Source organism: Choloepus didactylus, chromosome 21 (assembly GCF_015220235.1).
Source record: "Choloepus didactylus isolate mChoDid1 chromosome 21, mChoDid1.pri, whole genome shotgun sequence".
NCBI classification, from domain to species: domain Eukaryota; kingdom Metazoa; phylum Chordata; class Mammalia; order Pilosa; family Megalonychidae; genus Choloepus; species Choloepus didactylus.
The window spans coordinates 16623778-16684725 of NC_051327.1; the positions used below are offsets into that span (position 1 = coordinate 16623778).

At 56.1% G+C, this 60948-nt stretch overlaps 6 protein-coding genes and 1 non-coding gene across 18 annotated transcripts; 3 read left to right on the forward strand and 4 right to left on the reverse strand.

Annotated features, from left to right (window-relative positions):
• Nucleotides 1-11299: 11299 nt before the first annotated feature.
• On the forward strand, nt 11300-16184 carry ABHD11 (abhydrolase domain containing 11). Of its 5 annotated transcripts, none has more exons than XR_005213674.1 (8): nt 11300-11466; nt 11632-11767; nt 12401-12574; nt 12729-12899; nt 13013-13194; nt 13394-13522; nt 15159-15292; nt 15903-15990. XR_005213674.1 is itself a non-coding variant. In XM_037815234.1 (8 exons), the coding sequence occupies exons 1-8, from the start codon at nt 11348-11350 to the stop codon at nt 16052-16054; spliced, it is 1125 nt and encodes a 374-aa protein (XP_037671162.1). In that variant the 5' UTR covers nt 11300-11347; the 3' UTR covers nt 16055-16184. The 5 variants fall into 5 exon arrangements, 3 of the variants coding, with proteins under 3 accessions (XP_037671162.1, XP_037671163.1, XP_037671164.1); XR_005213675.1 differs by lacking the exon at nt 15903-15990 and adding an exon at nt 13817-14541 and having other exon boundaries at nt 15159-15293; XM_037815234.1 differs by having other exon boundaries at nt 15231-15292; nt 15903-16184.
• On the reverse strand, nt 13648-14571 carry LOC119518175 (bicaudal D-related protein homolog). The gene is made up of 3 exons (XM_037815237.1): nt 14203-14571; nt 13945-14068; nt 13648-13858 (listed from the first exon to the last, which is right to left on the reverse strand). Exons 1-3 carry the CDS (start codon nt 14406-14408, stop codon nt 13712-13714), a joined length of 477 nt encoding a protein of 158 aa, XP_037671165.1. The 5' UTR covers nt 14409-14571; the 3' UTR covers nt 13648-13711.
• Nucleotides 16185-21402: 5218 nt separating the features above from the next.
• STX1A (syntaxin 1A) lies at nt 21403-37969 on the forward strand. Of its 2 annotated transcripts, none has more exons than XR_005213612.1 (10): nt 21403-21468; nt 29406-29483; nt 29768-29867; nt 32443-32517; nt 33178-33251; nt 33348-33456; nt 33572-33645; nt 34373-34510; nt 36115-36307; nt 36574-37969. XR_005213612.1 is itself a non-coding variant. In XM_037814641.1 (10 exons), the coding sequence occupies exons 1-10, from the start codon at nt 21439-21441 to the stop codon at nt 36649-36651; spliced, it is 867 nt and encodes a 288-aa protein (XP_037670569.1). In that variant the 5' UTR covers nt 21403-21438; the 3' UTR covers nt 36652-37969. The 2 variants fall into 2 exon arrangements, 1 of the variants encoding a protein (XP_037670569.1); XM_037814641.1 differs by having other exon boundaries at nt 36197-36307.
• Nucleotides 37970-38781: 812 nt separating this feature from the next.
• Nucleotides 38782-49632, reverse strand: BUD23 (BUD23 rRNA methyltransferase and ribosome maturation factor). Of its 7 annotated transcripts, none has more exons than XM_037814635.1 (12): nt 49503-49632; nt 49384-49421; nt 47925-48020; nt 47753-47835; nt 47571-47667; nt 45503-45599; nt 44475-44525; nt 43693-43778; nt 43415-43460; nt 43059-43117; nt 39224-39313; nt 38782-39080 (listed from the first exon to the last, which is right to left on the reverse strand). In XM_037814635.1, the coding sequence occupies exons 1-12, from the start codon at nt 49548-49550 to the stop codon at nt 39026-39028; spliced, it is 846 nt and encodes a 281-aa protein (XP_037670563.1). In that variant the 5' UTR covers nt 49551-49632; the 3' UTR covers nt 38782-39025. The 7 variants fall into 7 exon arrangements, 6 of the variants coding, with proteins under 6 accessions (XP_037670563.1, XP_037670564.1, XP_037670567.1 ...); XM_037814636.1 differs by having other exon boundaries at nt 49506-49602; XM_037814639.1 differs by lacking the exon at nt 49503-49632 and adding an exon at nt 49154-49227 and having other exon boundaries at nt 49384-49410.
• Nucleotides 39748-39880, reverse strand: LOC119518357. Its single transcript, XR_005213746.1, has one exon.
• A 124-nt stretch (nt 49633-49756) lies between the features above and the next one.
• On the forward strand, nt 49757-54379 carry DNAJC30 (DnaJ heat shock protein family (Hsp40) member C30). The gene has a single exon (XM_037815271.1). The coding sequence runs from the start codon at nt 49758-49760 to the stop codon at nt 50436-50438; it is 681 nt and encodes a 226-aa protein (XP_037671199.1). The 5' UTR covers nt 49757; the 3' UTR covers nt 50439-54379.
• A 2429-nt stretch (nt 54380-56808) lies between these two features.
• VPS37D (VPS37D subunit of ESCRT-I) lies at nt 56809-60748 on the reverse strand. The gene is made up of 4 exons (XM_037814566.1): nt 60547-60748; nt 59037-59208; nt 58482-58564; nt 56809-57887 (listed from the first exon to the last, which is right to left on the reverse strand). The coding sequence occupies exons 1-4, from the start codon at nt 60682-60684 to the stop codon at nt 57525-57527; spliced, it is 756 nt and encodes a 251-aa protein (XP_037670494.1). The 5' UTR covers nt 60685-60748; the 3' UTR covers nt 56809-57524.
• Nucleotides 60749-60948: the final 200 nt, after the last annotated feature.

Here is a 60948-nt window from a genome sequence, read left to right on the forward strand (position 1 = left end):
AAAAGCATGTGGCTGGATGCTAGGCACATGGCAGAAGCTTGATTTACGGGACTTTGGATTGCTAACCTCTTGGTGAGTTCAGCCCAGGTGGGAGCCTGGCAACCTGTGAGAGCTGGCTGGGTGGTGAGAAAGTCCCTGAATTTCTGCAAAATCCTCAACACTGGCGCTCCCTGCCAGGCCCTGGGGCGCTGACCTCCACCCCCCCCCCCATCACACCTCCTGCTGGTGCACCGCAGGCTGCCCTGGTCTTGCCACACCTGTTCTAGCTCTTCCTCCTGCCAGAGCAAAAGCCAAATGCTTTATCAAACAAACACGGCATTTATTGTGGCTCCCTCAAGGTCTGCGGCTTGCCTGGAAGAACAGACAGTCCCTTCCTTCTCCCTCCCCTCCCAGGGTTTCATTGAAGGTCAGCTCTGCCAGGGTGCACATGCGCATTGGCTTCTGGTGCTTGGGTTGGGGCCTTGGGCAAGTCGCTGCTGCCCCTAGCTCTCATCTGCAAAAGATGTGCTGTCGTCCCAGGTAAATTTTAGCCCCATAAGAACCCCACAGGGAAGGCATTACCCAACGGAACTACCAAGACTAGCACGGGTGATGGGCCTGCCCCCTGCCCACAGCCAGGCCCTGACAGGCCAACCTGCTTGTGGTTTCTAGACGTGCCCACCTCTCGTTCCCTGCTTGCACTGCTGCGACTCTGGCCAGGCCACAGTCATCTTTCCGTAACAGTCTCCTCTAGGCTCCCCTCTTTCTGCACCCCAGATCCGTGTGATCACCCCTAGCCAATCTCAGATCAGCCGAGTGACAGTTCAGTCTTCACTCTGACCACGTCACCCCTGCTTAAAAGCCTTCAGGCCCCCACCCCAGGACTCCATGACACAAACACCCCCACAGGCACCAGGCCGCACATGCCTCTCGGGGGTCCACTTCCGCCGCCCTTGTCATCCCACTTCTTCCTCCCTGCAATGCATCCTTCATTTCCTTAAAAACCCTGCACTCCGCAGACCCCAGGCCTCAGCACAAGGTGTTTTCTCTTCCTGGCAGCCTCCTCATCCTCACCTCACCCCACCTGGCGAGCCTAGGGGTCACCTTCAGGACTCTATGGAGGGAAGCTCCCCTGACGCCCGCCCATTCCCGCGGGATCCTCGGCAGCTGGGCCTTTGGCCTCTGCCGCAGCGGGCCCCAGTCACCACTTACTCGGGGGTGCCCTGCCCTGTGAAGGAGGGCCCCCAAGCATCCTGCTCACCCATGCATGTCCCAGCCTAGCAGGTGCTTTGCACAGGGAAAGGGGAGGAGAGACAAGACTCAGGCCCAGGGTGCAATGTGGAGAAGAAAGTGATTGTGCTTTAGGGTGCCCTCGAGAAAAGAGCTCAGAGGTCACAAAGGGCTGTAACTGGGAAGGCTTCATGGAAGGGTCCCTGAACCGGGTCTTGACAATAGTTAGGCTCCAGAAGGGTGGAGCTGGGAGGCAAAGGCTTCCCAGGCAGGAGTCCCTGAATAGGGAAATGCAAGGAGGCGGGCAAAAAAAAAGGGTACAAGTGGGGTGACCAGCAGGCCAACCCAGTTGAAGCAGAAAATCAGTGTCCAGGAACAGAAAGAGAGGTTAGAAAAAAAGTGCATAGGGACATGGAGTTACAATTCAGTACAAATTTCTCAGCCTAGCATTCCAGGTCCTTCACTGTCCCCTTCCCAGACCCAACACCGTTGGGAATCCAGGTGGATTAAAGGTCTAATGTAAAAAGCAAAACTAGGAAGTACTAGAAGAAAATGCAGGGGAATATTTTTATAATATTGAAGCCCTCCTACATGAGAAACAAAACCCAGAAGGAATTAAAAAAAAAAGATTTTGACTGCATACAAATATAAAATATTAATATGGAGGAAAAAATAAACAAGGTTCAAAGGCAAGCAATAAACAGAGAAAATACTTTCATTATATATAACAGAAACAGGGTTCATACACTTCATATCAAAAGAGTTCCCGCAAATCAATAAGAGATAGTATGTCAAGCCAATGGAAAAACGGGCAAAGGAGAAGAAGCAATTATAAAAAGAACTGTTTGGGCTGATAAGAAAATGCAAAGGTGCATAAATTCCCTATTAAATGAGATTTCTCTAACTTCTCTAAATTAAGCAAGTTTTTTTTTTCTTTCAAATTGGCAAACTTTAAAGACAAATTATATCATCAAGGGCCCAGCTAAAAATATCCCAGCTCACTGGGATGGAAGAGACTTTATTGAAGTGACTATGTACAGAGATTTAGGTACAATTATGGGATTTGATAAGGGAGGTTGAGATGTCAAGAATCTAACAATAGTGGGGAATTGACCACCCCTAATCCTAAAGAAGCAAGGGGAGGAAACCCAGTTCCAGGAGCTGGGGTGAGAGACAGAGCCATGGAGAAAGGGTTACCGGACAGTAGAAGGTTGTAGAAGGACACGGCTTCCCCTGGAACCACAGCAAACCAGGGAAGGAGTGAAAAAGACAAATAGCCCAACATCTCTCTCTTCTCACCCTCAGAAGCCAGAAGGCAAGGCTGATGCAGTCTGTGAAGGGCAGCCTCCTAGAGGCACAGAGCGGCCAGAGAAGGGCAGAGAATGGATTTGGGGGTAATAACCAGCACTTTGATAATCTCCAATATGAATGAAAGTGTGAGACAAAAAAATAATGGCTGGCAATTGTTGCATGCAAATGTTAAGTAAATAGTGCTATTTATAATTATCATCCCTATCTTCTAGATAGGAAAACAGTTCAGGGTTGTTAAACTATTTGCCCCAAGTTCACAGATATCAGAGGAGCTGGGCTTTGAACCCAGGCAGTCTGGCCTCCTGGAGCCTGGGGTTTTTAAGCACTGCACTCCCTTGCCTCTTTGTTTTTTCTCTTCCTCTGTTGGTGAAATCTGTATTGATACACCCATAGTAGAGAACAATTTGACCATTTCTATGAAAAGTAAAGTCCCTTACAAATATAAAACTCTCCTAGATCCAGAAATTCCACTTTAAGGTAATATTGCTCAGAACTAGTCACACAGTGTGCAGGGATAAGGAATATTCATTTGATGCAGCAACAGATAACTGGAATAGACCCCATCCCCAGCTCCAGAGGAAAATCCTGATTAGATTAAACCAACCGGGGTGGCCTCTTTCTTTCAACAGGGATTGCTTTAGGGTGGGCGTGTGATGGTTCCAGCCAATGAGACAGGAGGGAAGGTTGTTGGTGGCTGCAGGGCTAAACTTCCATGCTCCTAAGAAGGAGGCCATCCCTGTCTTCCCCTGGACATCGCTGTGTCTGGTGGTGACACCTGGAACTGTGTCACCATCTTGAATCCCAAAGGGCATAAGTCTGAGGCTGAAGCCAGTGATGAGGACATCAGTTTGGAGAAGATGAAGCTGGAGGTCTGGAGATAGTTTTGACCCAGTAACTGTTCCCTCCTGGGCTCTGCCCACTCCTTCCTCTAGACCGCTGGTTGTGGGAGACACAACCTTTCTTGTTGCTTAAGCCAATTTGACTTGGGTTTCCAGCCAAAGTTGTCCCAACCAACACAGCGCTGCTGCCTTAAAAAAGAATCAAGTACATATGTCCTGTGAAGTGGTCTTGAAAAAAAAATCAAACCACAATCTGATCGATTTTCTAGATCCAATATCAGTTTGCAGGACATGCAAAAAGGGGAACATGCTAAACACAGAATGCCATCAGCAAAATCCAGAATGGAGAACTCTAGAGCAAACAACTGGGTTCTTCAACCAAAAAAACTCCAAGGAAAAAATATAGATGGAGGGAGAACCTATAAATGAAAAGAAACTTAAAAGACACATCGACCAATCATATTGTGGGCCTTCATTTGTTCCTGGCTCAAACTGTTAAAATCAAGTTTATTGGCAATCGGAAATTGAACAGTGACTGGATAATGGATAATATTAAGGGGTTACTGATTTGTAAGGTATGTAAATGTAGTTGTGGTTTATGGTTAAAAAAAAAATGGAGTCCTTACCTTTCAGAGAAACATATTGAAATGTTTGCAAAATGGTATGATGCCTGAGATTTACTTCAAAATAATGCAACATGGTGGGGAGGCATGGTGAGATGAGTGGGGGTTTAGAGGATTCAGGATGCATCATGATTTGCTAATTGTTGAAGCTGGATGATGGGCACATGGGGGTTTCACTAGACCATTCTATCTCCCTTCAAATATGTTGAAAATTTTTCCTACTAAAAAATTAGCAAAAGAATGAGGTAGATCTGAATTGACAGGAAAAACAGCCTTCAGAAATTTCCTTTCTCTTGCATTATCAAACTCCACTCCCTCTCCATGTATCCTTCACATCAGCATAGAAACGTGGTTGAGTATCTCCCATCTTAAAAAAAGTTTCCTTGACTTCATGTCCCCAAACCAATGCCACCCCATTTCTCTGCTCACCTTCTCAAGAAGGCTCTTACCCCTGATTTCACTTCCTCACCACCCCATACCAATCAGCCCGTCCTGCCTCCTCCTGACCCTACCACTCCACGGACGCTGCTTTTGGCAAGTGTGATGGTTTGAAGCTGTTATATACCCCAAGAAAGGATCATTTTCTTTTAATCTGTTCCTGTGGCTGTAGACCTATTGTGGGTGGGGCCCTTTGATTAGGTTATTTCAGATGAGATATGACCCACCTCATTCAAGGTGGTCTTAATCCTCTTATTGGAGTCCTTTGTAAGAGGATAAAGGACACTTGGAGAAGTTTAGAGAAAAGCCCAAGAGAAGCTAAGAGAGACGGAAGCTAAACTCAGAAAGAAAGTCACAGGCAGAGCAGCCAGAAGCTGAGAGCAATGAAACCCGGGAGAGAAGGACCAGCAGATGCCACCATGTGCCTTCCCATGTGACAGAGGAGTCCCAGATCTCCAGCAGCCTTTCTTCAGGAAGAAGGTATCGTCCCGTCGATGCCTTGTTTGGACATTTTTCAAAGCCTCAGAACTCAACTTGTAAGGTAATAAATCCCCATTTTAAAAGTCAATCCATTTCTGGCATATTGCATTCCAGCAGCTTTACCAAACCAAAACAGCAAGGTCAGCAGGGCCTCCAGGTTGCCATGGCCAACTGTTATCTTTTCATCGGGATCTTAATCACTCTCCCAGCAGCTTCTGACCTACTTGGCTGCCTCCTCCTCCTCAGAACCCTCTCTCCTCCCCACCATTTGTGACACCCCACTTCCCGGCTCCTACCTAATCTCTCTGCCCACTCCTTCTCGGTCTCCCTTCCCGGGTCCAAGCATTCTCTGTCTTGGGCCACTTCTCTTCCTCCAGGGCACTCTCTTCTTTATCTCACTCTGTTTGTCTCTCCCGCTCCCATGGCTTTAACACTCTCTGGGGCCAGACCTTCTCCTACAAGCTGCCTCCTTGGATATCAGCTCTGGAGCCCAGCCCCTTGAGATTGGGTCCTACTCCTGCAGCTTCCAAGCTGCATGATCTTGGGCAGTTAAGTCACCTCTCGAGTCTCAATTGTCTCATCTACTAAGCAGAGATCCAACAAGTGCTCCCTCACAGTCATAATGAAGATTAAGTGAATTCAAGGATATAAAGAACAGTGCCTGACACATGCTAAGTGCTCAGTAAATGTTAACTATTATGATATCTCCCAGGCATCTCAAACTTAATATGCCCCCAAGTGGATCTCTAGACCCCACCACTAGCACCCCTGTAGAGGAAAAAAATGTTCTGTTCCAACCTTCCCAGCTCATTACATTGCACAATTACCCATGTGTTCAGTCCAGAAACCCAGGAGGTGTCCTTAATGTCTTCCTCTCCCATCCCACCCTTCCCTCCCCACCCATCCAATTCTTCAGCAAACCCTGTTGATTCTAACTCCAAAACAAATCTCAAATCAGTCTTTCTCTCCCTCCCTGGCCACCTCCCAGTTACCACCCATCCTGTGTCACCTGGCCAACTGCAGAAGCCTTCTGGCTGATTTTCCTTCCTCTCCTCCTCCCTCCAGTCTGCCCTCTGCCCTCACCCCACCCCCACCCCGGACAGCCAAACAGTCCTTTAAAAATATCTTCTGCTTTGTTCAACCCCAGTGGCTTCTCCTGCCTCACAGGTGCCTTTCTCCCCTTGCTTTGTCTGCTCCAGCTCCTGCTGCCTTCCACTCTGCTCCTCCAACACCTAATTCACAGCCTTTGCACATACAGTCCCTCTACTTAGAACACATCCCCCCCGCTGTCCATATGACTGCCTGCTTCTCAGCCTTCAGGTGTCACCTCACCTGAGTCCCCTCCTTACCACCCTACCTAATATCACCCGTCCCCCTTATGATAGAACACAGCACCGTGCTAAGTGAACACATCATGGTTTCTACTTACAGATTTACTTGTTTATTTGTTTATGGCGTGTCTCCCCACCCTGAAGTCCCAAGTTCCTTGAGGAACAGGGGCAGGTAATTGCCATATCCCTAGCTCTAAGTATCATATCTGGCATTAGCAGGTGTTCGGTAAATATTTGTTGAGTGAATCATATTAGATTGTGGATTTTAAAAGAAAGTCCATTGTGGGTCAATACGTAGGGAGTTGTGGCAATTACACATGTCAGTCTGCAAACAGATGTGCAATTACATTATTTTCTATGATCCTTCTTAGTTTCCATCCTTGAAGCCCCATTCTGCCAAAGCAGTTGGAAACAAGTTAAACTTCAGTCTTCCTGAGGTTGGGCCACAATTCCCAGATCTTCAGCAGGGCCAAGTTTGCTGTAGGTGGGGAAGGAAGGAGGCTGCGAGGGTTGCGGGGAAAGGCAGAGGATGGACAGCCTTCAGCCCTGGAAAAACTGTGGCCACTGCTGAGAGGCCCATCACCCTGCCTCCATGGGCCCCCCAGTCCCGTGCCTCTGCACTGCTTCTGCTCTGGGCTTCGGGCAGAGGAGTATTTCTACAGGGCTGCCTGTGGTCCTGCAGACCGTTCCACTCTGGGGACCCTGCGAGGAGGCAAGAGACAGTACCCTCCCCTTTCTGGCCAAGATTATTGTCTCTGGAGAAAGATTCTCTTTCACTAAGGACTTCAGCTTTTGAAACCCAAAAGCCAAAACCAGCTTTTCTGCTCTTAGGCCTGCCACATCCATCCCCAGGGGCAATGAGCACAGAACCCAGAGCGCAGAAAAAGAGGAAAAGAGAGGGGGAGGAACAAAACAGATTAATAGAAAATATATTATATGTTTTGAAAAAATGATGCTGATTACCACGTGGCGCCTTGACTGGAGGGGCCAACATGGACAGGTTCAGTTGGCAGGTAGTGATGGGACAGGGACTAGTGGGGGCCGTGGAGATGGAGAGAAGTGGGTAGCTGTCAGCGCTATTTGGGAGATAAAAATCAACAGAACTCAGAACCAGGTGAGGAATTGCATGGGTGGGGGGCAATAAGGAAGATGGAAGAGCCAAGAATGACTCCTTAGATCCTGCCTTGGAAAATGGGATGGTTGGCCCTTCACACATGGTGTTCCCATTTCTGGAACACCATCCTCCACCCAGAACCCCTTCACCTGGCCAACTCCCACTCATCCTTCAGATCTCCATTCATGCATCACGTCTTCAGAGCCGCCTTACCTGACCCCAGCCCCTTGGTGTGATGTTCTTCTATTTATTCAGTGTGCAATTACACGCCGATTAGTATCTTCCCCACCAGACTGTTAAGTCTGTGAGCTGATCTGGGCTCACTCTTGCACCCCCAAGTCCATAGTAAGTGCCCAATAAATAAATGCAGAGGAAACTGGGCTGTCTCCTACAGGTGGTGTTTCTCCAGAGTGGAGGTTGCTGGCATCCAAAAGGTGCAGACAACCGCCCCCACTCTTAGAGTCTGTGTGAAAAGGGCAGGTGGCCTCACCCCACCCACCTGTAGAATCTGCGTGTGTGTATGTGAAGAGCCTGTTACTGGGGGCACAGTGACATGCATGGATCTGGAGGTAAAAGTTGGCAAGCGTCGCCATAAGCAGGCAGGGCCTGCAGGAGCTTCTGGCACCGAAGGCAGAGGAGTGAGTGCATGAGAAGGTGACTCCCCGGGCCAGGTGGGAAGGCGTTGAGGGAGGGGAGGAGGTGCCAGGTGGGGCGTGGGGTGCGCAGAGAGGTCTTGTTATGATGGTGTTCAGTGCCCAGCCCCAGGGACCTCCCTAACCTGCCCTGAATTAAACAAACACTCCACAGAATCCATTGTTTCACAGTTGGTGGATTTATTTGTTTTGTTCACCTCCTGCATCTAGAAAGATGCCTGGCACACAGCAGAGTCTCCGGAAGTATCTGTTGACTGTGGTAGGATGGAAGGAGCCCTGAAGTCCTGGGAGAGTCACACCAGAATACAGACTGGGATTACCTTTCCCACGGGGGAAAGCTGCAGGAGGATTAAACCGGGTAATGTATATAAAGTCCTGGCACGTGGAAGCAGTTTAATAAACTCGGGCTCAAGATCTGGGGAGAGAGGCAGGGATGAGGGAGGAGGGATGGGAGGAGGCCGAGTGGGGAGTCACGGGGAACCCCCTGAGGACAGTCCCGCGGGGAACCTCGAGGGGTCTCCCCGCAGCACCCCACCACCACCACCGCCCGGCTCCCAGCGACCGACCCCCTGCCCCACCCGGCGGATCGGGAGGAATTTGCCCCGGTGACCTCCCCAGGAGCACTCCTGTCGCCATGGCGACGGGCCGCGGAACAAGCAGCCTGATTGTCCCTGCTCAGCGGGGCAGGTGAAACCCCGGCCACGTGACCGATACTGGGCCAGGTGCGGTTACCCGCCACCCGCGTTAACCCCCTCCACGCCGCCGCAGGCCCCGCCCGGAGCACTGCACCAGGAGTCACGCAGCCGGGAAGGAATCCGGCGGCGCCACGTACCGCGGCGGGACTTGGGGCCGGTTGCTTCGCCTCCCTGGGCTCCAGGTCCGCGTGGATAAAACAAGGCTAAGACCTGCCCACTTCACGGGAAGGTTGGAACTGCTGGGAAAGTGTAAACCCGTCCTCCTCCCAGGAGTGGCTCTTTCTCTGATTTCCTGTTCTCCGTTCACATCCACACCAGGATATCGGGGCTCCATAAGGCCTTCCCCTCGCATAGCTTGACACCCCCTAAGAGGGAGACCCTCTACAAACAACAGCCAGTGCACTGGCCCCTCTCCAAAAAGCCAGGGAGGGGTGGGCAGCCCTAAGGGGGACCCCCTCCCTAACATATCATCACCAGAGGAGTCCTTCTCGGGTGGCAGCACCCCCTCCCCTGCCTCCACAGTGTCTCCGGAGTGTTCAAGTGGAAACCACAAGCAGACTGGTTTTTCTGCTTGCCACCAAGCCCTCATCCACCACGTGACCTGACTGTCAAGGCTGCTCCTGCCCCCAGACCCAGGTTCTTTGGCTCCTGGGCAGATGGTCAAGGGTCCTGGGCCAGACTCAGGTTACCTGGCTAGACACTAGGCTGGTGGGGATGGGCAGGCAGGGGGTGCTGTTTGAAACCACCTTTGAAATACTACCCACCTGAGTCACCAAGACTGCATCAACCCCCCTTACCTCCATCTACCAGCTCTAGAAAAACACCCCACTGGGTCATCTCCTCCAAGGCCCCCTCCCCCAGGCCCCGGATCAGCCTCCACCCAGGGCTCAGGTGTCCTCACGGCGCCCCTAATGACTGTGCTGGCAAAGAGCATGCCACGTGGTGTGTTTAGAGTCCCCAGTGACCTCAAAGCCCTCCTCAGATAAGAAGAAAACACCTGGCTCCCAAGGCTGATGGGAGATGGAGCCTCAGAATTAGGATGCAGCCTGCTAGTTGTCTACTCCAGTAGCCTGCCCTAAGGAGGTGAGGGAGGGGCAGGGGAGGTAGGAGAGGGCTGGCTCAGGTGTTATCTCCTGGAAGCAACTCAGACCCAGCTACCAGGTGAACCTTCACCCAGCTTCAGCTCATGCCCTGAACCTCTCCAGGATCATTCAATGATTGCACTTTGCATCAGATGCACTTTGCACCAGCTGAATTAAACATACCCCCGCCTCCCAGGAGCTGCCAGCCTGCGGTGGACACAGACAAGGACAAGGACAGTTCTATAATACGAGCCACAGACTCCAACAAATGCTTTGAGAACATGGGGTGGAAGAGATTGATTTTAACTAGGGAAATCTGGGAAGGCTTGAGGAGAAGGTGGCAATTATATTGGGCTTTCAAAAGATGTATGAGACTAGAGCAACTGGCTGTCTGGAAGTCGGACACAGCATCCCCAGCAGGGGAAGAGGAGGTAGTAAAGATCTAGCTGTAGTTCATACTCGGGCTGCCTGGTTGGGGAGTAAGAGAAAAGAGACTACAAGGTGGAAAAGTAGCATCAGTCTGGGGGAGGCTTGGAAAGCTATGATGAAGTTTCAACTCTCAACTTCAGGGATGGGTAGTCCCTGAAGGTTCTGAGCAGAGGAATGCCACGATTAAGTTGGCTGGAGAGGATGGACTGCAGACGAAGCCAGTTAAGATCCAAAACAGACCACCATCACCATCACTCCAGACTAGGGAGAGGAGATGGCAGCGGGTCAGGGTTCTAAAGGGAGGCGATTTCCCTGCAGGATGTGTTGAGTTTTGGGGGTGGAAGGACTGTTAATTTCTCCGCTGGTAAACGTTGGGAGGGAGCAGGTCCGAGCCGTGTCAGCTCAGCCCAGGAATCCCCCCACCCGTCCAGACCACCGGCTGGGGTTCGAGCCTGCCCTCCCACCTTGACTCACAACAGAAACAGATCAGACTGAGGTGCTAGCTCTGCCCCTTGGACAGGCACCTGCGTTCCCATCTGTAAAGGGGGATTTGGAGGTGATCTCTAGAGTCCCTCCGAGCTCTTTCTACAGTCGATGACTTCCGGATGGGTAATGGGTCTCCAAACTGGCGCCTCTCGCCCGGCCGGCGGCACAGAAATTATGACACTTCCCAAGGCGATGCGTGAGAGCAGAGGAGCAGAGGTGCGGGGCCGGGCGCGGGCCAAGGCAGGGCCTTCCTCGGCTTGCCAGGGATCTGCCCACGGCCGCCCAGAGCTCGCGCGCATCACCGAGGCCATTAGGAGACCGCATTCCCACGTGGTAGCGCCGACTCTTCGCAGGATTCGGCGCGGAGGTGGGCGTGGCTTCACGAGGGGGCGGGGCTGCCTTTACGGGAAGACGCCTGCGGGATTACGTCATGGCGCCAGGGGAGGAGCTGGGGAGAACGACAATTCCCTAAGATTACGTAAGGGAACGAGACCGAAGACTGGGCATTACGCGAGGGGGCGGAGCCCGGGCTGCGGGTGGAGCGTCAGTTGGAGTTGGGCCGGGCTCTGACCGGAGGGGGCGGGGCTCTGAGCTGAGGGGCGGAGCGTGGGGGCGGACGTCCACCGCCTAGTGCGCGCCGAGGAGCGTCTCCCCGGCATGCTCCGCTGGGCTCGAGTCTGGAGCGTCCCCCATGGGGGGCCTGGGCCCTCCCGTTCCGGCTTCTCGAGGGTGTCCATTGCTCCCAGTAGCGGCGGTGGCGGCGGCGCCGAGCCCAGGTCAGTGAAGGGCGCCCGGTGGGAAGCCGTTCCGCTCCTCCCGCTCCCGCCCGGCTCCTCCCGCTCCCGCCCGGCTTCGACGGCCCGACCCCCTTCCCTTGGCCCCGCCCCCGCCCGGGCCCCTCCCCCATACCCCTTTCCCCCCACCCCTGACCCTCCCGCCAGGCCGCTGCCGCTTTCCTACACGCTTCTGGACGGGGAGCCGTCCCACCCGGCCCTCGTCTTTCTGCACGGGCTCTTCGGCTGCAAAACCAACTTCAACTCCATCGCCAAGGCCCTGGCCCAGCAGACAGGTCGGAGGGTGAGCTTCCGGGAGGGGCGGGGCCAGGAGGGGGCGGGGCTTGGGGTGGGGCCCCCATGGGGCCAGCTTCTGAGCCCTCGCTCCTGGGGGCCAGTTGAGGAGCGGCGGGTCTCCCGGGCCGAGGGCAGCCCCGCAGCAGAAATGAAAGGAGTTGTCCTTCCAAGGATGGAGGCCGCCCGAGCAGACCCAGGAGGGCCTTGGATTGACCTCCATTCATTCCCTCACCCTTGCATTCCTCCAGTCCCGCATTCACCAGCCCTGTTACAGGTCGACATCTGCGCCCTCCACGCCCATGAAGGGGGTCGGCCCCTGCTTGTTCACCAGGGATGCTGGGGGGCTCACCACCTACTATAGGAGCCATCTTTCTACCCTCCGAGACTTGGAAATTCCTGGAGTCTCTTTCCTGGCTTTCTCTGGGGTTGCCACTCAGCCAGGCCAGACCTTCAGACCAACAGGTCATACCCGTTGGGACTTCTCTTTTCTGGCAGAGTGGCTTCCTGTGCCTGGGAAGTGGGCCCTCTCACCATCTGGGCCCTCCTCCTCCATCAGGATCTGTCCCCAGGCCCTACCCCCTCTTGACTTGCACCCCAAGTATGGATGCCAGCTCAGCCCCCCTCTCACCCCACTCCCCAGGTGCTGACGGTGGATGCTCGGAACCATGGTGACAGCCCCCACAGCCCCAACATGAGCTATGAAGCCATGAGCCAGGACCTGCAGGACCTCCTGCCCCAGCTGGGCCTGGTGCCCTGCGTCCTCGTTGGCCACAGCATGGGAGGCAAGACGGCCATGCTGCTGGCACTGCAGAGGGTGAGCCGCCCCCATCCGGAGCCTTCTCCCATCCTGTATAGACTCCGAGGGCCCAGCAGGCAACCTGGGACCCAAATGACTGTGGGAACTGTCCCTGAGAACCCCTGCACCTGCCTGAAGCTCTGGCCTGTCCCCTTCTGGTTCTCTCCCACAGCCAGAGCTGGTGGAGCGTCTGATTGCCGTGGACATCAGCCCAGCGGAGACCACATCCGTCTCAGACTTACCGACCTACATGGCAGCCATGAGGGCTATAGACATCCCGGCTGAGGTGCCCCGTTCCCGTGCCCGCAAACTGGCGGACGAGCAGCTCAGCCCTGTCATCAAGGTGATGCACTCAAGCCCCCCCCCCCAAGGGTGTCAAGGGCTGGGACCCGTCAAGGAAAGAGCATCAGCCCCAGCTCCCATAGGAAGACCCCCCCCAACTGCCGGACCCCACAGGACATGGCCGTGCGGCAGTTCTTGCTCACCAACCTGGTGGAGGTGGACGGGCGCTTCGTTTGGAGGGTGAACTTGGATGCCTTGGCCCAGCATGTGGACGCCATCATGGCCTTCCCCCCGCTACAGGACGCCTACCCAGGGCCAACCCTCTTCCTCCTTGGTGGCAACTCCCAATACGTGCAGTAAGCCAGGCTGCCCTGGGGAGCCTGATGGGGTGGAGCTGGGCACCCAAAGACCACAGAGAAACTGCTGGGCATGTCGGCTCACATGGCCGTCCTTCTCTCCCCGTCACCACTCACCCCGCTCTCCCCACGCTTCTCTCTTTTTCTCCCCATCTTCCCACTTCATCCCCTTCTCGGCGGCCTTCTCTACACTGGACAGCCCCAGCCACCACCCTGAGATTAGGCGGCTCTTCCCTCAAGCCCAGATGCAGACTGTGCCAGATGCTGGCCACTGGATCCACGCTGACCGCCCACAGGACTTTGTGGCTGCCATCCGAGGCTTCCTATTGTAAGAGCCCCACATTGTTGGCAAGAGTGGGGACAGGAGACCCCAGGTTTGGGGCCCTGCAGCCTGTTCCACATTTGTGCACAGAAGGACTCAGGCGGGCACAGAGAGGACACAAGTTTGCAGCAGTGGTCAGGCCTTATTTATTTAATGAATAAAGACCCTGGTCCTGAGGCCTTGGGCTGTGCTCTCTCACCACCAACGCCCCCACCGACCCAGGGAGAATCGGGCCCCAAGAGGCCTGGCAGCTCCGGGGTCCACCTGGGCTCCCCGAGCGTCCTCGGCCTCTCTCTGCAGCTGACTCTGGACCTGCTGCCTCACCAGCTGCTGCATGTCCTCCTGGGGACAGGAGAGCAGGTTCGGGGTTGGCCCCGCACCCCACTCCTCCCTGTGCCCCCCGGGCCCGGCTGGCTTTTCCACCCTACCTCCCAAGCCTCCACCTCCTGCCTCAGCCTCAGTTTCTCCTCCACGACCTCCAGCAGCTGGGCCTCCACAGCTCGCAGCTTGGCCCTGCACGCGTCCAGCTCAGCCTCCACCGCCCGCTTCCTGCTTGGGTGGTGGGGGAGTGTGGGGATGACTTTCCTTCCAGGAATGCCTGGCGTCCCTGCCACTCCTCTAGCAGGACGCAGCCCTCAGGGCAAGCCACCCACTGCCTCCCCGACTCTGCAGCAGCTGCCCCTCACTTGGCAATGGCTTCATCCCGTTCCTGGAGGACTTGGTCCAGCGAAGGCTCTGTCTGCGTGTCCCCCAGTGCTCCAGCCACTTGGGATTCTGGGCTCCGTAGCAGGCTGACGGAGGAGGGGGCGGTGACCTGGGACTTGCCTGGATGAGGTGCCCCGGGGCGGGGTCTAGGGTGTCCTCTACCTGCCCTCCAGTGCCCCAGTCTCATGAACCTCTGGAAAATAGATCAGGGGGCTGGGGTCATGCTGAGAGGGCGGCAGGCCTGGCAAGAAGAGTGAGCAGGGCCTGTGGATCCTCCGAAGAGGAAAGGAGTTCTCACCCATGCCCCAGAGAGGGACAGGGTAGGTTCAGAAGGACACTTACCCCTCGAGGGCCCCAGCAGAAAGGGTGGCCTGGTGACCGGGACTCTTGTCAGCAGGGTGGGGCGGGCAGAGGACATGGCCCTTTGCCCTCCCTTCCGGGCTGGGCACTCCCTGTCAGGCCCCGCCCGCCCCAGGCCAGCCCAGGCCCCTGCTTCCCCTCCTGGACCAGGGGGCCCCCAGCCCCTCCCTGCCCAGTCACCCCCTGCACCCCCTCACCCCAAGGGGGCGCTATATGCATGTCTTGGGATGAGAAAGGGGCAGAACCAGGACCTGGCTCCTGGGCAGCCCCATTGCTAAGAGACTGGGTGCCCCGGCCCCCACCCTGAGGGTTTGGCATCTTGGTCCTTGGAATGACATCAGCACAAACATAACTATGACCGTGCCTCAGCTGAACACAAAAGGAGGGGAAGAGTTCAAATATTCTTGGTAAATTCCTCCTAACATCTTGAATATCCATCCTCCCTGGCAATATTTCTCACTCTTCTTCCCATATCCCCAGTGTCCTGCTCCAGGAGCATGGGTGGGTCTGCTGGGCCCTTGGGGGTCTCAGCACCCCACACCCTCCACAAGCTCAAGGGACCTCTCCCCATTGGCAGGCCTTTTCAGCAGGCTTCTGTGGTGGGGATCCGGTCCTCCACTCAGCTCTGAAGGTCAGCGCTTCCTTCCAGGCCCCCAGGAGGCCAGGGCTCCTCCAGCAGCTGGACTGACGGCTTCTTTGATGGACCCACAGGTAAACAGGTGGCCTTGAGCTGTACCGCAAGTACAGGCTTTTCTGTGTGTTTTGAGAGCCTACTCTGTGCCATGGCCCAGACAGTCTTGGGGACCTCCGGGGCTAGCAGAGATGAAGCATAAATACGATCAGAAAAGGATGACGGGGTCCAGGGGGCAGTGGGAACACAAAAGAGGGGTCTCTCACACCCAGGCTGTCAGAGCACTTTCTGCAGGAGCGTGTCCAGGATGAATCCCGCGGGAGAGAGCCAGAAGGGCTCACACTCTTACTGGGCACTTCTTTTGTTTTAACTTTGTATTTTGAAACAATTTCCAGCTGCTCTTTGATGTCACTCCCCAATGTCCAAAAATTATCCAATTAGGGTAAAAAAAAAAAAAAAAATCCAGTGTGATATCAAATGTTCCCAGTTGTGACAGCCCTCTGGTCTTCAGTCTACAACAATCCCAGCCTTTCCTTGAGTCTCAGGACGTTGGCACTTCTGAAGATGACAGGGAAGTTATTTTGTGGACTGTCCTGCAATTTGGGTTTGTCCAGTTCTTCCTCATGATGAGAGCATCGTGATGCATTTTGGGCAGAAATATCACAGAAATGATGCTGTTTTTGTCTCCAGGATCAGCTGGAACCTTGACTGATGGAGTTGATGGGGACTCCTTATTGAGACGGAGTCTCCCCTGTACAAGGACTTTTTTCCCTTTTGTATTTAACAAGTATGAGGAGAGGGGAGGTACTTTGAGACTTTCTACCTCCCACTTTCACCCATAGATTTTAGCATCTTTTGGTGCCATAATTAATTATTACTACAATGGTTGTCAAATGATATTTTTCTTATTCCATTATTTCCTCTACCTTTATTAACTGGCATTCCACTGTAAAGAACTTTCTGTTCTCTTAAGTTTGTTTACTCGTTTGCCTTTTATATCAGGTGGACTCAGTTTCTCATTTGTATTCAATGGATTATAATCCATGGCAATCATTACTGACTTTGATGCTTAAATTGTTCCAGATTTGGCCATTGGGTAACCTTGCTGCCTTCTTATCATTTGAGATGTGCGTCATTCTTTGAACACTTCCTTTCTTTCTGGCACAGCAAGATATTCCAGGCTCATCTTGTTTTGCCCTGCCCAGCCCTGGAATTAGCCATTTCTTCAAAGATCCCTGGTTCTCTCCAGTGAGGAATGGGTACTTGGAAACCAAGACCCAGGTATTAGGTGTTCTCATTGCAACAGGAGTAATCATACCTCCAGGCCCACTAAGCAGACACATACACAACATAAACGTACACATTTCCATCTGGATTTCCATATTTGTCTACAGTACATATATTGAAAACAAGTTTATATGTAGATCATGAATTCCAGTCCAATGGCACAGAGTTTATTGTATCCTTTCCCCTTTCCAAATCTAACCCCTCCCTCAACAGTGGGAAATCTAGCCCCTGTTGTCCTCAACGTATTTATCATTTGCCCAAACCCACTGTAGGTGGCTAATCTCCCAATACAGCTGAGCCTCCCCTGACTTAGACACCCTCCTTGTACGGACTTGGCTCCTCCAAGGCTGCCTTCTCACCCACTCCAGTGTCATCCTCACGCCTGGCCCTGGCTGACACAGAGCTACCAAACATATTCTGAAGTGCTTTATGTCCATCCATTTATTCATTTGTTCACTCCAAAAATATTTATTGAGCACCTGGTCAACAAACGTGTTCCCGGTATGTTTCCAGGTGATAGATACAGAGCAGTAGCAAGACCTCATGGAGCTCACAGTCTAGTGCAGGGAGACAGACAACAGACAAATAAGCAAATATATCAGATGGTAAGAAGTGCTGTGGAGAAAAGGTAAGAAGGGAAAGAGAATGGGAAAATTAAGAAAAGTAAGGAAGAGCAGATTGCTATTTTGTAAAATTACCTGAAAGAGATCACAGTTACCTTAAAGAGATCACAAATGTCCAACTACCATTTAGATTGATTGAAAAACAAGTACCCTAATGCATCCTTGTGTCTTGGAATAATATTTTCAGTGACAGCATCGTTTATAGGTTGAAAAAGTGCTGCATTTTTTCAAAGCAACAGTGAAGATGACGTGGTCTTGAACACTGTGTTAGGGAGCCCTAAGGAGGCGCTAGTGACGCTAGTGACACATGACAATGACAGCGGGAGGCAGAAATGCAAGGGAATGTTTGAATAAGCTTTCGCAAAAACAGTGTTCCTGAATTAAATTATTCCAACAAGTGTACAATTTTAAATATTACGTGAAATTAACTAAATAAATATTACAAGTAGAGACTTGATTATTTCATCTACACCCCCAAAAGTTTAAATTCAAATATTTGCCAATTTTTTTTTCTTTTAATTTTCTCACTGGAAAAAGGAGGAAATAACCTTGTAATTAAGCCATATAGTGATTCCATCCCAAAGCCCCAGTCCGAAGTTTGCAAAATAGTAGGGATCAAGCTCCAAATGCCTGCGGCCCACGTGTCCTCCTGCTCCCCCAGTATGACAGCCCAGACAGCTGGGTGGAGCTGGGAGATGGTTCCAGGTTGATAGAGAGCTGGGTGGGGGAGGACGTCAGGGGGAAGGAGAGCTGCCAGCTGGGCAGGGGCCTGCACTTCCTGATAAAAAGTATCTGGGATTTGGATGAGTGGCAGCTTAAAACTCTGTCACCTAGCCCCATGTATGACCTTGTCCGTATTTATCTCCCCAAGCCTTGTTTCCTCGTCTGTGAAGTGGAAATAACGGAATACCTCCCTGATGGGGTCTCGGTAAGAGTTAATTAAATAAGGCAACTCACACCCTGGCTGGCGTTTTGTACAATCGTGAGGCCAGGGCCAGACTTCCCAGGATTGGAGAGCAAGGGAATAAGCCTGTCATATCCCAGAAAGCAACGATGGGGAACCCTCAAAAGCACATACTCGTGTTTGCGCAGACCTTCCATGCTTCGGTCTTGGGGCCTGGGTCACGGCCCCAGGGGCAGTTCCATCCTGAATCCTACCAAAGCTTCCTCGTCTTCCTTCTCCTTTCTCTACTAAGCCTCTGTCCTCCCTCATCTCGCCCGTCATTACCCTTGTCACGCTGTCTTGTCGCCGTCAATGGGTGTCTCCCACCGGCCCGAGGGCTTCGGGAGCGTCCCCAGCTGCAATTGCGCCAGCGAGGCAATGCCGGCCTTGCCCAGCAGGTGACAGCAGTCCCCAGCGTCAGGGCTCCAGCGGGCAACCACTCCACCGTGCCCTCCGCCCACCCTCACAGTCTGTTGGAGGGAAACCCCAAACTGCACCCGGGGGCTCTGAGAGCTCCGCAAAGCCCAGACTTTCCCCCAGTGCTCCTTTAGGGAAGCACTGCTCATCCAAGCGCGCGCGTGCATATTCATTACTCAGTCACTCCACAAACACGCTTTCTGGGTCAGCCTTGGGGAAATCGATGAGAACAAGACCCGGTCCCTGCCCTTGAAATGTTCCCCAGTCTAAAGAGGGGACAGACACCTGCAGAGACTGTATCCACTCAGGGCAACAAGTGCCATAAGCGGGATAAGCACGGGTCTTCGTGGGACCACACACAAGGAACCCGAACGCAGGCTGGATTTCCAGGAGGGGGCGATGTCTAGCTGGCAGGACGAGGAGCATGGGGGTGGGGGAGGACCCGGGAGGAGAGATCCCTGGACCCGGGGGCTGCATGTGCAAAGGCCAGAGGAGGGTGTGCTGTGGGGGAAGGAATGGCAGGTGGGGGTTACAGCTGTCACAGGGTGGCAAGGAAAGCAGCCTCCAAGGGGTGAGGCAGGACCAGATGGCAAAGAACGGGCATGGGAAGCCACGTGGAGGCAGAGGGTTTTCTCCCCAGGGCAATGGGACCCCTCAATATCCTAAAGGAGCTGGAGGGGGAGTGGTGGTGGTGGTGGGGTGCAGAATGCCTATATTGGGGGCTTACAGATGCCCCTATAACTGGAGGGGGGCGGGGCTTTGCAGAGCAGTTGTCCAGACTGAGGAGCCCTCACTTGTCCACTTCAAAGATGTGGGGGGAAAGGGTTGATGGATGTTATGGAAACCACTTAGCTCCCTGTGGGAACAGTCCCTGCCCCCTCATCTTTCCCTGTGTTCACATCCTTTATCCAGAATGCCTTTGCACCCCTTTCTCCCCCGTGGGCCTATATGGCTCATGCTCTCACCCCCAGATAACCACTCAAATGCCACCTTCTCAGCAGTGCCCTCTCTGACCATCTGATTTAAAATCCCCCCTCACACCCAGCTCCCCCATCCCTTCTTTCCTGCTTTATCTTCTCCATAGCATATTATTAGCTTATCACCTCTTTCCTCTACTAGGAGGGCAAGGATTTTTGTCTTTCTCATTTGCTGCCATGTCAGCACATAGTAGATGCTCAACAAATACTTTATGAACTTCCAGCCCTCCAGTGCTACTCTCTGGTATTGTTGGACACACTCTTTCCTCTGTCTGGGCTGCCCACACCACTCCCTCCTGCAACCCACCTTCTCCAACACCCAGTTCAAATGTCACCACTTCTGGAAGCCACCCTGGCTACAGCACAGCACTCATCACATCACGTTGAAACCAGGTCTGTCTCCACCACTGCAATGGGGACACCTCGAAAACAGAACAGTGGCCCAAGAGCATTGTTACCCAGGTAACATTTGATGAATGAATGAATAATTGAATGAAGACATATCAGACCAGCAGGGTCTATGGTCTAAGGCAAAGGGAGCACATCCATTCTGTCATTCACCTTTCGTGCCACTGTTTAATATGCATGTAAATGGCTGCTGCTCGGCAAAACACCAGGGCTCCGTGCTGGCAGGAGCTGTCTCCCCTTCCTTCCCTTTCCCGACAAGGCCAGGCACTGGGCTCTGGATGTGCACCCATGACCCACCCCAACGAATCACCCCTGGACCAGGAGCCAGCCAGCACCTTTCCTGCCACGTGCTCCCACAGGGGAGGGCTGGCTTCTCACTGTCAAATGGGGGCACTTGACATTGAGTTCTTAACAGCTGGAATGGGTGTGGCCACCTCCCATGCCAGGCCACATCTGAGCCAGTCTCAGGCCAGGTTTTCCAGGGAAGGAGGGAGGGCTGGAACAGTGTCCTCTGGGTGGCCTGCCAGCCAGCTACCCTGTGCCCGCGGTCTGGGAGGAGTGCCAGACCTGGACGCGCTGGACAGCAGGGGGCTGGCCTGGTTCCAGAGCAACACCTTGGCAGCCTGGGGAAGGGAAGGAGGAGGCCTTGGCTTAAGGTCAAGAGGGTCCGGGCCAGGGCAAAGAGGGAGGAGCTGGGGTTGGTGGGGGGAGGCAGGGGAGCTGTGTGGCTGTTGTCTCAACAAGATGCTGGTAGGGACCTGAAAGAGAGCTTCTGCTACGAACTAGCCCCACCCCCACCCCCTGACATGCACCTCCTTGCAAGTACCACCAAGACCCCTTGTTAGTGCCAGAAGGAGCTGGGCCCAAGACTGGGGACAGTTTAGCTGCCCCCGGCTTCTAGATAGGAAATGGGACAGGCCTGGGGCTGGGCTCAGGGTTGAGGATGTAGGGAAAGGGGAAGGAGAGGGGCCTGCACCTTGGATCTCACTTCCCCAAAGCTAGAGGGCTTTCTGCAACCTGCTGGGAGTGGAATTCAAAGGAAAGGACTGTCACCCAGCATCAGATCCCTGCCCTGAGAAATCCTGGGGCAAGAAGGGGACAGAGCTTAAGTCTGGGTGAGAAGATGGGGAAATGTGGGAGGGCAGGGGCTCAGAGAATGGAATTCTCCGGGGGAGAGAGCACTAGGTGTTGCACATCCAGAGGCAATAAAGTCAAGGACAGGGGTTGGGGGAGCGTCAACCTCCAGCAAATTCCCGGGGATGTGACCCGGGGTCCAGAAAGAGGGATGCTCGGGGGCTGAGGCGGGAGGCGGGCAGAGGAGAAAGCCAGGGCTCCGGGGCCCGGTCCCAGGCAGGGATCGGCTTCGACCCGGTGCCCCGGCTGGAGCGGGGAGCCGGATCCCCGGGCGGAGGCGCGAGGCCGGCGCTGGGCGGGGCCGGGCTGGGGGCTGGGCCGGGGTCCCGGGGGGCCGGGGCGGGGCCGGGGCTGGCGCTGCGCAGCCGCGGGGCGGCCGCCGCGCATGCGGGGCTCATTGGGCTGCAGCCGGCGCCGCGGCCGCCACTCCCGGGAGCATGAAGGACCGAACCCAGGAGCTCCGCACGGTGAGTCCGGCCCCGGTGCGCGGCCGCTCGCCGCCGGCGCCCAGCGCCCCGGGCTCCTCCCCGGCCCGGCTCTGGCGGCCCCGGCCCGGCGGCAGGGAGCGGTGCGGAGCCGGGGACCCCGACCCCTGTCTGGGACCCGCCTCTGGGACCCGCTCGTGCTCGTGGGAGCTCGGCCCCGTTGGCCGGTGAACTGGCGGCCAGAGCCCGGCGTCCAGGATAAACTTTTCGGCGCCCCCTTGATTTGGGGGAGTCGGAGGGCTATTATCGGGTCTCGGTGGCGGGACCGGAGCCGGCGGAACCCGTCCCGTCTCCATCCCCCCACCGTCCCTCATCCCTGTCCGCGCCCTGCCCCCGTTGCTGCAGACCGACGGCGGCGCCGCGGTGGGAGCGAGCCGGGGGCGCCCCCTGCCCAGAGTCCCGCGGCGGGACGCGCTGCGGGAACGGGGCCGTCGGGTGGGGGCGGGCTCCTTCGACGCGCGCTGGCTCGCGGGGCGCCCTCCCGCCCCCCATCACCTGTGGCTGCCATCACCTGTGGCTCCCCGCGCCCTCGCCGGTCCCCTGCCCGCCCCGGCCGCGTTTCCCGGCAGCCCTGGCCGGCGTTTCCAGGTCCTTCCGGGGTTCACTGGTCTGGTTCCAACCTGAATGTATTTTTCCACCTGTGTCGGAGGACCCTGGGGTGTGGCTCCTGGGGCGGGGTTTTGAGGGGGATAGGAAGATGCACAACGGTTTGGCGTCAGAGACCCCCGCCCCCACCCTCTTCCCCCTGACTCGTCCTGTCATCCCCGGGGCTCCTCCTCTGGCCTGTGCCATTTACCAGTTGACATATCTGTCCTTAGGGATGCCGAGACTTGTGTGGGGGCGCGGGACAGGAACGGAAATGCAGCCCACCTGTGCGGTGAGGGGGGTGGGTGTGAAATCAGAGCTGTAGACCAGGTGGGGTCTCACCCCAGTCCTGGCTGCCTGCCCCCGGCAGCCGCGCCCACAGTCTCTGAGGGTACCCCAGGCCCCACCCCACTGCCCAACTTGGAGCCAGAGTCCTAGGACCCCTCATGGGAAGTTTCAAGTGTCCTTTGGGCTTTTGACCCCATGACTTGTCCCCTCTGCCCAGAGACTCCTTGAGTTTGTGCCTGAGTCTCCCCATTATTCTGTCGTGTTTCCTGAGCCCCACCTGGTTATTCCTGGCTCCCCGCCCAGACCCTGGAGGTTTCTGGGGAAACCTCATGAGGTTTCAAAGGAAGAAGATGGTCTCTTAACGCTTCCCCCGCCAGCCCTTGTGGTTGCCCTCAAGTTCCCTGTGCTCCGGAGAGTCAGAAAGAATGCTGGCTGGGTGCGGAGTGGCTGGGTGGTGGATGCGCTGCTGTTTGGGTGCCTGGCGGGTCAGATGAGGGTATAGACGGGAAGCAGGTGGCCGGGGAACCCAGGCATCCCTCACGTCTGGCCAGGGCCTCTGGCTGGCCTCATGCTCTCTCCAGCGGGGGAAACGGATGCCTAGAGGAAAAGAGGCTTGCCTGGTACATGAAGATGGATGGTAGAGAAGAGCTTTGCTGAGTCCTTGAAGAGGGCCAGTCTTAGGCTTGGACAGGAGCCCCAAAAGAACTCCGGTTGCAAGGGGCTTGAACCCAGGTCTTCTGACTCGTGTGTGTCTCGGGCCCACCTTCGGCCACCATCACCCATCACACTCACACACACTCACCCCCTCTAGCCTGGGTGCTCCTCCAGACCACAAGGCCTGGCTTCTCTGTGAATCCTCTGAGGCTTCCTCTCTGGTCACCTCCACACCTCCATCCCGGGGCGTTTGGAGCCCATACTCCCTGTTGGGTGGTCCCATTGGGGTTTTCTAGCAGCCTGGAGGGTCAGCTGGGAGGAGCCTGCACTGGGTGGGTGTGTGGGGGGTCAGTCAGGGTGGTGATGGGGTGGGGCAGCTCCATTCTGGGCCTCAGGTTCCCATCTATGAAGTGGAGACCAGAAAACCTGGAACCCTGCATCTCAGGGCGAGGAGGGTGGTCACAGGTCTCCTGACTCTGACTCTGCATTTGGGGGAGACCTTGAACCCCAGGAGTCAGAACGTTCAGTCCAGAATCCCCAAGAATCAAAAGGCCATGCTAGATAGAAGTAGTGATCAGGGTGGTGGCTGCACACCCCCACCTCCTTCTTCTTTCTCCTCCTCCCCCACCCAACGCCATCACATTTGGAAGGAAGGCGAAGGGAGCTTATTTATAAAAGTCACACTTGGGGAAGGAGCTGGCATGTTTCCTCTGCGCTTTGCAGGCCAGGCCCGGCCCTCCAGCCTCCTCCAGCCCCCACCTCTCCTGGAGCTGTTGTTTCCTGTTCTGCAGATGGAGCGTACAGGGGTGCAGGGGATCGGCAGGGCCCCAGGAGGCCAGCTTGGGGGGGCCTCAACACTATAGACAGGCCCTCAGAGATCAGCAAGGGCAGCCCTTCGGGGAGCAGGTAGAAAACCGAGGCCCAAAAGGGACAGAAACAGGTCTAGTCCACCTGGGGAAAGACATTTGGGGCAGGGTGTCATGCAGCTGTGTCCTCCCAACTCAGAGCCCTTTCTGGTTGTCCTTCTGGGCCCTGCCTGGAGCTGAGCCACTCCTCCCTGTGATGGTGTTTATCTCCCCATGGGTCCTACTGAAGGGGCTCAGGGGAAAGGCAGAAGAAGCCCAACTCTGGAAGACTTCCTGAAAGAAGAAGACTTAGGATAGCCCATAAGGAGGAGTTGTGTTTGCACAGGAGGAGGCAGGGTGACCCAAGGGAGGGCCCAGCGTGAGAAAAGCCAGAGGGGCTGAAATGCCCAACGAAGTGAGATTATGAAGCGGGGAGCAGGGGGCAACCCCTGGCCTGTTGGGGGCCCCGAGGTCTAGAGTGGGGCAGCAGCCAGGGCCAGCCTGGATGGGGAAGCCCAATGCCCATCCTCCCCGCCTTTGCCCACCACTCCCCCTTTTCTCTCTGGCTGCTGGTTGGAGACTGGGGGTTGGGGGACAAGGCCAGGTGGGCTCATTCCTTAACTTCTCTCAGCCCGTTTTCTCATCTGTAAAATGAGGGCTTGAAGAGTGGCATAAATGAGGATGTAAAAATGGCAGGCCCAGGTAGCACATGTCCAGTCACTGTTTCCCTCCCTTCCACAGTAAAGGATGGTTTTGGGTACTTTTCTGTCTTGGGTGCGGATGGAAGGGCCTTCAGGGCCCGTCTGGAAAACCGAGGTCCAGAAAGGGCCTGGGGTTTACTCAGTGTCGCCGCACCAGCTGGCAGAGGCCAGCCCCTCTCGGGGCCTGAGCTGCCTCCCCCAGCTGCTCTGGGGCCCTGCTAAGGGGCAGCCCCGGCCTGGGTCACAGCAGACACCGGTGAGGAGGCGAGGAGAGGATGACGGGCTCACACCGCAGGGCCCCCTTTCTTGGAGACCCGGCTTGGCCTCTCAGACACCTCCAACTCAGCTCTGGGCCTCTGGGCACTGGAGACGGTGACTTTCATTAGTAATTAAAAAGAAGGAAGGGAGAAAAAGAACCCTCAAGGCAGACAACCTCGGCTTCAGTGATGAATCAACCCTGCTGGCTGGCCTGGTGCTGTCACCCGGGACAGGCCTGGAGCCGGCCTGGCCCCCCAGCCTCTTGGAGGGTGTCCTAGAATCCCAGAGTCCTTGCCAGGAGAGACCCCAAGGGCTGCTACGCCTCCACCAGGGAAAGCTGGGGGCCCCCCTGCCCACCGAGGCTCCAGCAGGGTCTTCTTTTCCTGAAGGGGCTCCATGGCGGGAGCAGCACAGCTTCCCGCCCTCCCGCCTTTCTTTCCTGACTGCCCGGAAGCTGGAGGTGATGAGGTGGGAGCTGAGACAAGTGCTCGGAGAGGGGTGACACCTGACCTGTGGTTCTCAGCCTGGGGGCACTTTTCCGCCTCACTGGCCTCACCCGCATAAATTCTGATTCAGTCCATCTGGGCTGGAATCTTACAAGCTATTTTAAAAAATCCCTCTGAGGGATTCTGGTGCAGGACCACTAAATCAGGAACAAAACCAAGACAAATTGACTAGCAGTTGGATCTGAGAGGGGAAGGAAGTGTGGGAGCCACCACATTCTAGTTGGGAGGCCCCGAAGAACAAGGGGGTCCCGAGTCGGGAACGCAGGGGAAAGGTGGAGCCTGGTGTGGGCTGGATGCGGGCGAGCTCCCCCACATGACGCCTGGGCACGTCAGTGCAGATGTTTGGACCCGTGAGCTGCTAACTGCCTCACGGCTCTGGCTGCCACTCCATGCCAAAGCCTCCCAAGTCCCTCTTTCCAGAGCTATGATTGTCACTCAGAGAGGGGTGGTAGATTCCCAAGGGGCCTGAGCCTTAATCTCAAAACAGTTACCTGGGTGTCCACTTTGTGCCTGGCAGCTAGGAGGAAAGAGTTGTGTCCTCTCAGAGTCTGATGGCCCCCTGGCCAGCCCTGGCCACTAGGAAGATGCCATGCCAGTCTAGCTACAACCTGGTTCCTTTTTGGTCAGGAATGTATCAGGGTTTGGGGAACAGGGAGGTGGTCGAGACTGACATCCTACATCCTTGTAACTTATTCAGTGTCCAGTGAGAGCTGATCATGGGTCTGAGTTATTCTGGAGAACGCCGCTAGGAAGGAGCCATGGGCTCTGGCTTGGATGTGGTTGAGGTTGCAGGGGCGCCAGAGTCAGGAGCCATCAGATTCTTACACGCCAGAACAAGGATGAAACAAATGAAGAAATGAAGCAGGATAAATTTCTTCACTTGAGACAGCAGCGGGGAAGGGCTTGGGGCTTTCCTCAGCGGGAAGCACTTCATGTGATCTCTGGCTGCGTTAACAGAAGTAGACCTTGTAGAAAGAGGGAGGGGATGGGTCAGCCCTTGGCACATCAGTAGCAGATTCTGTTTTGTATGTTGTTCCGCAGGAAAAGACAGATACCCAGTGGAACCAGACTGGTGCAGGGACTGCAGTTTAGGGCCCCTAGGAAGGAACCAAAGGAGTGGGAATGCTCAACTTGAAAACAGAAACCCAGGGAGGATGTGGCTGCTGCCTTTAGATCTCTGGCAGGGCCAGAGAGGGCACCAACAGTTTACTTAAGGCCCGAGGCCAAGCCACAGGAAAGGGAAGGGTTTCCCAATAGTTGGGCACCTCGAGATGGGCAAAGCTGCCTGGGAGAGCTAGTGAGCTTCTCATCACAGGTGGCATGCAAGTTCAGGCTGGAAGCTGAAGCCAAGGTGACTTTTCAGGTCCCTTAGGTCCTGAGGGTCAGTGACTGCAGCTCCAGCAGGGATGTGAACGGTGTATGAGGAACTGGAGGAGCGAGATACTGGTGAGGGGCGTGGAGGGGTTGGAGAAGGCTTCCAGAAGGAGGTGGCATCTCAGGATGAGGGGAATGTCAGCCTCAGGGAATCAGCGTTCCAGGCAGAGGGAATGTGCAGAGAAAGCAGGAAGCCGTGGGCGGACTGTAGGGGCAGGGAGAGAAGGGAGATGGTTTTGGGTGGGGTGGGGTGGATGTCAGGTTGGGCCAGTGGGACAAAGTGGAGGGGTGGGAGCAAGAGGTCCTGGGGAGGAAGAAGTCACCAGACTTGGTGAGGAGGGGGCTAGGATGAAGGGGGAAGGGTCCCCTTGGAGTGTCCCCCAAGGTTTTGCCATGGCTGGTTTGACCAGTGCTGTGACCAGGGTGACCTTTCTGAATGTCACCTCCAGGGTGGACCCCACCTGGTGTCCCCAGCCCAGGTGCCCCCTCCGCCAGGCTGGCACTCACTCTCGTTTCTAGTAACTCCCATGTGTTTATGTTGGTTCTCGCTGACCAGTACTTTTTCTCCTTCCATCCCATCCTGCCCACCCCTGCCCTCTGGGGCACCACCACAGGACAGGCAGGGCGTCGAAAGGCGGGAGCCCTTGGTGCCTCAGTTTCCCTAGGGGGCCCTCCTCTGACCAGCTCCTGGGCCCAGCCTGGATGTGGTGTGGACATGGCTCCTCGAGTCTGCGTCTACCGGTGGGCTGGGGGGACAGGCGGCCACCTGGTGGCAGCCACATGTGCTCGTGGGGAGTGGGAGTGGGAGCCAGGGTTTATTTTAGCTGCTGGGGGAGGAGGTGTGATCTCTTGATGAGAGGTGGCCCCTCCTGAGCCGCCTCCGTATAGCTCCCAACCCACTCCTTTGTCCTGATCCCCGCTCTGGGGGGTCCTGGGCCCCCGAGGTCCCACATGCCCTTTACAGAATGTGCTGTGCTGTCACATCCTTTCTCAGACCCCCTCCCTGTGCCCATTTCACAGAAGAGCAAACAGAGACCCAGCTGGAGGGGCCCTGCCAGGGGAGAGCACCGAGGTGGGTGCCAGAGCTGAGCCAGGCACTGGCCCTCCCCTTGGGGCACTGAGAAAGGAGGGGTGACCTGGCCCTGCCTTCCCAGCTGGGTACCCTGGGCCCTTCTGGCGGGGTGGACTGACCCTGGGAGATCCAAGGGGTGTGGGGTGGACAGTCCCGCCCACAAGCAGCATGCTGGGAGGTGGGAGGTGTGACTACCCCCTGCCCCGTGGCTGGGGGGGGCCTTTGGGCAGCTGCTCCTGGGCCAGGTTGGGGGGAGGCCTGCAGCCGTGGCTCAGGCCTAAAGCAGGCCCGAGAGGCCAGTCGTGCTCCGGGCCTGCAGGGAGAGAGGGTCGGCTTCCACTGCCCAGGGGGCGGGGTGGGCAAAGCCGGCAGCCAGCAGCGCTCCACACAGGCGCTCTCCGCCAGGCCTGTCTGGGGAGGCTGTGGAGACTCTGCGTGTCTGTGCCCCAGAGGGCAGGCCGCCCCTACAAGGCCCTCCTAGAAAGGGAGCTTGGGAGCTCGGGGCTCCATCTTTTTTTTTTTTTTTTAATTAAGTTTTATTGAAATATATTCACATATCATACAGTCATCTGTGGTGTACAATTAACCATTCACAGTACCATCATACAGTTGCGCATTCATCACCCCAGTCTATTTTTTGAACATTTTCTTTATACCAGAGAAAGTAAAAATAAGAATAAAAAATAAAAGTAAAAAAGAACACCCAAACACCCAAATTATCCCCCCATCCCACCCTATTTTTCATTTAGTTTTTATCCCCATTTCTCTACTCATCCATCCATACACTGGGTAAAGGTGGTGTGAGCCACAAGGCTTTCACAATCACACCGTCACCCCTTGTAAGCTACATTGTTATACAGTCATCTTCAAGAGTCAAGGCTACTGGGTTGCAGTTTGATAGTTTCAGGTATTTACTTCTAACTATTCCAGTGCATTAAAACCTGAAAAGGGTTATCTATATGGTATGTAAGAATGCCCACCAGAGTTTCCATGTGGAAACTCAGCCACTGAAGCTTTATTTTGTTTCGTTTTGCATCCCCCTTTTGGTCAAGAAGTTGTTCTCGATCTTGGGGCTCCATTTTAATTAAAACCATCAGGTAGATTTTGTCCATGAACGCAGAGAACATTGGCTTCCGGCAGCAGTTCTCGGGGCTGGGGGGACACCCTCGCCCCTTGGGCTGGCCGCAGGCTCAGGAGCACTGGCCAGGGGACCCAGGCCCTGAGGTTTGCTTGCCGGCCGTGGCGGGGCCTCCCGGCTGTGCGCAGGGGTGAGATGTGCTGGGAGGACAGGGCAGCCAGGCAGGGGAGGAGTCCCAGGCCTGGAGGCGGAGACTTGGCCCCAACACCAACCCCACAGGCAAGGCCTGTCACCTCCTGCGGGGTCCCCAAGGACCCTCCCGGTCTCCCTGGGGCTCCACGTGGGAGCCGAGGGCAGGGCCGGCCTGTTCTGGACCCTGCTGGGAAGACCCCAGGGGGAGGAGGCTGGGGAGGGCCTTGCAGCTGTGTCCGGCCGGCACCTGTGTATAGACAGACACCGCGTGCCCCGGCCCATGTGCTGTGCAGTTTGGGGTCCCAGGTCCGGCGGGACCTAGAGGTCCTGCCACAGGTCCACTCAGGTATGTGCATGCCCGTGTAGGCCAAGGACAGCGACGATGACGACGATGTCACTGTCCCCATGGACCGAGACCACTTCATGGATGAGTTCTTCGAACAGGTGGGAGGCAGCATGTCCCATCCCTCCCGTCCCCTGGAGACCCTGGGTGGCCCTCACCTGTGAGCCAAGCCCGGGGTGCTCGCACAGCCCAGGGGTACCGGTGGGTGAATGGGTTGAAGCTCAGAGGAGAGCCAGGGCTCGGGACCGGAATGCTCCACCCCTGCCCCCCCACCTCCTCCGTCCACCGGAAGCCTGGCCGGCCTTTCCTGGAGCCCTGGCTGCCAGCCCTACTCGGGGCCTGCCCGGGGCCCAGGGAGCACCTCCCTGACCGCCTGGGTTCACAGGTGGAGGAGATCCGCGGCTTCATTGACAAGATCTCAGAGAACGTGGAGGAGGTGAAGCGGAAGCATAGCGCCATCCTGGCCTCCCCCAACCCCGATGAGAGTGAGTGTGAGTGTGAGTGTGTGTGTGAGTACGTGTGTGGGATTCCAGGACTCAGCCTCCAGGAAGGGGGCTACTGCCAAGTGGGCTCCTGGAACCCCTGTTGCTGGTAGGCTGAGGGGTGCCTGGGCCTGGCCAGGTTGGGAGGGGGCTCCATGGGAAGCCTCAGGAAAGAAAACCAAACCAGGCCTGGAGCCAGGGCCCAGCACCCAGGCCCACCGGCTGCACCCAGGCCATGCAGACCCTTGGGGAGTGGGAGGGGAGACCCTCCTCGGGCCTGGGCAGGTTGGTGACCATCGCCAGCCTCCCCCGGTGAGCTGGCTGTTGTCTAAGGCAACCGGGCAGGCTGGAGTCCTGGGAGTCTGGGAGGGAGGGGGGGAGGAGGGAGCTGTCTCTGATCAATCAGCAGCCTCTGGGCTCAGCCCCTCCCTCTCCCTCACCTCCCCGGGGAGCAGATGGCAGCTCTGAGGCGGCAGCGCTGTGGGAGGGCAAGCCGGCCAAGCAGGCAGAGCTTCCGGAAAGAACCAGCAGCCCTGGCACCCAGCCACCTTGGTACCCCGGAGCCGGGCCCTGTCCGGGCTCCAGGAAGCCCGCTGTCCCTCACACAGGGAGTACGTGGTGCTGGGTGTCACAGTCCCTGGACACGGCCCCCGATCTGGCCGTCACAGCTCCTGTTGTGGCATCCACGAGCCTTCCGCGTGTGGGGCCGAGAGCCACCCCTGGCAGGGGCCTCGCCTTTGGTCCCAGGGAGGCAGTGGCAGGGGCCTGGGGCCCAGGCAGGCCGGCCAGACTCACGGGGCCCACGCACCTGCCGGCCATGCACGGTGTTCCTCACGGCCTGTTGCTCACCGCCTCGCACTTCTCCAGCTCACCTGGAAGGCGCCGGCCTGCTGAGCGGAGTGGGGAAAGTACAGGGGAGGGCCCCAGGCCGGCTGCTGCCCAGCCATTCAAGGGCAAAGGCCTGGGACCCAGCCAGCCCCTCCCAGTGCCCAGGGTTTGACTTTATCCTCATCTCCAGCCCTGCCTCCCTGTCCATGACCCACCTCCCCCAGGAGTGCTGGTGTCCTCAAGAACCCAGAGTAAATCTTTGCACAGCTCCTAAGTGTGCTTGAACCCGAGGCCATTGTTGACCCCAGCCGAGCCCAGTGCAGGCTCCTGCGGGCAGCTGAGTCCGGGGGGAGCCAGGGAGACTGTCCCTGGCCGGGTTGGCAAAAAGGGAAGGAGCCCAGCATGTCTAGGTCACTGTGTGTCCCATGTGGCTTGCTCCTGGTGGGAGTCAGGAGGTGGCCAATTGGAGGGAGGGAACAGGTGGGGAGCTGGTCCTCTCACCTGCGGAAAGGTGGGGCAGGCAGGGGGCGAGGGAGCAGCTGAAGGTCACTGTCATGGGTGGGGGGGTTCTAGGGCAGAGGTGGAGCAGAGTTAATGGGGAGTCACAAGAAGGAGAGCAGTGAGTGGGGGGCTTTCCTGGGCCAAAGCTTGCTGCGCCTCCTCTGGGGTCTGCCATCCGGCCCGGGCTATTTTGGGTCTGAGCAAAAGAGGCTGAGACGTTGGGAGCAGCTGGTAACCGAGTTTTCCTTTGTTCTTACGAATGAGGCACCCTCCTCCGCGCCTCAGAGCCCCCCAATCCACCCCACTCACATGTTCTGCTTGGGAAGTGGCCCCATGTACGGCCTTCCTGATAGAAGACCCCACTGTCACGCCACCTCCCCAACCCTCTAGAGCCCCAGAGGCAAGCAGGGGGTGCAGTGGGGATGGTTACAGCCAGGAGCTGCGTCCTGCTTTCTCCAGGGGGTGGGAGTCCTGGGGGGCTGCCCACTGCTCTGCTTAGCGGGTGCTCCACTTTGCCAGCCCCTGGCTGGGCCACCCCTCCCAGGGGTAGGGGCAAGCTGGATACCCCCCTGGCCTCTGCCAGCTTTGGGGAGATGGTCTCAGCAGCACCAAGGACCCAAATCGCTCTGGCACCTCCCTTGGCCCTGGGTACCCACCCCTTCCAGGGCTGACTGGGCCCAGGACCCCACCTCTTGGAACTCCTCCTTCAGGTCTCACAGGCCACGTGCCCCCCACCCCAGCCACCCACTGCCTCCAGCAGTCGCCTCCCCTGAGCTCGGCAGCTGGGGAGGGGGTGCTTTGTGAGTAGCACAGGCTCGGCCCACCCAAGGTGCTTAGGGCTGCACCTCCAGGGGGAAGGCCCTGGCTCCGGGGCCCCCATCTGTCCACAGGCTGGGTGCTTTCCCCGACAGCCACCAGGTAATGCATCCCCCACCTTAACTTGGTTAAGTATCAAGTAAACGTTCCCCGGTGCCAACCCCTCCATCACCAGCTGCTCCACAATGATTTCTGCCTTAAATTTAGACCCATCTGTTATCTGTAGGGAGTGAGGGAGGAAGGCAGGCTTCTTGGAAGGCAGCATGAGAAGCGAGAGGCCGCAGCTGCTGTGGCCCTGGCCCGGGATTGGAGGGGCAGACGGAGCCGTAGCCGGGACCCCGGGGTGTACCCAGTGTCCAGCCCTAAGGCCGCCGTGTGGGAGGCTGAGCCAGACATCAGGCGATGGGGAACCCAGAGTGTTCTGCCTCCCCAGAGACGAAGGAGGAGCTGGAGGAGCTAATGGCCGACATAAAGAAGACAGCCAACAAAGTCCGTTCCAAGTTAAAGAGTGAGTTGGGGCTCGGGCCTTGTCGGGGTGGGGGGTGGGCGTGCTGCAGGCCTGCTTCCCTCTGAGTAGGCCCTGGGGTTTCACTAACCCGGGCAGGGACTGGGTCTGGCTTGCCTTTGAGGGTGGTATGCTCCCAGTCATGCAACAGCTGCCATTTGGCAAGGCCTGTTTGTGCCAGGCTCGGGGCTGGGCCTGGGGACACAGATGCCCGAGGTTTTGTCGAGGGAGTGCCCCACCTTGGGCACTGTTTGTGGTGAATTTCTGCTAAAGAGGGATAAAGAATTGGCCAGTCCCACAAAGAATCCCCTCAGAATGCCCCGCGCTGGCCTGGTCCCTTGGTGCACAGCCTTCTAGAGCAGAAAGGACAGAGATGGCAGGCCTGAGCCACCAGGCCAAGCACAGTGGGTGCCAGCCAGGGCCTCTCAACGGGTCTGCAGAGGGCACAGGGCACACGCCTGCACACACAGCCCCAGCCGGAAGGGCCCCTTCCTTTGCTTCCCACGGGACCCTGCCACTCGCACTCGGCGTGCAAGCTCCCTTGGGGAAGCTGTGGGCCCCGAGTCCTGGGTCTGTGCCCTGATTCCAAGCCAGGGCCTGGCTGTGGTTGGGGGGTAGGGGTGAGTGGAGGCGGGTTAGCATGGCAGCCCCCTGTACCCCCAGGCATGGAGCAGAGCATCGAGCAGGAGGAGGGCCTGAACCGCTCCTCAGCAGACCTGAGGATCAGGAAGACTCAGGTGCGACCTGGAGCTTCTGGGGCGGGGACCGGGCACCCGAGGCTTTGGGCCTCCAGGGCCGGGGCCTGACCTCCGCACCCCCCCCCGGACCCCCAGCACTCCACGCTGTCCCGGAAGTTTGTGGAGGTCATGTCTGAGTACAACGCGACGCAATCTGACTACCGCGAGCGCTGCAAGGGCCGCATCCAAAGGCAGCTGGAGATCAGTAGGCTGAGGGGGCGGGGCCCCGGCGGAGGGGCGGGGCCCCGGCGGAGGGGCGGGGCTCAGGACTGCGGCTGCGCTGCCGGGAGGGGGCGGCTGAGTGTAACCCCTGCTCGCAGCGGGCAGGACCACGACCAGCGAGGAACTGGAGGACATGCTGGAGAGCGGGAACCCGGCCATATTTGCCTCGGGGGTGAGTGTGGGCCCCGCCCAATCTACCACGGCCCCTCCTACCGTGACCCCCACCCCATGACCCCCTACCATGGGGCTGGGCAACATTTAGCTGCTTTGTGAGGTGGGTTTGTGCCGGCATCGTCCAGAGGAGAAGGTAGAGGCCAGAGGGAAGACGGGCCCAGGCTGAGGTCACATAGATGCTCGTGCCAATGGCGGACCACGTCCTTGCTGCCGGTTCCCATCTCCCACCTTCCTCTGGACCTTTGTCCCCTCCTGGAGGACACCATGTCCTCTGTGGTCTGTACATTCAAGCGAAGCTCCACTCTCTGCCGCAGTGCAGGGGGGCTTCCTGAAAGAGGTGGCGCACAGGAGCAGAAGGTAGGCTTGGGGTGTGGGGTCCAGGAGGAGAGGGGGAGGGGCAGTTCTGTTTAGCTTGGGAGCAAGAACAGAACGAGGGAGAAGAAAAACAAAGCTGACGCTTCCAGTCAAGGTCTGGCTGAGGTCTGGGTCCCCAACACGGGCTCTGTAAAACACTGGGAATAAAAGCTACCAGGGACCACACAATTAGCCAAGCTAGGGTGGGAAGTATTAGCTCACGTTACAGGTTAGGAAATCAGGTCTCAGAGAAATTAGCCAACACAAGTAGTAAAGGGGGAGCCAAGCAGCAGGGGAGGAAGCTCAGGCCCTGCTTCCAGAACAATTCTGCTCAGGCCCCTCCGTCCCAGCCCACTGCCCATGCCCCGTAGATCATCATGGACTCCAGCATCTCGAAGCAGGCGCTGAGCGAGATTGAGACACGGCACAGCGAGATCATCAAGCTGGAGAACAGTATCCGCGAGCTGCATGACATGTTCATGGACATGGCCATGCTCGTGGAGAGCCAGGTGCGTGCCAGGTCCCCACCACCCTTCTCCCCCAGCAGCACCCAGGGCTGCAATAACCCCTGCCCTTTCTGCCCAACATGCTGCTCCTGCCGGGAGGGACCAAGTCCTCAGGTAACTAACACCTGCTTGTTTAAAGAAAGTGCCTCCAGGGCCCTGCCCACTGCTTGGCCCCACCCACCTGAAGGACCCTCCTCTGCATGGCTCTGTCACCGGGCTCTGGGCATTGCATGGCTCTCCTTGGCCCTCCAGGACCCCAGGCCCTGCATGGCCTTACCCACCAAGGCCCAGCCCTGCCCATCTTATCTGCCACCGGGTATTAAATGCCCACTGTGGACCACAAGCTTTCCTACGGGCTGGAGGCATAGCAGTGGCCAGGACAGATGAAAGGCCCTGCATCCTGGAGCTGTTGTGTATTGGGGAAAAGGACAGCCAAGTAAAAAACAAATGGAATATTCTCCAGTTGTGCTGGGTGCTCAGAAGATGTTAGGAGGAGGCAGTGGGGCAGAGCAGTGGCTCCCAAACTCCAGTGTGCTCAAGCATCATCTGGAGGGTCTGTTTCAACTCCGGGCCCCTGTTCCCAGGGGTCAGTGCATCAGGATGGGCCCGTGGGTCTGCACCTCCGACCAGCTTGGGGGCGGTGCCGATGCTGCTGGCCTGAGGACCATGTTTGGTCTTGGACTGGGGCAGCCACTTGGGCTGGGGTGGCCTCTCTGAGGACGGGACAGTTGAGCTGATGCCAGAATGGGGAAAAGGAGGCAGCTATGAAGACCTCCTAGGGGGCGAGTGAAGAGCTGGCCCCAGGCAGAGGGATGAGCGAGTGCCAGAGTCCTGAGCATGACTCATTGGAGGAACAGAAAGGAGGTCCGTGGGGCCAGAGCACAGCGAGGGGTCAGAAGTGAGATGACGTTAGAGACAAGGTGGATGGAGTAGAGACCATGTAGGGCCTTGGCAGGCCGTGGTGGGCATCTAGACTCGTCTAGATAGAAGGGTTTGAAGTGGGGCAGTGACATGACCTGAGTTCTGGAAGCAGAGAGGCCACGAGGAGGCCCCATGGGGACGAGGCGGCCAGCAGGCGGCAGTGCACTTAGAGCACAGTTGTCCACGTGGCGTTGTGGGGAATCGTGTCAGGGCAGTGTCGGTCAGATTGGCCTCTGGGGACAGCAGAGGCCAGGAGGGCTGTGGGGATGGCCTGGCCAGCCCTGAGCTGGGCAGTGGGGATGAAGGGCAGAAGGAGCCAGGGCTCTTAGAGATTGAAGGCCACAGAGAGACAGAGCTGGACAGGATAGTCACACCCGGAAGGGTTGGGGGGACTCACATCGGCACCCAGGTCACCTTGTGAGCTGTGGCCAGGCACAGACACCAGCGCACGTGTTCCTGCCCCTGCCCCTCCTGCCTGCACTGTCCTCTGCCCACCCCCAGGCCAGCAGGCCCAGGCCCCAGCTGAGAGTTCTCTGCATGGTCCCCACCCCTTGGCTGAGACCACATGACCACTTCCACCCCCGGAACGGCTGCTCTGCTCTCCGTGCCCTGCCCAGGGGCCTGACCTGGGCACAGGTGAGTTCCTCGTTCACCTCACTGCCACCCCCTTCTCTCTCTGACTGCAGGGCCTCCCGAAGGCCTGCCCTGAGCCCCCTCCAGAGCCTGAGGAGGGGGCCCTCTGGAGCTCAATGCTCCGCGGCCCTGCAGGGGGAGATGATTGACAGGATTGAGTACAACGTGGAGCACGCCGTGGACTACGTGGAGAGGGCTGTATCCGACACCAAGAAGGCTGTCAAGTACCAGAGCAAGGCCCGCAGGGTCAGTAACCCCAACTCTGCCTGAGCCTGCATCACCAGCACCCGCTGGACTCCCCTAGACCAGCCCCACTCCCCAGGCCTTCTGCCTAGAGATCGCCCCTCCAAGCTCTGACCCCAAGCCCCTCCCTGCAGACTGTAGGAGGATGTCACCTCTGCCCCAGTTAGAGCCCCCCGTGGGACCAGCCATCAGCCCTCATTATAGCCCCTGCAGCCAGCCCACCCTGCCTGGTCTGAGGTGCCCTCCTTTTCTCGCCCCGCCCCCCATAGAAGAAGATCATGATCATCATCTGCTGCGTGGTTCTGGGCATCGTCGTCGCCTCTACCTTCGGAGGCATCTTTGGATAGAAACTGCCCCACCTGCCGCTCCGCTCTGGACGGTCCACCCCAGGGGGCTCCCGGGCTGCTGCTGCTGCCTGGCTGGGTGGCCCTCTGCACCCCGCTCTGGCTCAGAGAGCCTCCCGCGCTCCCCCCATGTCCCCACACTGCTCCCTCGTGGCCTCAGGGCCTCCACCCCAGCCCTGCCCTGAGCCGGGCTAGCTGCATGATCTTTGTCCCAGTGTGTGTCTGTACAGAGGCAGAGGGGAGCCAGGCTGAGAAAGAGCCGGTGGGGTAGGGACGGGTCACCAAGGGACAGACCCAGCCCGGGCCGCCTCAGCCTTACCGGGCAGGGCTGCCCAGGGGAGCACATGTGACCCTTCCCTGGCCTTCAGTCACTCCACCTGGGCCTGGGAGCCACCCTCTACTGGAATCGAGGCACTCTCCCAACCCCAATCTTACCTCCAACTGACCTGTCCCCGTTTTCTGGCCTCCAGCTGTGCCCCCAAGTGACCCCTTGAGGGGTGGGGACCAGCTGGCCACATGGTGCTGCTTTTCAGGTTAGGGGAGGGGTGGCCCTGAGGGACAGCTGTCACTGCCAGAGAGGCTCAGGGTGCCATGGCTTCTGGCTGTGTCGGGGCTCCTCCCCTACCCAGGGGCACAGCCCAACAGGTCTTTGGCCACCTTGGCCAAAGCCCTGGCCTCAGCCTCCTTTCCCACATTCCAGCAGCCCAGGAGCAACCCCTTTGGGCTAGGTCCGACCCTGGGTGACCCTCTGGAAGAGGCCAGCCGGTGTGTGTCCGGCCACCCTCTGGAGTCGGGGAAGCAGAGGAGGCCCCAGTCAGGCCTCTGCCCTGCCACTCTCCCTGGCAGGCCTCAGTTGAGCCCTCAAGCCATTGTGTGTTGCATGTTTGGGACAGTGGTCCTTGCTCTCTTGTGCTCTGGGAGGTCAGATGTCACTTCAGGCCTGCAGTCACGTCCTGCCCTCGCTGTCCCATTGATGTGCCATGTGCGTGTCAGGTGTCTTGGACACAGTATTCACAGCCAGCCAGGGCAGTTGCCACCCTCCTTACCATCCTAGGGCTGCTTTCTCAAGCCAGAAGCAGTCCCCACCCCAGGACCCCTCTCCCTCCGGGACAGGCAGGGTGTGCATGCGAGTGCATGCAGCAGGGGACGGGGCCCTGTCTGCCACTGTCCTTCAGCTCTGCTCCTGCCCAGTGACCGTGACCACTGGCCATGTTGCCTTCAACAGCGACCTTCCTCTCTTCCACCCCTTCACCAAAGGTCTTGGTACAACCAGCTGCCCATTTTGTGAAATTTTTATGTAGAATAAACATTTGTATCTGTACCAGGCCTCTGCTCGACATTTCTCACTGCCCCGTGTCACAGCCTTGGAACTTAGAGGGCGGGAATGTACATGGCACTCGAGGGGAAGGGACTGAGAGGCAAAGGATTCCACCTTCCTCAATTCCCCCCACCCCCCACAAGGCCTTCAGCTTCCACAGGCCTGACCTGACCAGTAAACAAAGTACCATTTAGTGGCTGACTTCAGCCTCTTCTATGAGAGCAGGCCCCAGGCCTGACACCTGAGAAGTTGAACCCTGTCCCCATCCATCTCACAGGCCTTTTCTCTAACCTCAGGGTGCCCTCCTGAAGTCCCACCCCACCCTGAGCCTCACCCTTCTACCCACCCCCGAATGCTGAGGCCTGTTCTGTCCAGTGCCCTCAGGTCTAGCCCTTCCTACCACTTTCCCCAGAAGTCATAGGTGACCACAAGACCCCCTCTCAGAGCAGCCTGCTAGACAGTGCCCCCCACACCCAGTGCAAGACCTGGCCTTCTGGCCACCAGCAGAGAGGAAGAGGAGACAGGTCCCCGAGCCAGAGACAGTCAAGAGCTGAGCTGGTCAACAGCAATCAATGCAGCTCAGTGGAAAGTGCAGCCGGCAGAACCCTCAGGCTGGCAGGCACCACCACCCTTTATCCAGACCATCCTTTCCAACTGATTCTCCTTGACCTAATTAACCCTGAACAAAAAGCATCTGCCTGTGTTCCCTGCAAATAAAAAAACCTTTGCACATTTAAGTCCTTTACACCTGATTCCTGCCTGGTCAATCACTGGGATCCCCCCCCAGCAGAGGAATTTGAGAAACTTCTTTAGGACAACAGGGCTGGAAAATGCCAGAAAGCCCCACAGGAAAAGTGGTTTATTGCTTTTAGAAAAAATTAGGTGCTCTCAGAACTTTCTTCGGTGAAGAAAATACTTTTAGAACTTTTCTAAAACACAATTCTGTCAACTGATGGAGCAGGCACTTCAATATGAAGCCCTGCCCAGAGGAGAACGCCTGGGCTGGATGGCAGTTCCCAGCCGTGTGGGCCCAGAGCTGTCCCACGACGCAGCTACGCCTCAGAAACGGGGCTTGCGCTTGCGGCCTGTGTACTGGGTGTCAGGTCTGACTTCCCTGTGCCGAAGAAACAATGGGGGTGGGAAAAACAGAACAGTCTCAGAATAAAAAGAACAAAGCCCCGGGACCCCTTCAAATGCAGGTGAGCCCTTAGTGACAACACCCGCCCCTCAGATTTCACCCCCAGTACAGGCACTCACTTGCCCTGACGCCTACGGCGCTCCTTCTTCTCCAGGACCCAGTCCCGGCTCTTTCTCACCACCCGCCGCCTCGCAGTCCTGTATGGAGCCCTGTGTGGGAGACATGCCGTATGGGCTGATGGATGGAGCTGCCCGGCTGGCACGTGAGCTCAGTCAGCTAGGAAAAAATGGTGATTCAGAGGGCCTCAGATCCCCAGATCCCCCTTCTTTCAAGCACTTCATCTTCCGTTCTACAAGAGAAGTCCTCACTTCTAAACACTTCTCCCAAAATCCACTGGGGCCAAAGCAATGGTTTAGGGGGGCCTAGAGGTGAGAGGCCCCACTCCCTTATAGCATCTTTGTGGGAAGTGACCACCTGTGGGGTATGCAGGGGCAAAGCTATTTTGGGGGTAACCCAGGCCAGGATGGGTGCACAAGAGTGCCTGGCAGTGCCCAAGGAAAACCAGAAGCCCCAGGCCCAGAGCTGCCAGTAAAGGCCACCATCAGGCTCTGGGTCAGCCGAGTGGGGGCTCCCCAGCAACAACAAATGTTCGAGGCCGGAAAACAAGGCTGCCCAGCTCAGGGCAGCCCCGACGATGGTCCTCGAGGACTGATCTCGGCCTCCCGCCCTGGCTGAGGAGAAAAAGGACCCTCCCACAGCTCCATGGGAGAGAGGCCCTGAGAACAGGGAGCCTGAGGCCCCCAAACCACATATCCGGCTGGCAGCTGGGACTGAACAGTTTCCAGCATAAATCACACCTTCAATGGCTGCCTGCCATCTGGGTAACAACTGTTTCCTGAGCATGCGCGGCCCTCAGATGGCCCAGTTGCTATGAACCAGCTTTGCCCTTAAAGAGCCGTGACTAGGCAGGGGCAGAGACCACCCACACTAGCCAAAGTGAGCACAGGAGGCCGCAGAGCTGCTGTGAGGTGCAGAGGAAAGGAAAAGCACACAAGGTGGGTGAGCAAGTGGGCCGAAGAGATACGCTGGCACTTCCACAGGCAGAGGGGGAAGACAGCATTCCCCGCAGGAAGCAACATGTGAAAATGAGGCCCTGTGAGAGGACTGAGGGGAAGGGCAGGGCAGAGAAAACAGTCCTGTTTGCCTGGAGTCATGGGGACAAGGCAGAGGTGGGCAGGGCTAGGCCAGAACAGCCTGAGGGGCCAGCGCTGGAGGCCTGATGCTAGCAAGGAGTCTGTTCTCCCTTCAGCAGGCAGTGGGGAGTCCGTGACTATTTTATGCCAGAAGAATGATGTGATGAGATCTAGATTTTAGCAGACCCTGGTGATGGTCCATAGGAGGGGTGTGTGGAGGGGTGTGGGTGCAGGGCCAGGTTCAAGGCCAGAGGCAGCTGCAAACTTGGAGCTGGAGAGGATTAACCCCAAGGAATCTAGAAGTGGAAGCTGTGGAGGCAGAGGAGTGAATAGGAGCAAGATGTGAGCCAAAGAAGGAACAACGGGAAGAAGACTCACTGGGGGAAATAAAGGAAGCAGTGAAGACGGGGAGAGCCTCCCGACCAGGTACCGAAAGAGAAGCAGTGACCAGCAGTGGCAAAGTCAGAGCAGGGGACTGAGGATGAGTCTTCAGATCAGTGAATTAGGAAGACCCTGGACTTTCAAGAGAGCAGATGGGGGGAGTGGTAGGGTGGAGGCCAGGAGGCAAGGATTAGGTGAAACAAAGTAGATGTGGGGAAAAAAGGTAGATTAGAGACAAGTCAGGTAAAGGTTTAAAAAAAAAAATTTGTTTTAAATTCACGCATTTATTTCAAAGTGGCCTGAATGTGATTATTCAGAAGTGATATCAAGAAAAGCCCCTGATTCTCTTTCCAATAGGCAACAGGCTTCTCCCCTTCCCTCCACCTATCGGCAGGAGGAGCAGGAGCCCTGCAGACCAGCCCAGGGTAAGAAGCGGGCCAGGAACTGTGCCAAGTCCTCCACAAACACGTCTCAACACCCTGTCCATGTGGGTGACAGTCTCCCCTTTTCTAAAGAGATGCAGAAAGGGTGCTCAGAGGTTGAGCAACTTACCCAAGTGTACAGTTAGGACACGCCGTCTGTAGATGCCAGTGTGAGGACAAGAGGGATCCTAAGATGGATGGAGGGAAGTTACTGTACTTCCACTGTACAATAGGTGGGACCACTCACTGGGAGCAAGAGGGGTCACTTTAGTGCAGAAACATCTAGAATAGCCCCAAACCCTCATGGGAAATGGGCTGGGGAAGCTAAGAGGGCCCTGGAGAGCCATGGGGTCAGACGGCATAAATCTGTGGTGGACATGAGGCACACACTGCCTTCCAAATTCATTCCTTCTCTGCCCGGTCCATCTTTTCTCCTTAAATGTCTTAAGACTTTTCACTCACATCAACCAGCACTAAGAAATAGCCTCCTTGTTTGTTATGTGATAATCTACTATTCATTCAGCAGCTACTGAGCACCTGTCATTAACAGATACTACTTTTGATGCCAGAAATATAAAATTCCAGTCCCCACCCCAAGTTTATGTTCCAGTTAGCAATACAGATAAATACACATGATTTGGAGCAGTGAAAGGTGTTAAGAGAAAGAAGTCAGGGGAACCTACTGAAAATACTGAACAGAGAAATGACATGATGTGCATTTAAGAAAAGAAAAAGATCAATCTTGAAAATAAACCAAAAGAGGCCAAGACTGAAAGCAGGGAGTCAAGTTTGATAGCTATTCAGTAATTCAGGCAAGAGGTGGTTAGGGCTTGAATTGGGGGGAAGTGGGGAAAGGGTCAGAAATGGAGCCTACACAGAAGGACAGGGCTCCCCAAGGGACTGGATGAGACTTAAGGGATGACAGGGATGACTGAGAAGGGTAAAAAAGAGAGGAAATGTGGGGGGGGAAACCACAAAGCTGTGTTTTGTGAGGTCTGTGGAAGTCAGGTGGAGATACGGAGGAGATAGCATGAAAATCAGAGATAGGGTTGAAACTAAAGATATAAACTTAGGAGCCATGAACCTACAGCTGGTATCGAAAGTGGCATGGAGAAAGAAGAGTTCCAGGCAGGGCACGGAGTATGCCAAGGAAGGAGCCAGCAGAGCAGACTGAAAAGGGACGGCCAGTGAGGCTGTGGACACCAGGACAGTGGATGTGGCACCTGAGAGCTAAGTGAGGAAAGTGCTCCGGGAAGGGGGCAACTGGGTGACAGATCTCACTGAGCAGGCAAGTTAAGAACAGAACAGGAAAGAAAGAAAAAAAAAGATCGAGAAGTGACCGTATATTTGGCAAGACACAGGTTGCTGGTGACCTTGACAAGAGCAATTTGTGATGTGACAGAAGCGAAGTCCAAGAAGTGGATTGAGAGGATGTAGGAGAGGAAGCAAGAACAGAGAGCTCTGCTCTCAAAGGGAGCAGACCCTCAGGAGTTGTTATGAGCTTAAGGGAGGGTCTGATTTTACAACAGGGGAAATGGTGCAGGATGTCTGTGTGCCAATGGGAATGACCCCGGAGAGTTGAGATGAGGATGCAGGAGAGGACAGGGAGAGCCACTACCACCCAAGTCCAGGGGGGCTGGGGTCCAACACGCAGGTGGAGGGGGGTGGCCTCAGGGAGGGGCGATGAGAGCTTGCCAAGCATGGAAGGGACATGTGCAGACTCAAAAATGAAGCCAAAGCAACATGGGTGCCCAGGCATCCAGAAGGGTCAAAGTCCCCCCAACGCCTGAGGCAGGGGCAGGAAGAGTCTACAGGAGGACTGTGGTTCTAATCCCACTGCCACATCTAAACCAGAGACACCAGGACTAAAGCTGAGAGAAATGGAGCCATCCCGCTGCCTCCCAAACGTGGCAGCAGTGACCACCTGCTCCCCAGGCAGGGCTAAGCAATGGCTTTACCTCTCGTTAGTGAACGTGGACTCCCTCTCCTCGCCTCCATCCGTACATTCATTCAGCCCCTGTGGAAACCGAAGTGATCTTAGGCCACCCAAGAGATCTTTCAACCCACGTGCCCCATCCCCAAAGAGCTAGGTACCCAGGCCAGAAATCCTTCCAGCAGGTACTAGGCCCAGACCCATAGGAAGGAACTGACAACTCCTTTCTGGGACCTGGAGAGCAACAGTCCCTGCCTCCAACTCCAGACGATTTAGGCCAGTTGGGCTTTGCACTCTGGGGCTTTGGCTTTATCACTGTGTTCTCAAGCCCCAGAGTCTGGAGTCCAACAGACATGGGCCTGCAAACCCAGGGGCCCTCACCTTTGGCACAATGCTCGAAGGCCCAGAAAACAAGCAGAGGTAGAACCTGAAACAAGAAAGTGCTACGTGAGAAGTGGGCCCACCGAGCCTTGCAGGGAGAGACCAGGCCTCCCTGCCTCCCATGAACAGGAGCAGAAAGCGTGGGCCTCCTGCCTGCCTGGGCCCTCATCACCTAACCCAGCAAGACTCTGGTCCACCCAGTGGCCTGGAAGGGACATTCAGCTCCCCTCCCTCCTCCAGAACAGGCAGTTCCCTGCCCCCAAACCCCCAACACTCACTTCTTTGCTTTGGCACTGTTGGGGTAGTCCACCACCACACCCCCAGTGAAGCCAGCCTTCGTGGCCTGGGCCGTGATCAATTCCAACTGAGAGAAAAACTGAGTCAGGCAGGGGAGGCTGGAGGAGTGGACAGCTTCACCTTCACTCCCAGGAAGAGGCCAGGCCAGTCCCAGGAGGGACCCAGCCTGTGAGAACTGAAGGCCTTCACTCTCTCAGCCTGCTGCCAATTCTGAGTCCCCAAAAGTCACAAAAAGGCAAGGCTAGAGCCAGTCATGGCAAACGCTTCCCTCGGGATTTCAGAACAAAGCACCTGCCCTAATTCTTACTTTCTAGCCCAGGGACCCAGCTCCCCACTCAAATCTTAGGAAACAAAGGATCATCAACTGGGAGCCAGGTTTGGGCTGTTTGTCAGAGCTCATAACCCCTTGTCTTTCCAAGTCTGTACTTCCTAATTTATCGCCTATCACCGGACAACTGTCGATGTCCTCCTTGCCCTCACCCCCAACTCATTCACTCGGTTATAGAAGCCAATATCACCAGGAATACCATCTTATCTGTCAAGAGAAAACAAACATCCTGCCCCACCTCCACAGGGGCCGGCCTCTCCCGGAGACCACAGCAGCCACTCAGGTGCTCGCTCCCTCGTTTTCCCACCAGTCAGCCTAAGCTCCGTGTCCCACCACTTCCCATCAACAAGATGGCAGGCGACTGAAGAGCAGGACAGCCACCTGTTCTGGGTAACCACCCCCCTTCCCTGCACCTCCGGGAGCCGAGGGGTTCACCTGCTCCGAGTTCTCAGGATACAGCTGCAGGACAGCTCGGGCTCCGCGGGCCTGCAAACAGCAACATCCCTGTCTTACAAAGACCCCATGGGGTCAGGGCCTTTTCCCTCCTTCCATTCACTAAATATTGTGCAAGGCACTGTTCTTAGAGCTGGGGATGGCCATGGAGCTCACATTTTAGTTGGGGAGACAGCTAATTCATGGTAAGTGCCAAAAAAGAAAAGTAAATTGGGACCAAGGGATGCAGAGTGACAGAGATGGCTTAGTTTACTTCTGGTTCAAGGAAGGCCTCCCTCGAGGAACACCTGAACGTAGTGAGGACCTCGCTGTACATATGGAGAAGGGCAAACGCCAAAGCTCTGAGACAGGTATGCTGGTAATCCCTCTCAGAATTCTAGGGTGAACCCCAGTGTGTACCCCAGTGTGTGAGTGGGAGAAACACCCCATCTACAGGAACAACCCACCTGAGGTAAGTCAGTGAGGGAGGGGGCACTAAAGAGACCAACACATACCCAGTTCCTTCAAAAAAGGGTAAGAACTCATTTTCAAGACTCAGATCCTAGTAAATAAATGAAGTCATAACACAGTGTGTTTAAAGACAAGACAAAGCTAACAAGGGCTTTCCTGGTGGCGAATGACCACACAGGTCCCCGTCTGAGGAATGTGTTGGGGTGGGCAAGTCTGGGGGCTGTGTGCACTCTGTAAGGTGTTTTCCGTTGTGACCAGACACAATGTCCCTGTCCTCACTCCTCATGCCAAGTCCCCAAACCAACTTCTGATTGAAAGTCCGCACAGCAGACATGGGAAATGTCCTCAATAGAAGGAGGCCCTACTCCAAGTTGTAAATCACGATGGCCCAGAGAGCCTGAACTTCCATTTAGGTTGAGGACCAGGACAGAAGTGACCACAGTCAGGTCCTGCCACCCCGTGCAGGCCATGTGAAGGGACTTCCCTGGGAAGACCTCTACCTCATCCCCCTCCCTGCAAGGCAAAGGAGGGCCCAGATGGGGAGGGGCTCTCCTACTCACCAGAGCAGAATAAAGAGAAGAAAAAAAGCAGTACAGGCGCCTGGCAGGGACATCAGACTTCTTGTTCGCATTGCAGAGCCACTGCACAGCAGAAATGCTAAAAAGGAAGGAGACTGGTCGGGAGAGGAAACAAAAAAATTGCATCCCCAAACCTGCCCTTTCAAGACCGACACCATCCATCCTTGATCCCCAGGTGAAGCCCTCCTGCCCACAGCTCCCTTTCCTGGAATATGCAGGTCCATCCCTGGTCACGGTTCTACAACACGGGACCCCACTAGGTATCCAGGAGGTCAGCACTGACTTCCCTGCAGCAGGCCCAAGGAAACCCTGCCCCAACCTTGTTTCTAAATGCCTCTGGAGTATTTAAATTTAAACGCTCAGTGTGTCAGGGCTCCCTCTGTCCAGCTAACCCTTCATTCTTCCAGTTGAGGGACACATGCTTTACAGTCTATACGCAAAGCCATTCACTCATCTTCCTCCCAAACTGTTTCCTTCAACTGTATCTGTTAAGTGTCTTCACTCGGGCATTTAATATGCTCTGCTTTCTGGCCTTTCCCCCTTCACTGACAGATGCACACACATCCAGAGAACGCCTGACCCCCAGACCGTGCTGGTTTGTCCAACCGCCTCTTCCCAGTTTTACTTCCCCCTACCACTCTCCTGGGCGCTCATTACCATCTTGATGGGATTATTTTTAAAACCCTCTTTCACCTTAAAAGAATCTTCCTAAAACAAAGATTGGATCCTGTCACTCCCCAGTTCAAAAATTTTCAACAGCTTTCCACTGTCTCCTTAATAAAACCCAAATTTCTTAGGTTGAGTTAAAAGCCACCCTAGGAGCCATCCCCCACAGCCTCACCTCCCGTGGTTTTTCCCATTCCTCCCTCTGATCTGATCAGGCTCCTGTCCCTACCCACTCTGTGCCTCTAATACCACTGCTCCTTCACTCAGAAACCCTCTCCTTGACTCTGAAGACACAAGCCCCAAAGTCCTCCTACTCGGGGCTTTGCTGAGCCCTCTCGCTCCTCTTCAGAACTCCACTGGTGGGCACGACTCTCTTGGAGCACACCCCGCACTCTGCCTGTGTTTAGCTGCCTGGCCCGGATGCTCAATAAACAACGATCACTCTTCAAAGGCAGGGGCTGGGTTTTATTTCCACATACTCCACAGCACCAGTGTAACACCTTACACATAGCGTTACCAAAAGAAGTCTGCTACGCCAACTCGCCTCTTACAAACAACAAAAAAAAGACTATTTACTCTTAAAACATACGAACTACAACCGCTGGTTTGATCTTTTTTTTTTTTTTTTACAGCCTAGCACATCTTACCCAATCATGACAAAAGGCACTTACTACCCCTGAAACGGGTCTTTTTTTTTTTCAACTTGTTCCCAGATGTAAAGTATTCCCTTACCCAGAAGAAAATCTCCAAATCCAAGTTGTTACTCCTCAGATGCCTCTGCAACCCTTCCACTCCACCTAGGATCGCAGGGGGTCTCCATCCAGATTAAGCTCCCACGTACTCCCCTTTTCCCTCATCAAGACCTTAGACCCTGTGTTACACAACTTACCACAGAAGACAAAGAAAAACTTTACACCTCTAACAGCAATTTCCATTTTCTAAGATCTATTATCAAGATTTATGTAAGCACTCAAAACCCAAGTTAGGTGACTTCTGACCACCTAGAAAGAACGGAGCCACTGAAGCAAACCAACTGTCCGGGCCACTCTCTTCTTCAGAGTTCTGAACAGAAGGCGACAAGATGCCCCTGGGGCCAACAAGACAGCAGCCAGAGGCTCGGAAGATCCCAACACCCCCCCCCCAAACATACACATGTGCATAAAGCAGGCAGAATCTATTCAAGGGGTGCCTAAACCTGGCAGTGCAGACAGTTTTGAAATACAAAAATATACATATTCCTCAGCCTTATTCTAACCTTATAATCTGAAAATCCCAGTGGACATATATTTTTAAGTAGCCCATGGGATTCTGCTACAGAGCCCAGTTTGCGAAGCAACAGCCAAAGCCTAAAAACAGAAAGTAAAGATGATCCCAAGATCCTCACCTGATACAACCATCAAAGGAACCTGGTTTGAAGGGGATGCCCTGGCCCATGTCCCCCAGAAGCAGGTCTCCCTCTGTATCTCGGTCCAACGCTGCATCTGTGTTGGAGAGGAGGAAGTCATGGAAATGGCTGTACACACTCACGAGAGAAACCCACCCCAGTGCCAAACAGGACATACTTACCCAGCATGTCTGGGCTGATGTCAATGCCCACCCAATAGTGCCCTTCATCAGAGAGGTAATCTCCACTCAGCCCGGAGCCGCAGCTGGAAGACACAACCAAACAGAAACTACAGGGTGGGCAACAAAAGCAGAACTCTGCCCAGACCATCAGGACCAGCCCCCAGGAGCTTACCCAACATCCAACAGGTAACAGGGCTGACCCTCAGGCAGAGAGAGGAGCTCCAATGCACGCTCAGCCATCTTGGTCTGGATGTCAATCATCCGGGAGCTGGAAAGGCAGAAACACACAGAACTGGTAAAAGAGCTCCAGATCAAAAAAAAAAAAAAAAAAGGCAAGGACAGAACAAAAGGAACAATTATCCCAAGATACTCTTTCCTGACCTTCACCTAGTAATTCTACTTTGGAATCAGCAAAGTCAACTACAACTATTTAAAAGTAACTCCCAAAGTCTACATCGTACAGCAATTGTATGTGTGACACCAATTATAACTTGTACCGGCAGCAGAGCTGACACGAAGGGAGCAAACTGCTTAGCTAATGACCAACCACTGGGTACCTGCAACTCCATTAAGCTTTGATGCTCTCTATTACTTATTAAAAACATATTTTCTGGAAGAATTATATACCACAATTATTCTCATATGTGAGAATCAACAATGCTTTTACACAACAAAACACCTACAGCAGTGCTGTCCATGAGAAATACAATGCAAGCCACTGTCTTTTTAGTAGCCACATTAAAGAAATTAAATAGGTAAAACTAATTTTAGTAACAGTTTACTTAACCCAAAATGTTTAATAATATATTTTACTTACCCCAATATGCCCCCCAAATACTATTTCAACACATATTCAACCCAACAAAATCACCAATAAAATATTTTACATTTTTTTCATAATCAGCAATTCAGATGAGCCAAGTTTCTATAGATGGCTTTGGTTAGCTTATCGGACAGAGTGGGTCTACATTATAAAATATCTGGCCTTCCCAAGATAATGGCAAAGAATCATACATAGTTCTCAAATACCTAAGACTTAACACAGGGCTCTGCAGCTAGAAAAAAAAAGTTTATATTTGCTACATAATGACAACGGGGCCTGGAGATTTTCACCGACCCCCTGTGTAGGACTCTAACTTGACAGGAACTGAGAGGATGGATATCTAGATTTTTTTCTAGAGTAGTGGATTGGAAAGGGAGGCCTGGGAGTCCCTGTTCCAGCTAAATGACTTTGTAGGTACCCAAGTAACCACCCTCCAGGAAATTCAATTACCTACCTCAACAGTGAATATTATTTCCCACCCCCCATAACACAGACCCCTTACACGTACCCTCACACTGTCTATGCCTACTTTATCACATGCTTAAAAACGAGTTGCCGCGTTAAACTTTGGAAATAACCTAGGGAAGCTGGTGTGGTCCCCATTGGAACGATGAAGTTACCGAGTGAGGCCCAGGGCGGGTTCGGTGGTTACCTCAAAAGTTTTGTCTCTGTCAGAGGGTCTAGAGGGTCTAATCAATGGGATCAACCCAGGCCCCCCGCCTTCCCTCCACCCCCAAACGCGACGCGCCCGCCGGGGCTCGCCAGCCACTTGCCCGTCCCCCGCCCCCGACATCCAGGCTCCCCTCACTTGCGCATGTATTTCCCGGCTTCGTTCTTGTTGTAGAACTGTGGGAAAGAGAAAGAGAGAGGAAAGATAAGGGGAAGAATCGAGACGCTCCGATGCTGTCCGCCGGCCCCAGGCCTCACCACCTCCGGGGGTCCGCTGTGCTCCGGCCTCCGCCCGCGACACGCCATCCCCGCGCCTATGAAGCACGCCGGGTACTAGCGGCCCCCGGCTTCCACCCTTTATGCCTTCCGCCCGGCGACCGTCTCGTAATACGCATGCTCCATCCCTCGCCCCGCCTCCTTTCTAATTGATTGGCTGCCAGGCCGACGCGCAGCGAACAACCCTCGCCTCCCATTGGCCAATTCATCTCGCATCTTTTTCCGGCTGTATCCAAGATGGCAGCCAAGCACGACCTGAGGTGGCCGCGGTTGTTACTGTGGAGGATGTGGCGGGCCCGGGGAGCGTCGCCAAGTCTGGGATGGAGTCTGGGCCTAGGGGCGAGGACTTGTTCCCGGGGCGATGGCCCATACTCGCGCACGGCGTTCTATGAGCTGCTCGGCGTCCCCTCCACGGCCACGCGAGCGCAGATCAAGGCGGCCTACTACCGGCAGAGCTTCCTCTACCATCCGGACCGCAACTCGGGAAGCGCCGAGGCTGCCGAGCGCTTCACGCGCATCTCCCAGGCCTACGTGGTGCTGGGCAGTGCCACCCTCCGTCGCAAGTATGACCGCGGCCTGCTCAGCGACGAAGACCTGCGCGGCCCCGGCGTCCGGCCCTCCAGGACGACTGCGGCCGACGTCGGCTGTCCCCGCACCCCGTCGGCCTCCTCTCGCGCCCAGAGCCGGGATCAGGCCGCGCCGGGCGCCAGCCGCACCATGTTCGACTTTGACGCCTTCTACCAGGCGCACTACGGAGAACAGCTGGAGCGCGAGCAGCGCCAAAGGGCGCGGCGCGAGGCCCTTCGCAAGCAGCAGGAGGCCAGGGCCAAGAAGGGCTACCGCTGGGACGAGACCCGAGACACGGCTTTGGTCTTCTTTCTCCTCATCATCTTTGTCATGATCAGCTTTCGTGTTTAATGGGAGAGAGGAGGGAAGGGGAGGAGCCCCTGGCTAGCCCCAAGAAAATGGCCTTTCCTGTCTGCCGAAGCCAGTATCTTCCCTAGCCTACCTCTGCTGGGGGTCGGAAGGAACTGATCTTCCCGCTCCTGTCCCAAACCCTGCCCCTATGGTCGAGAAAAGGAGGCTTTTCCATGCCTAAGAAAGAGGTCCCAAGACCAACGGTTTGGAAAGGCTGGGTGTGAAGGGTCAGAGAAGGGTTTTCTGGAGTCCCCTGAGTGTCTGCTTCCAGAGGTTGCCTTTTGATGTTGTCAACTTCTGGAACACTTGCTCCGACTTCATGGTAAAGCCTGGAGCAAGAATCGGCTCTTGCTGCCCTACATGTGTACCACTGGGGCTCCTCTGTAACCTTGAAACCATGCCATGTGACTAATTGTTGGCGGCCAAAAGAAAAATTCTGGGGTTGTACGACACTTGTATTTCTGTGAGTTCCCCAAGCCACAGGTGAGAGACCTAATCTAGAGTAAGACTGGGAAGTGTGGAAACCTTGCCATGCCTCTTGTCAGCCCCAGACCCCGCTCCCCCTTCTGCTGGTGGCATGTGGGAGTGAGATAACAAGGTCACCAAGCGTAGGGAATGAGTGTTCCTGTGCCTATATTTGTCTATTGTTTGACCTTGGATAAGTTACTCTGGGCATGACAGCAGAGAAGTAAATCATCTGCTCTCAAGGTCTCTCCACGCTTTATGATCTGTAGTTCTGATGCGCTCAGTGATTATAACATGGATGCTAGTAGGGCCGGGTTCACCTATGGGACCGAGCGCACATCACCCTTCTACCAGCCAGCCCCATCACTAACTTGCAGCTCATTCCCATCAAGAAATAGAGCAACAAACTCAGAGCATGAGTCTCCTGAATGGCTCATCCGTCTGTTTGGCTTTCAGTGCTTAGCACAGGCCCCACAAGCCAAGTCCTTGAAGCAAGGCCACTTAATGCTGAGGGAGACTTTGGGGGTTGAGAGCAGACAGGAAGGACAGGGACATTTCTCTGAGACAGGAGGCTTGCTGGTCGAGGTGGAAACTGTTCCTTATTCAGAGCTGGCTGCAGGTTTTTGTTTGTTTTTTTCTCTCCTTCTAATTAGTGCTAAGCGGTTGATCATCCCTTGGTGAGGAATGGGTTGGCGGTAGGATTGTAGGTGCCCAGGTGTTTAAGTACTGGGCCTGAGTGTAAAGCTGTGGGATGGGAAAACTTTCAGGAGGTCTGTGGCAAGGGTGACCCTAAAATCTAGGGTCTGGTTGAAAGCCAGAGGTGCTTTGGTAAAAGTAACACTAATTCCTCCACTCAGTCTTTTGCATAAAATCCTTGTATACATTGGGATAAGCCCGCAATTGGATAGTCCAACTTGGGCTCTTGGAAACTAAGCTCCTAGCCACGGCTTGCAGTGACCACAGTACCCCAGTGTTCAGTTGTAAAGATTTGAGCCTGCCCTGGTTCAAGCCTGCATGGCTTATTGAACCTTGATTTTGGAGGGCGGGAGAACATGCACTTTAAAAAAGAATATTTACTGTTATGATGTTTCATATTTGAAAAACAAGAGGGGAAGTCTCTTTTTAAAATACAAACCACAGGAAGTAAAGGCTGGCAAAATGTACTGAAGTTAGTGATTCTCAGCCAAGGAAGTGGGGCATAGAAGTCCTTAGGGGCAAGAACTTTTTTTTCTGTCAGAAAGAGTTGGGGTATTGTTTTGTTTTTGAGTTGTAAAAGCACTGTGGTCTGAATTGCTGGGGCCTTTTCATTGGCCCCTTGACATGGACCTCTCAAGTTTGTTTTCTCTTGGTGAAGATCAGAGCCAAGAATATACATTGAGGCCCCAGAACCCAAAGGTGGACAGAAAGTTACAGAAGCGGAAGGAAGACCCAAACTACCTCAAACTTCCAGAACATTCCATGCAATTCTAAGCAGGATAGTCAATAAAAGTTTATTCACCATCCAAATCGAAGCCTCTCCCATTGTCCAAAACTAGGCCTGTTCCACTCTGCTCATGTCCATCCCTAACTGCCTCAGGTCTTTTTAGGCCAGAGCCGAAGACTAAAGAGCCCTACTCGGTTCCCTCCTTAAAACGGAGTCTGGGTTCTGCATGAAAGGGAACGTGTGTGGGAGAACCTTTAAAGGACCACCTTCTTCCCTCCCAGTCCTTCCCCTGTGGTCTTGTCCTGGTTTTTTCTTTCTCTGCTTCCTGCCTGCCCTGGATGTTAGCCCCTGCTAACCTTCCTGATAATGGAGGAAGACATGCCCACCCTTAAGCCCCTCTTCTCCATTTGGTCACAAACCAAAACAAAAATCCTTGGAAGTTTGGACCAGTAGTGGGAGGCCAGGGCAAGAGGGGCCCAACCTGCCCCAGGCTGTGCTCATGGGGGTAGGGATGAGGGTGCAAGTACCAGGCTGAGTGAGCAGCAGGCACAGCTCCTAATGGAGACACAGGCAACAAGGCCAGAGTCACAGTTGTTTCCTGTGTCTAGATAATGGTTATTCTTGTCTTTGGATTTCATCATGACTTTTTTTTTATCCCTCCAGAGCCAAATTGTATTTTCCCTGTGTTGCCCTTTATTTATCACTGGTGAAAATGACCCTTTACAGATCCCAGCATTGAGGGAGTAGGGCTCTTGCTTCCTTCTGAGGTTCTGGTGTTCCATTTGCTGGTGCACCTTTTCCTCTCTAACGGTCCCAGTTTGAGCCTGGATTATTGATGAGAATCACTTTGGTCAAAGAGAGTTAGGCCCTGATTGACTCTGAAGGTCCCTGTAGCCATAGCCTGAGGCCAAGACACCCAAGTGGAGCCCGAGTGAGGGCCAGCAGCATGCCTTCTTTGGAAATTGGGAGGGGTGTATGTCTCAGACCTTTGGGCTTCCTGGATGTTGCCCAGACCCCGCGAAGAGAAGCTCAGAGAAAGCCCAGATGGTGAGCAGTGAAGCTACTTCAATCTACTCTCCCTTGAATCTCATTGCACTAGAAAATTGGGCAGTTCCTTAGCCCTGCGATGAGGTGATGCGCTGCCACCTGCCCATGAGCAGGATCATGGGGGAAGACCCGACTCACCTGCCCTCAGCAGCTTGCGCTCAGGTCTCACTTGCGGCCCTGGTGGCAGTGGAGTTTGCAAAGCAGCCAAGTGTCCCTCTGTTAAGATGCCTTAGGATGATAGGAAAAGTTGGGTCTGGACTGTGACCTCACATCGGCCACACCCCCAAGAAGCCAGTGCCGAGTTCCGCTCACCATCTGTCCTGAGGCCATAGTCTTACTCTTGGTGCCGCCTCACCCCTGGGGCCTGTAGGGCCTGTGGTGGTCTTACAGGGGCCTGGCCCTGGCATCCTGCCTTTGCCCCCTCAACATTGTGTCCTTTAGCCCTGGGAGGGGACTGTCCCTAGGGGAAAGAAAGCCTCTTTCAGGAGCCCCAAGAGCAGACAGATTCGTGGCCCACAGGCCACAGACAACCTGTAAACAATGCTTGGCTAGCACAGTGTATTAAAATAACGTTAGCCAACATTCAGAAATTGAGGGGCCACCTAAAAATCTAGCTGACTTCTCTCAAAAAATGAGAATGTGCTGCCATTGAGCTCACACACTTGCATTACGCCATGGGAGAGGCTGAGTAACACCTGCCCATTAGATAGGACATTGCTCCCAGGTGGCTGCACTGCCCACCAGTGGAGGTGAAGAATAAAACACTGTTTATCCACACACTTGCACCATTTTTCTTATAATAGAGAAATAATTCCCTGTATCACAGGTCTGTCGTGAAGGGAAACACAAAAGGACCATGCATTTCCAGAAAATAGGAACAGGGTGTGTTTCTTTGTGGAAAGGGTCTTCTTTTCTCCTCTGTCACCTTCCTGGCCCCTACAGGTGGTGGGGTTGACAGATCCCTAGTCTACAGCCCATGTTGCCATAAGAACCCTCACTTTGTGAGAGAGGCTGAGTGTAAATCTTACTTTCATTGTGGAACGGCGATGGCAAGTTCTTAGACAAAGCTGGAGGTGCTTTGGGACAGTAACACTAGTTCCTCCACTCAGTTTTTTTGTATAAAACCCTTGTATAAATTGGGACAAACCTGGGGCTAGTCCAGCTTGGTCTCTTGGAAACCATTTGACTCTAGCCCTGGAGGTCAGGGACAAGCTCTTAGCCCCAGGTTTGCACTGACCACATGATTCAGTGGTGAAGATTTGCGCCTGCTGTGGTTTAGGCCTGCTTATTTCAGTGAGCCTGGATTGACAAAAAAGCACATTTAATGTTATCATGTTTCCTACTTAAGAAAATATGCAGAAGCTGGTGGTTCCCAAACAAGGAAGTAGTACATAACAGACTTCCTTGAGGGGCAGGAATTCTGTTTTTATCCAAAAGGAGTGGGACTTTTGTTCACTGGGGGATTTTTTGGTTTGGGTTTGTAAAAGCACGGGGTGGTCTGTAATAGCTGGGACCTTTCTCATTGGCCTCTTGCTTTAGATCTGCAAGTCTGTTCTCTCTTGTGGAGGATCCCAGCCAAGAACTTTCCCTGGGGCCCCAGAACCAGAAGGTTCCAGAAGGTTCTAGGCAGAGGGGAGAACCCAGACTGCCTGAAACTTCCAGAACATTCCATATACCTTTAAGCAGGATAGTTAATGAAGTACATTAACCGTCCCACTCTAAGCCTCTCCCATTTTCCAGAACTATGGCCACTTCACTCTGATGCTGTCCATCCCTGCCTGCCCCAGGTCTTTTCAGGCCAAAGCTGAAGATGGCAGAGCCCCACTCCATACCCTGCCTAAAACTGAGTCTGAGCTCTTCCTGGAACGTGAGGTCTGTGGGAAACCTTTTGAAGACCCCATCTGGTTCCCGGGGCAATGCTTCTCTCCCAGGCCTTCCCCTGTGGTACTGTCCTGGGTCTATCCTTCTGCTTCTTGCCTGCCCTGGGAGAGGGGCTGAACCGGGCCCTGGACATTAGCCTCTGCCTTCTAGAGCCTGCTCCCCTATTCTGAAGTGGAAGAAGGCTCAAACATGCCCAGCCTTATCCCCTCTTCTCCTTTTGATCACAAACTAACAAAACTCCCTGGAAGCTTGGAGCAGGGATGGGAGGCTGGGGCAAGAGGGGCCCAGCCTACCACGCTGTGCTCAGAATGGGAAGAGGTCTTCCGAAGCGGCTCAGCCATTGGTCATCTCAGGCAGGCAGCTGTGGTACTGGGGTCCCTCAGCAGTGTCCCTCCAGCAGCCTCCCAGGCCATTGCTGTGGCCTCCAGTAGGAGGGCCAGGGCCAGAGTGGGACGGAGGCCCTCCAGGGGCCACCATCAGCGCTTGAACTGCCCTTCTGGGGCTGAGTCTGATTGCTTGGCCTTGAAGGGCTCAGTAACACTCAGATGGGAGTATTTAGTGAGTCTCTCTAAATACTCCCGCCAAGCCGTCACTCAAGCATTGCTCACTCATCTTCAGAGATGGGAAGCATCTATCTACAGTGGCAGCCCTGACTTAGCCTTATACTGAGCCAAAATCTAGTTCCCTATGCTTTCCGCCCATGCATCTTGGCTCTGACCTCTAGCTCTATGTGAAGCAGTCCTTTTGGGATTCAAAGGCTAAACATGACACACATGCGCACACACATTCATATTTCAAACACACCTCTCAGTTGTTCCTCATGGGACTTAAATCCCGGTCCTCTTCTTGATCCTGATAACTCCAAAGGTGCCCTGTTTTTTTGGGGGGGTCCCTCTTAGATTACAAAACTTCACTGAAAAGTAGAGCCAACACAAACCCTCCTTACTGACATGAACCAAGACCACTTTAGCTTTGTCAGCTCTATAGCACTCTGTCCCTTCTTAGTGAGGAGGACTGTCTGTCCTTCCATGCCACCCTGCCAAACATCACATCGTAGACACCCTAACCTGATTGGGTTGTGTTCCTGTTCTCCTTCCTTTTCATCCCATGCTCATCAGCCAAGCTAGCCACCTAGTGTTTACTGGAGCCAAGAACTGAGAGCCTCCAGCCCTTTGGAGACCCCTCCATCACTCAGTGGGGTGGTCGTTTGGCAGGCCAGCGATGGAGCAGGTGCCACCCTGATTGGGCTTACAAGGCAACCCGGGGAAAGAAGGTGCACACAAGTGAGAGAGTTGGAGAACAGTGATGGAGCCGAGTGTGCTTCTGGCCAGAAGTGCTAGGAAGTTAAGAGTTGGGAAAGATTCTCATGGGTTGTAATCAGAGGCTTCGTGGAAGAGGCAGGAGCAGTGCTGGAGCTGAAGGACAGCCGGGCCTTGGATGGGCAGGGAGGGAGGGAGGGCATCTCTAGAGGAGGCGGCGCAGGAGCGGAGCTGTGGAGGCCGTGACAGCAGAGCGGCTGCTTGAGGGAGCAGAGAGGAGTCGGGCAGCCTCGTCATCCTCATCAGCACATTTATTGACGGCCCCTGGGAGGCGGGGCTGGGGACAAAACATACAAAGACAAGGACCTGCCCTCAAAAAGTTTCCATTCTAAGGAGACGGGACCAAAAAATACAGAATGGTCTTTCCTGGGGATGGCCCACTCTCCCCTGCGCAGATCAGAAGCCCCTGGCCTACCTTGCCCCAGGTTCTGGAGCCCGATGGGGCCCGGAGCAGCCCCAGGGCCATGGTGTCCCTGGCCCCTCAGCTAGGGCCTGACCACCTGGCTCCGAGGTGGTGGCCCAGAGTTGGGGGAAAGGTAAGCTCAGGAGATGATGGAAAACACCCTCACTGACCTTGGTGTTGTGCGAGGCCAGGGGAGTGGTAGGGTGCAACAGGGCCCCCCTGGGGGAGGCCAGCATCTTCCCAAGCCCCCGTAGGTGAGTAAGGGTCTCTCGTGGGGCTGGCCCGTCGTCCAGGAGGCCCCAGCGGGGAGGCAGAAAAGGCAGTTTCCTCAGCGCCAGAGGCATAACACCCTGCCCACCCCACCCCAGCCCTCTGGGCATCCTGTGGTGGCCCTCCTCCCCAGCTCAGCCTCCAGGGCCAGGGCCAGGGTTCGCCTGAGGCCAGGGGGAGGGGCCTGCCCCTCCCCCCACCCAGGCAGTGGGGGAGGAGGAGGAGCCACGCATTAAGTTTGTCTGGGCCCCCCCCACTGGGGGGCCGCACCCTGAATCCTACCGGTGGGGGGGCTCTGGCTGCGAGGGCCGAGGGCTCAGCAGAGGGGCTGGGCCAAGGGGGCACCCCTGGGAGCCCTTCAGTGGGGGCACTGGGCGGGAGTCCAAGGGGGGCAGGCTCCGGGGGACTGCCGGTGGCCCCCGCGCGGCTCCGGTGGGCAGGACGGCTGCAGCGGGGAAGGGTTTGGGGGGATCAGCAGCAGCAGTGGGGGCTGGCTGGGCAGAGCGCTCCCGGCGCCGCAGCAGCTCCTGCAGCTTCTCTGCCTGGGTCCGCCTCAGGTGGGCGAGGGCGCGGCCCCGCTGGAAGGCAGGCAGGAAGGCCTCCAGGCTCTGCTCCCCCAGCAGCAGCTGCTCCATCTGCTCCTGGGACAGGAGGGGAGAGGAGGTTTGGGAGGAACAGGTCCGAAGGCTGAGACCACCCCGTGCTAGGTGGCAGGGCCCCTGAGTTCCAGCCCGGGCCTGCCTCTGACTTGCAGAGTGTCTGCGTATAAATGTCCCCCACTCTCAAGCCTTGATTCCCCACTTACAAAATGAGGACACCATCACCAGACCTGCTGGGTCAGGGGTGGGGCAGGGTCAGAGATGAGGATGCATTTGAAGTACACACTTTATAGAGTTTCATCAAGACCAGGGCGGGGTCTCCTCTTCCCCTAACCCCTGTGGTTCACTGAGCTCCCCGCTTCCAGCCCACCATTGAGGGGTCTCTCCCAGCTCCCCCGTGGACCCAGCCCCACGCTGCCCTGAGGAATCCACAGGGAGCCAGGGGAAAAGCCTCGGGGGGGAGAATGCGGACAGCAATGCAACCCGTGCTCCTGTGGGCTGGGCACTCCAGGAGGACTTCCTGGAAGAGGGGCACCCTGAGTCTGTAGTGCAGGAATGAGCATGGGGCTGGGCTGGGCTGGGCTGGGTCTCTCCCTGTCCCCAGGCCCAGCTCCCACCAACCCCCCCACCCCTCACCTCAGCCTCCTGCTCAGCTTCTTCCAGCTCAGCCTGCAGCCAGCCCAGCGCACAGTGGGGACTCCAGCGATGCATGCTGTCCTCTGGGGGCCACAGAGGGACGGGGTGAACAGCCCCTGCTCTCTGAGCCCATCGCCCAGGACAGACAGGCCCGAGCTGAAGGGTCCAATCCTGACTCTCCCACTGACTCATATAGTCTAGGTTTCTCGTCCCTACTCCAGAGCCTCCATTTCCCCATTTTCACAAAGCCTCCATGACCCATTTGTGCACAGCCTTCCCCCCAGGTTCTGCCCCCAGCCCCCAAGCAAAAGAGAAAGCAGGTGCTCGGTCTCCTGGGACAACCCAAGCATCTCCATCCCAGCTCTACTCACCTATGCTCACCTCCCCATCTCTGATTTCCGAGAAGCCAGGGGTAGCAGCCCTCAAATTTGCCAGGGAACAGGTCTGCCCAAGTCCCACACTTCAGAACCTGGCACTTCCCAAGGGACAACCAGCCAGACGGCCAACTGCTGCCCCCACCCCACCCCAGGGCAGTTCTCCCTGCTGCCTCCTCACCCAGTCGCTGCAGCTTGTCTGCGCAATTCTCAGCCACCTCACGCAGCTCCTGGTACTTGATGGCCAGGGCAGCCCGGCCCATCTCCAGGCGGGGCCGCAGGGCCAGGTTCTCCTTGGCCAGCGCATAGTTTGAGGCCAGGCATGCCTCGCGCTCCAGCTGCAGGCCCTGGAACTGCCGACAGAGAAGAGCCCAGGCCCACTTAGGGAGTCTGCCCACAGCCACCCTACGGCCACCCTGGACCACGGTACCCACGGGCAAGCCACAGGCCCCTGCAAGGCCCCGACCTTGTGACAGGTGTGGGGCTGCCAGAGGCCCAGCCCAGGCTGTGTCTTGAGCTACCACCCTGTGTGGCCCTGGACAGGACACCTCGCCACTCTGGACCTCGGTCTCATCTTCTACAAGGCAGACTAGAAGCGCCTACCTCATAGGGTGGTTGTGAGATTTAAGTGAGGAAAACTATGAAGGCTTCTACAAATGTTAGTTAATTTTTAATTTTTCAATTAATATGTCTGCCCAGGTCCCTGAGGAGTCTCCCTCCCTCCTCTGTCCCATTTTCCATGCATGGGCAGCTTCCCTCTCGGTTCCAGGCCTTTGTCTGCTTCCTCCTCAGGTGTTTGTGCTGAAAACACTCCTGCCCCCACCCCCCTTACTCTCCAGAGGGAGGTCCACGCCCTGTCCCTCCATGAAAGCCCCTCAGGTCACCCTCTCTCACAACCTCTCTTTCTGCCCTGCAGTGGAATCCCCACACCCCAAGGAATACACACCCCCTTTCCCTGGCTCCCTGCTTTCCTTCTCTTCCAGAAAGCAGACCCCTGTCCTTCCTGGCCCTGAAGAATGTTTTTTCCTTCTGTTTCTAGGAGGGCTGAGCCTCCCACGCCAGCCCCTGGAGAAGGCACGACCCTCCACCTGTCCCCTGTAGGATGCACCTGCCCCTCCTTGCCTGCCTCCCTCCAGCACACACTTTCCCTTTCTGCCCCCCACGGCCAGCCCGGGCCTATCTCCTGTGAAATACACAACTTTCTGTTATGGTGGCCTACGGAATACACGCCTCGGCTGGCAGTACCCCTCCCCAGCGGAAGACACAAAGCCTCCTGCGCCCCCGAATGCGCACGCCCCCCCTCCACGGCGGCCCCCTCCCTCCCAGCCGTCACACGGGCCCCCAGTTCTCCCCGCGGAAGGCGCCTCCCCTTTCTCGCCCTCCAGAACGTGGGTGTGCGAGCCAGGGTCCCCCACAACACACCTCCCCGGAGCATCCGCCGTAGGACACGCCTCGCGGCCATCCCGGGGGTGCACGGGCGCCTCTCCGTGTCCCCGGCGCCCCACCCGCCACAGGCCGGCTCCGGGCGCCCCCTCCCCCGGGGGCGGCTCCGTGGGGCCCACTCGTACGTGCCGGGCTCCCGCGCCCCTGGCGGCCCCGCGGCTCGACCCCGCGCGGCCCTCCGGTCGGCCCGCAGGTCCGGCAGGCCGCGGCCCGGCCCCCGCGCCCCCCGCCCGCGCCCCCCGCGCTACCTTCCTGCTGAGCCGCACAATCCGGTCCAGCTTGGGCTCGTCCTGAAGCAGGTCCCGGAGCTGCCCGGTGCTGAGGATCCCAAAGCGCCCCGGGCTGCCGGGCTCCGGCCCCGCCCGCGCCGCCCGGGCCCGGTACATGCCGCCCGCCCGCGCCCCCAGCTCGGCTGCTGGCTCGGCCCGCTCGGCCCGCTCCGCCCCGGCTCCGGCTCCGGCTCCGGCTCCGGCTCCCGCCGCGCGCGCCGCTCCGCCGCCAGAGGGCGCCCCGCCCGCTCTTAAAGGGGCCGCGGCGCCGGGCTGGGGGTGGGGCGGGGAGGGGGCGGGCCGCACCCCCTCCTCACCCCGGCCGAGCCGCGCCGAGCCGGCCTCCCGCCCTCCGGGATCGCCGCGCCAACCGATCCTCCC

Bases quoted from the DNA above. Each gene is read 5' to 3' on its own strand.
- ABHD11 (XM_037815234.1), top strand. From the start codon at position 11,348: ATGCTCCGCTGGGCTCGAGTCTGGAGCGTCCCCCATGGGGGGCCTGGG. The intron at 11,768-12,400 runs GTGAGCTTCCGG...CCCACTCCCCAG, and splicing joins CCCAGCAGACAGGTCGGAGG to GTGCTGACGGTGGATGCTCG. The intron at 13,523-15,230 runs GTAAGAGCCCCA...GCTTCCTTCCAG, and splicing joins GCCATCCGAGGCTTCCTATT to GCCCCCAGGAGGCCAGGGCT.
- LOC119518175 (XM_037815237.1), bottom strand. From the start codon at position 14,408: ATGAGACTGGGGCACTGGAGGGCAGGTAGAGGACACCCTAGACCCCGC. The intron at 14,069-14,202 runs GTGAGGGGCAGC...CCACCACCCAAG, and splicing joins CGGGATGAAGCCATTGCCAA to CAGGAAGCGGGCGGTGGAGG. The intron at 13,859-13,944 runs GTAGGGTGGAAA...TCCTGTCCCCAG, and splicing joins AGGAGGTGGAGGCTTGGGAG to GAGGACATGCAGCAGCTGGT.
- STX1A (XM_037814641.1), top strand. From the start codon at position 21,439: ATGAAGGACCGAACCCAGGAGCTCCGCACG. The intron at 29,868-32,442 runs GTGAGTGTGAGT...CTGCCTCCCCAG, and splicing joins CTCCCCCAACCCCGATGAGA to AGACGAAGGAGGAGCTGGAG. The intron at 36,308-36,573 runs GTCAGTAACCCC...CGCCCCCCATAG, and splicing joins ACCAGAGCAAGGCCCGCAGG to AAGAAGATCATGATCATCAT.
- BUD23 (XM_037814634.1), bottom strand. From the start codon at position 49,550: ATGGCGTGTCGCGGGCGGAGGCCGGAGCACAGCGGACCCCCGGAGGTG. The intron at 48,021-49,383 runs GTGAGGGGAGCC...CTGCCTTTCCAG, and splicing joins GCCGGGAAATACATGCGCAA to CTCCCGGATGATTGACATCC. The intron at 43,779-44,474 runs GTGAACCCCTCG...TTTTTCTCTCAG, and splicing joins ATCCTGAGAACTCGGAGCAG to TTGGAATTGATCACGGCCCA.
- DNAJC30 (XM_037815271.1), top strand. From the start codon at position 49,758: ATGGCAGCCAAGCACGACCTGAGGTGGCCGCGGTTGTTACTGTGGAGG.
- VPS37D (XM_037814566.1), bottom strand. From the start codon at position 60,684: ATGTACCGGGCCCGGGCGGCGCGGGCGGGGCCGGAGCCCGGCAGCCCG. The intron at 58,565-59,036 runs GTGAGGAGGCAG...TGTGGCCCCCAG, and splicing joins AGACAAGCTGCAGCGACTGG to AGGACAGCATGCATCGCTGG. The intron at 57,888-58,481 runs GTGAGGGGTGGG...CTCCTGTCCCAG, and splicing joins AAGCTGAGCAGGAGGCTGAG to GAGCAGATGGAGCAGCTGCT.